Here is a 67,801-nt window from a genome sequence, read left to right as displayed (position 1 = left end):
AATTGGGTTAACTATCCTTCCAATTAGAGTTGACACTCTTTAAACTCATCCAGGGTGTAGAAAATATACTCTTAGTAAACTCAAAACCTATTGGTGCTCCTTGAGTGTTCTAGGTACTCACTAGGGATAACTTCTTTAGTTATCTTCCTAATGACCTTTCTAGGCTTCTTAGAAGCCTTGGTCATAATTGACTCCTCTAGGTCAACTCTAGGGATAACTTCCCTTGTGACCTTCTTAGTGACCTTAAACTTATTAGAATGCTTAGTCACATTGGTCTTTTCAAAAATACTTCTAGGAATAACTTTCCTTATATTTTTTACTTGACCCCTAGACCTAGGATTGGTTCCATAACTATATAGAACTCTATGATAAAAAGGGACATCCTTCTTGGCTTGAAATTTATATCCTAACCCCCTCCTACCATTGGATGATTCTTGTCTAACTATCCCTAGGACTTGTCCATTTGAATCTTTTAAGATATTTTCCATTCTTTCAAGGTTCTTTTCTAATTTATCAAGCTTTGACCTCAAGACTTGATTTTCCTTCCATAAATCTTTAGTATTGAATTTTTCATTAACCATTTGGGCATTTTTATTTTTGGGACTATATCTATATTCCCTAGAATTTTTGCCCAAGATTTTTTTCTACCTTCCTATCCTTAGGTAAGGTAGTCCTAGCATGATATGAAACATATTTCTCCTTAACTCTATAATGTCTCCTATTTTCATGATAAATAATATTAAAATGATATAAATTATTTCTAGCATATTTATTATCATGATTAAGAGAATTACAACTAACTAGTGGTACCTTAACTTTGTCCTTTGAAGCTCTCCTTTGATTTAAGCTTCCTCCTTTACTCTTGGCCGATTTCCTCCCCTTAGAACATTGATTTTGATAATTCCCTCTTTGATTAAACAAGAAACACACAATATGTTCCTTGCTCTTCTTTGTCATGGGGCCAACCTCCTTGGCCTTCTCCTTAGCCTTTAATGTCGGTTGACCTTTCTTCTTGGTCAACCTTGGAGTCATCTTTGCCTTTTTCGTTGCCCTCCATTAAGGATGAAGCTTCTTAGACTTCTTTCGATGTTGAGCACCTCTCAACCTCGGAGTCATCTTCCTCTTCGTTCAATGAATCACCCTCTTTGTATTCTTTTTAATTTGGTATAGTGGATGATTCTTCATAGAGCTTGGCCAATTTGCTCCATAATTCATTGACATCTTGGAATTCTATAATTTTGCAAATGATTATGCTTGGCAATAAACTAACCAATAATTTGATTACCTTGTCATTTGTCTCGTACCTTTGAATTTGCTCTTGGCTTCATTTACTCCTTTTGATGATCTTGCCTTTTGAATCCTTTGGAGTTTCAAAGCCTTCCATTAGAGCAAATCATTGCTCTATCTCCATCATAAAATAATTTTCAATCCTTGCTTTCCAAAAAATCAAAACTCGTTGATGTGAATGGTGGAGACACTCTTGTGTCATATCCGAGTCAATCTCGGAATTCCATCTTGAAATTGAGATCTTCCTGATGAAGTCTTTGACTTGTTGAAATTTGGGACTTCAACTTCTTCAACCTCTAGTTCCTTGTCCTTCCGGCGATGATTCTGGTGAAGAGAGGCTCACTCTGATACCACTTGTTAGGACACTTCGGAGCTAGGGGTGGGGGGGGGGGGGTGAATACCTTGTCGCGCTTGTTCGCTTGCTTCATGATGATGATTTGTAGCAGAATAGACTCGGAGCAAACTCTTCAATGCTAACACATAGATTTACTTGATATCCACCTCAAGAAGAGATGACTAATCTAAGGATCCACATACGACACACTCTCCACTAAGAAAACAACTCATTCTTGGAACAACTAAAGGTGGAGAAATCTCATACAACACTCAACAACAAGATACAACTTCAAACAAGAAGTAAATACAAGAATATGAATGAAAAACCTCTTCTTCCTTGATCTTTTGTTGATGAAGATGCCTCTGGACCTGTTGGAAAGTGTAACAACACTTCTCTTCCAAGCTCGAAGTTCGGCGGTGAGTAGGGGAGAAAAATCGTGTAAGCGCTGTGAAGAAGAACTGTTGCGTATGAACTCGTTGTCGCCTTTATATCTATGCTTCTAGGGCTCCCAATCGATTGTCACATCAAATCCCAGAGATCCTAGTCTTTCAAACCTCGTAATCTATGCAACGGTCATATCCCAATCAATTGACCAATTGATTGGGGAGGTTTAAATCGATCGATCGAGAGATTCAGAGCGCCTCTGTGCTCTCACTAGAAATCTAGCTTCAACCGATCAGCGTTGCCCAATTGATTGACTGATCGATTTGGAACCTCTCTGTGCTCGCGACACTCTCCCAATTAATCGACTAATCGATTGGGCTCTGGCTCAATCAATATTTGACTGATTGACCAATCCTAACTTGCCTAACTCAAGTCTAGGGTTTCTAAATCCAACATCCAGTCAAGTGTGACCTGTTGGAACTCCTTATACCTAGCATTCGGTCAACCTTGATCTGTTGGGGCTTCGTCACTAAGTGTCTGATCAATCCTTTGACCCACTTGGACTTTTCTCCTTGTGCTGAGGATCCGATCAATCTTTTAATCTACTTGGACTTTCAATCACAGATGTCCGGTCATCCTTGACCCACATGGATTTCCACTGTCTGGCTTCACTTACCACTCACCAAGTCTTTCTCACTGCCTAGGTTCACTCACTAAAACTTTCACCTAACTTCACATACTAGGATTTACTTTACTGCCTAGCTTTACTTACTAGAACTTTCACTTGGCTTTACTCACTAGGATTTACTTTACTGCCTAGCTTCACTCATTAGGACTTTCATCTGACTTCACTCACCAGGATTTTCTTCTAACCGTCTAGCTTCACTCATCAGGACTTTCCAACTACCTGACTTCACTCACCAGAGATTTCTAACTATCTAGCTTCACTCACCATGACTTTCCAACTGCCTGACTTCACTCATCAGGACTGTCCAACTTTCTAGTTTCACTCACCAGGATTTCCCCTCCAACTGCCTTACTTCACTCATCAGGACTTTCCACATCAAGTGTTCTGTTAACACTGACTCACTTGGATTTTCTTTTCCTGCCAACCTTCTTGTTGGGCTTGCCCTTGCCTGACCTTCGGTTAGGGCTTTCTAGTCAAGTATTCGGTCAACCTTGACCTACTTTACTCTTCTTCATATGAAACCGGTCAAATCTTGACCAAAGGGGAATTACTCTAATAATCTCTCCAAACCGACGATTGCATCTTCAATTTTCATATTGTTGGGACCGAAATGTAGCTAGAGGGGGGGTGAATAGCTCTTCGCGATCTTGTGCTCTTCGTTGCTTTGTTTCTTCGATGATGTGCAGCGGAAAATACAAGAAACAACAACTACAATACTAACACAAGGGATTTACTTGGTATCCACCTCAAGAAGAGGTGACTAATCCAAGGATCCACACACTCACACACCCTTCACTATGAAATCACTCCTTTACGGTAACTACCGAAGGCGGAGAAGCCTTACAACACTCTCAATACAAGAAGAAAGCAAGGGAAGACAAATACAATAAATATCTTACAAGATATGCAATAAAAACCCTAACCTTAGCTTCTTCTTCTTGCTGTAGATCCGCCTCTTGACTTGGAAATGCCTCCAAGAACATTCAAGATCTGGCGGTGAGAGCTCTGTGGAGAAGCTGTGGAATCGCTGTGGAGAAGAGATCGAAGAAGTGCCGAAGACACGCTCGCCAACGGCTTTATCTGCATCAACAGTCAAATCTCAATCGATTGGATTGCTCCCAATCGATTGGGGAGGCATTGGATCGATCGGCCGATCGATCCAGAGCGCCTCTGTGCTCTCTGGAATCGCCCTGAATCGATTACCCGATCGATTCAAGGCTTCTCGAGCGATTTCCAGCGCTCCAATCAATCGGCTGATCGATTGGAGGTTTCAATCGATCAACTGATCGATTCAGAAGCTTACTGTTCGCTCAGAAACTCTCCCCAATCGATTGGGGAAATTTTGATCGATTACCCAATCGATCCAGACGTTTTCTGTGTGAAATCACGTCAACCAATCGATTGGTCAATCGATTGAAACCCAGAAAACTGTGTAGAGCTTGAAATTAGCTTCGTTTCGCATCCGAGATCACCTTATTTCGATATCCGAGTCAAAAGTTATGACCTTCGGAAGTTTACTACATCTGAACTTCTTAGTTCCATACCAACTCCCTATTGGACTTACGACCGCTAAGAGTTCGGTCAACTTTTGACTCATCTAGACATTTTCTCCTCGCGCCAAGTGTCCAGTTAACCTTGACCCACTTGGACTTACCATCTCATGCCAAGTGTCCGGTCAATCATTTGACCTACTTGGACTTTCAAACACCAGGTGTCCGGTCAACCTTGACCCACCTAGATTTCCACATGCCTGGCTTCACTCACCAGGTCTTTCAATTTGCCTAGCTTCACTCACTAGGATTTTTCATCTGCTTGACTTCACTCACCAGGACTTTCACCTAGCTTCAACCATTAGAATTTTCACCTGACTTCACTCACCAGGATTTTTCCACTGCCCGGCTTCACTCACTGGGATTTTCACCTGCCTGGCTTCACTCATTAGGACTTTCACCTAGCTTTACTCACTAGGATTTTCCAACTGCCTAGCTTCACTCACTAGGTCTTTTACCTGGCTTCACTCACCAGGATTTTTCTTTCTGCTTAGCTTCACTCACTAGGACTTCTCAGTCAAGTATCCGGTCAATCTTAACCTACTTGACTCTTCTTTAAACTCAGACTGGTCAAACCCTAACCAGAGGAGAATTGCTCCAGCAATCTCCCCAATCGGATGATTACACCTGTAATCTCCACGTATTATCTGTATTGTCAAACATTGAAATTCAAATATAGAGACTCAAGCTTGAGCCAACTCAAACTTAGTCAACCAGGTCAACCTTGACCTAAGGATATTGCACCAACACATATATTATCAAACATCAAAACTTAAGTTTGAGTCAACTCAAATTTAATTAATCTGATCAACTTTGACTCAAGGGATATCGCATAAACATATACTTGTTTACCTGCTTAAATAGAATTGAAGAAATAAATTTGGTAAAAAATAATTTTAATAAAATACATTAAACATAAAAATATTTAAAATTGAAATGGCATTAATGGTACACATATATAGGGTAAGGCAAATACTAATGGTACACATACATTTTTAATATATTTAAATTTAATAATAAATAAAAGAATAATTATAATATTTTATTAAATTTATATTTTTTATTTATTAAAATATTTATTTTAATCTTCAACTACAGTTATAAAATAAATAAAAATGTTTATTAAAAATATTTAATGATATTAACTAATATTTATCTATCCTGAAAGCAAGAGTAAACACAAATTTATTTCATAAAATCGATCAAATCAAAGCCCAAATTCTAATATTTTAATTGTTTGTTTTTAATTTCTTTTATGGACCGCTATTTATTTTTCCTATATATATTTTTCTTGCCCTTGATCCGGATTCGCTTCCGCGTGCCGCGTCTCGCCTCATTCAGGATTTGGCAGAGGAAAAGGTCGAATTTTTCTTCTTCTTTCTCGTGTATTGTTCTTCCCCAATTTGTTTCTCGCCTCTTCGTCTCCTCTCGATCAACGCTCTGCGTTGATGCGCGGAGATCTTGGGCTTTTGCTGGCCTGCGGTGGATGAGCAACCGGGCGAAGCTGCCGGAGCAATGGACGAAGCGCCGCCTGCGGCGGGGTCCTCGCAGATCTTCGCAGACAACCTTAAGGGCTTCATACTCGCCGTCGCCTCCAGCGCTTTCATCGGCGCCAGCTTCATCATCAAGAAAAAGGGCCTCAAGCGCGCCGGCGCATACGGCTCCCGTGCTGGTATGCGATCTGCCATTCTCCCCCTCTTCCTCTCCTTCCTTTGCCCTAGCCTTTCCCAGAGGCAATCGAATAATGGAGTCTGCTTTTTTTTTTTGGTTGTTTAAGGCGGAGGCGGGTATGGATATTTGCTGGAACCTCTATGGTGGATCGGGATGGTCACCAGTAAGCACCCTTTTCCTTCAATTACTCTCACCTTTCTTATTTTAATTTGTCTACTGGATTTTTTTTTTCAGTGATAATAGGTGAAATTGCGAATTTTGTTGCATACATCTTTGCCCCAGCTGTCCTTGTTACACCACTGGGTGCGTTGAGCATCATTGTGAGGTAAGAGTTGCCAAATTTTGTAGATCGAGGGGGCACATATTTTAATTAATGGTAAGAAATATTTTTCATGCTGAGAAATGGTGGATGCAGTGCCGTTTTGGCCCATTTCATTTTGAAAGAGAGATTGCAGAGGATGGGTGTCTTGGGTTGCGTGCTCTGCATTGTGGGTTCGACAGTCATCGTGCTCCATGCCCCAGAGGAAAAGACGCCGAGTTCTGTTGAGCAAATTTGGGATTTGGCAACCCAGCCTGGTATTCTGTAATGATTATTATGTGATTGATATATTGTATATATAATTTAGATGCCTTTGCGATTCAATCTACCTGCTAGATTTTCATGTAAATGCGTATCTGATCCATGATATATTCCTTGTTTTCCCAGCCTTTCTATTGTATACAGCATCTGCAGTTGCAGTATCCCTGGTGCTCATGTTGCATTGTGCTCCACGAGTCGGGCAAACAAACATACTGGTTTACTTGGGTATTTGCTCTGCCATTGGATCTCTGACGGTAATGATTCTATGATGATTGTACTGCTATTTGTTTCTTTTCCTTGCTTTATTTAATTCATTAGCTGTGCAGGTGATGAGTATTAAGGCCATAGGAATAGCAATCAAGCTCACGTTAGATGGCATCAACCAAGCTGGTTACTTCCAGACATGGGTATTTGCTATGCTGGCAATCTCCTGCATTGTAATTCAATTGAATTACCTGAACAAGGTTGGTAACTGAAGACTCGCTACGGCTTGATCTCACTCTGTTTGTTCTTTTAATATGCATGTTCTATGCACTACAAGATGTATGGTATCTGTGTACAAAGTAAATTATGATCATACATGAACAAGTTAGGTTTCTATCTTTTCTTCATTTCACTATGTATCTATGTTGGAAGTAAATTATGATCATACACGATCAAGGTAGGTTTCTATCTTTTCTTATTTTTAGTGTGGTATCTATATAGGAAGTAAATTAAGATCATACATGATCAAGGTTGGTTTCTATCTTTTCTTCGTTTTAGCATTTTATAATTTTCTTCTTCCATTTTATCAAAATATTTTCATCTTTTTTGTACTCTAAGCTTGATATACAATGGCTTTTCTATTCCTAACATGAGGTCCAACTCAGGGCTACATGAATATTTTGCTAGATCAAGGTAGTTTTTTTTTATGATCAGAAATAGCAATCAGGGGTGACTTAAGGATTAGATTATTATATAAGAAAAATTATAGCCTTTCATTTTAAACTTATACAAATATGTTTTATGGAAGACCCCATTTGTTTGAATATCATTATTCCTCAGAGAAGCTGCAAACAACTCGAACTGAAAACTTATATATTCATGCTAAAAGACTGCAACTTGTGTATTTGGTATATTTCCTAGACAAAAGATAGACAATCTAAGTAAATAGAAATAAATTCTGTGATTTGTCTCCATAATTTGGAAGACCTAGAAGAAAATTCTCAAACTTGTATCAGGTGTTTTGTGCTTAAATTATCCAAGAGCTTCTTCTTGTTGTGCAATGCAATTGAGTTGCATGTGACTTGCTTAATCAATATTTTCTCGTGGAAGGTCTATTAATCATTCAAATACATGATTTGGTTTTATATCTAAAATATTTCTGTTTGTGGCACCAGGTTCCAAACTATTCTATTTGAGTGGTATACATTCAGCCCATTTAGCTATAATTCTCTAGTGCTGTTTAAGAAGACCTCTAGTATAATGAATTGTTGGTTAGATCTAGGTCTTGATCATCTGAAGCTAAAACTGACGCATTTGTATAATCTCTAGATAACATTAGAGGTGATGACATTCAGCAAGTTCAGTCATGTTTTGTTTGAATTAATTTCCCTCCTCTTTTGTTGCTTCCAGATAGTTTTTGATGTTTCAAGGTGGTTCTGACAGTTTTAAGTTTGTTAGAAATTTATCAGTTGATTATATTTGCTCTGTTTTAAGGAGGTTCTATCTGCAGGGTGATCTTAGCTGTTACTGATCAATCTCTTATTAATTTCAAAAAGAAAACTTTGGTTATATTGTTCAGCCATGAATGACAATCAGGTCAAGGTTTGCCCTTGAAACAGATCTTTCAGTAATACACAGTTTAAACTTTCCTCGATATTTTTTTGTTTGGTGCAATTGTATTCTAGCACATGATTTGAGTGAAAGAAGTCTTCCAGATATATATGTATATAAGAATAACAATACTGGAAGTCTTGAGAAAATATCAGTGGAAGAGAGCAATTAATATCCAGGTCCTATCATGATTAGGAAATACACTCCCTAACCCACATCGACAGGAGTCTCAAGCACCAGAAGTACCCTTTGGGTTCTACACAAAAGGAGCCTTGCGACCAATGCTCTAACTAAATTTAGTTTATGAGCCTCCAAAAATGCTTCTACATTATGTCCAACTTGAAAAATTAATTGCTCTCTTCCAAGTCAGATATGGATGTCAACCACTAGAGAGAGTTCTAAGGACAATTTGCCATCTTCTCTTGTTGGGAATGGACATTGGAACTTGTACCAAAAGGTTCAAATTCATGAAATTCAATTGATGTTCCAACTTAAAATATAGGAATTTATTGTCTTTGTTGGGCTTTGTTGTATGAGTTCTGAAAATAAATTAGTTTCCATTAATGTATTAGTAGTGTATATTGCATTTTCAATTTGCATATAAGGTATTTATCTCTCAAATCTTAGCTATTTTACAAATTTTCGTAATAATATAATTTTCTTCCTTAAGCTATTACTCTGTTTTTCCTATTCAATTCAGCTACTTTATGATGTTTCTCTACTTTTTTTTTTTGGCCGTGCAGGCATTAGATACTTTTAACACTGCTGTTGTTTCTCCAGTCTACTATGCCATGTTCACAATCCTCACTATATTAGCAAGTGCCATCATGTTCAAGGTACTAAATACAGGAGAGCTGGTAATCTTTCATGATCGTTTTGTTTTTCTATTGAGGTTTGCCTATTGCTGACTTCTTTGCAAATCCAGGATTGGTCTGGGCAGAGTGCAAGCAATATCGCATCTGAGATTTGTGGGCTCATTACAGTAATTTCTGGAACCACAGTGTTACATTCTACAAGAGATCCGGATCCTCCTTCCTCAGGTAAACTGACTTCGGATTGTATAGTATTATTATTATTTTTTCATTAGGTCAATCATGTTTCTAGCTCAAGCCTATTGAAATTACTGCTTAAATTTGATAATTTCTGCCGATATACTGTCAATACCATTTTATATGATGCCCGTCTGTGCAAAATCTCCCAGAGCATTTTGAGTTAGTTAAAATCATGATAAGGAAAATAGTCTTAGAATTTCATGATGTATTGTGTTTTAAGCGTGGGCTTTCTTCTTTACGTGTTGGGTTTCATTTGGCACTTAAGTTTTCAATGATATTAGTGAATTCCGAGTACTAGATTTGCGATGACAGAAGGAATAGTGAATTTTAAGGACTCGGATTGTGATGATGAAACATTACTTTTTTTAGTTACATCTTTCACTTGCTTTGAGTTATATCTCTATTATTTGTTTAATCCGCTCAATCTTTCCTTTAAAATTTCCCATGCCTTCATCATGGAACATCTCATGTCTAACCTCGCAGATCTATACACTCCGCTTTCTCCCAAAATATTTTGGCACGTCCAAGGAAATGGTGAACTGGGAAAACTCAAGAATGACGACCTGCTGTCCGGAGAATTTGTTGCCGTGGTGCGCCAAGACTATTTCATTTAGTCAAGCAAAGCAACAAGACTATGCCGAACCTCTGAGAAACTATAATCTCATGATGGATATTGGAGATTGCCTCGAAGTTTTTGAGTATTACCTTGAATTGTTGATGTTCTCAAGTCGTTCTCATTTCGGGAAATCATCCTCATGATGCTTCCTCGCTCCGTGTTGATGTTCTTTAGGATACAATTTGAAGCAGCCGTTTAGGTTTTGGCTGTCGATTTAGTTATTGATATCTATGGTTATCATAGCTTTGGGCTAACCATGGACATGAGAAGAAAGAGAGGTGAGTGATTACAAGGCTTCTTGTGTAATTTCCTGTACAGTTCAAATTCGTCAACTTCGTTTCTTAAGGGAGTTTCTTAACTAGTTTCCATTTGCAACTTTGTTATTTCTTAACGCAAAGATTCTTGCAATGTATTCGAGATTCAAAATATTGAGGATGATTAAGCATATTGATTAAGAGCATGGGGTTGGCATTAGAACTTGGCACAAAGATCAATCCATTTTGCGTGTTTTTTTATTCCATTTAATTTTAATTTAAAATTTTATATCTCAACACTTTTGTAAGCATTCGAATCATAATTGTTTCATATTTTTAGTGAGTTTAGCTTAATTTTAACTAAATTCACCTTCAACTCTTCAAGCATCATAGTAGTTTTCATTTATTATTAAATTATAACATATTTATCATAAAAAGTTTATTTCTAAAAACTATATTAAAAAAAAAAAGTGAGACGAGCAAAGCGTCTCTCTTGGACTTTCTCATCGTTATCTCCCTCAGTCATCTCCACTTTCCTCCAACTCAAGCTCAGCCATCCCTCTCCCTTCCTCCATGGCTCCCTCCCCAAGATCCCACCTCTCTCCTCTCCATCTACGCATCCGGCCCCCGCCCTCGGCCCTCCGCCCTCACCATTAGGGCCATGAAGACCTTGCAGGGCCGCATGGTCTGCGCCACCAACGACAAGACCGTGGCGGTGGAAGTCATCCGAAGAAGTACCAGGCCCACGACCCCGAGAACCAGTTCAAGTTCGGCGACTACGTCCAGCTCGAGAAGTCGCGCCCCATTAGCAAGACCAAGGCCTTCGTCGCCATCCCTGTCACCGCCCGCAACGCGCCCAATTCGGTCCAGTCGGTGCCTCTCGATCTCGATCTGCCTCCTCCGCAGTCTCAGGGCCAACGGGGATGCCCCGAAACCATTCGATTGATGTGCCAAGTTAAGGTTAGACTCGTCTGTTCCCTTTTGCTATTGTTCTCTTTACTCAAAAATTTATTGTTTTTCAACTGAATTATTGGGTTGCGTTCCCATTGCATGATTGCTAGAATACTCTCGCCATCTCTAATCAGATCGTTTCCTGTCAAGTTACGTGCTGTGAAATAGGTGAAGATTGTATCACTATCAAACTAACAAGAAACTGCAGATTCTTTTCATCATTTGTAGTATTCTTGCATCTGAAATACAAGTACTTTTTATCAGTTAATATCTAGTGAGTTTTTATGTCATAGTTAGTTATGCTGTGATATGAGTAGAGTTCATAATGTAAAAAATCTAAATTTTTGTTTGGCATAAATCACCAAGCTGTATCAATTCCAACTTGTCCCTCTATTGAAAAGGCAGTATCAATATTCAAATTAATCAAATCATTGTTTAATATATAGGCTAGTGTTTTTATTGGTTCTCTGTAGCCCTTATACCTTTCACTCTATTACATTCAACTCTTCTAACTATAGAATTTATTGGTCATCTTTGAACATGTTCATCCCATTTCTACATATATTTTCTTATCATATCATCTAGTCTATCAATTTTTACCTTTTTTGCATAATCATTTGTTGTAAATTTGAGGATCCTATGATCCAATCCAAGTTTAGTAACTTATTCTTGTGCACGGCAACGACGGCATGCTATAGGCATGGTCTGATGTTTTGATATATATATATATAAACTCTGAATCTCCTATGAAAGTCTAGATCATGATAGTACGCTAATATGCAGCTTCCGTAATATCGATGATACAAGTTTTGTATTTACTCACTTTTCTCTACTATTTCATATTATTTTTTAATCAAATGTTTTTAATCTTGTTAAATAGAATTTGATAGGTTAATACCTTTCATCTCTTTAGGAAGGTTTAGGGTTAATTGTTCTATAACTGCTTCCTTGATGAATATTGTGGTTCTTCAAACAAGCAAAAGTTGCTGATTTATAACAGAGCATTAACTGTAATATTGATCTCAAGCGAAGATATTACAAGTTTACACCTCAATCTGCCTTGGGTTTTTAAGATTTAGAGTTATTTTCCTCGACCTTTATTTGTATCATCCAGTTAAAAGTAAATATAAGAGCATATGCTATGAGAATTATTTATGAATATTGAGATTAATGTATCTATTTCACTCCCTTACCCTAAAACACTGTTTCCTCTCTCCTCTGTCTTTTTGGGCGATTTCTTGGCGATTTGGGCACCTGCGCCCTTTCTCTCGGTGGCGATAGCCGCCGGCGGCGCTATGCCATTGGCCAATGACCCCTCCCACTTCCCCCCTCTCTCATCTGCTATTCCTAAGCCCACTGTGGCGGGGCAGAGACTGATCCAGCCCCTCCGAAGATCTCCTATGCGGCGGGTTTGAGACCTCCTTTCTCCCCTTGCTTCCAAGAAAAGCTTCGAGGACATTGGAGAGGACTTCAAATCAGCAACAATCTATAATGATAAACCAGGTATCTTCTATTCAGAAGATGAAGTTTCCGTCTTAGCTAAACTGTATGAGTTTTCATTGATCGAGAAGTTTTCTGGATCTCGCCCTTCTTATGCGATGGTTGTTCAAGTTTTTCGAAAGCTTGGCCTTTCCAGCTTCTATAATGTTCGTTTTCTTAGATCTGGATATGTGTTTATGCATCTCACATCGAGTGAGGACATGACTTGTGTTTGGACTCGAGGTGTTTGGTTCATAGGAGGTGTACCATTGAGGGCTTTCAAATGGAGTCCGCATTTTTCTTATTCAGTTGAATCATTTGTGGTACCAGTATGGGTGCAACTTCCTGATCTTCCAATACAGATGTTCAACAAGGAAAGTCTATTTTCTGCTACTAGCATAATCAGGAAGCCCATAAAAATTGATGAAGCCACGGCTGATTGCTCAAGATTATCTGTTGCCTGGGTGTGTGTTGAAATTGACTTGCTAAAGCCAAAGGTAGAAGATTTTTGGATTGGTATTGGTGAGGAGAAGCGGTTGCAAAAGTGGTATTTGAGAAGTTTCCTAAATATTGTGTGGATTGTTTGCATTTGGGGCATTCGGCTGAAGATTGCTATGCTAATGGGAAGAAACCGAAGCCTATGTGGAAATATGCTAGAACGGATGCTAACGTTGACAATGAGGACCTAAGAGAGATCATATATGGAAGGAGGAATGAAAAAGGCAAAGAAAGTACTGATGTTCCTAAGGAGATACTTCCGGGTGTAGTTAACACTACAGAGGGGGTAAATCAGGTTTGGATGCAAAAAAAGGTGAATGTAAATGGAATGGAAGAGGGTTTCAAAGAGGATAATGTAAGGGAAAACAGGTTTCCAGCTTTATCTGCTTTGGAAGTGTGGATGAACAAGGAGATACGGAGGGCTGGCAACAAAGGCTGTGGATGGAATTTCTGTTAGCTCAGATGATAGTGAGCAAGACATTTATAAGCAGAAAGCTAGTGAAAGTATATGTTCAGGACATGTGGAGGAAATGGCAAGAGGAATTGGGGAATTGAATGGTAAACAGGCTGTCTTTCAAGCTTCAAATTCTGTTGATAGGCAACAAATTCTGTAGCCTTCTGTTTTGAAGGAAACACATGGAAAAAATGTTAATGTGGCACGAAGGGAAGAGGCTGGTTACTGTAGGATCGAAAAGAATTTAGATATCTCCACAATGGTATGATATTGTCCACTTTGGGCCTAAGCCCTCGTGATTTTGCTCTTGGGCTCTACCCAAAAGGCCTCATGCCAATAGAGATATCTTTTCTCTTATAAACCCACGATCTTTCCCATGTGTTTTCAATATAGGACTATGTTTGCAACCTTGCAACCTCAATCTCCCCTCAAACAAAGGACCATAGGCTTCCCACGTCCGATCCTCTACCCACCAGGTCTTCCTGCCCCTCGGTCCACTCGACCTACTAGGACTTCATTGCCTAGTCGCAACTAGGACTTCTTGCCTGGTGTCTGGTCCTTTTGATCCGAACATAGGAGCCCCCACTTTCTTTGTTCGAGGTCAATATTGTACTCACATGACTTAATCAGACCATAACTCTTGTGCACAGTCGGCGGTTAAACCTTTTGGCACCACTTTCTTTGTTCGAGGTCAATATTGTACTCACATGGCTCAATCAGACCATAGCTCTTGTGCACGGTTAAACCTTTTGGCAGTCTGGGCTCTGATACCAATTGTAGGATCGAAAAGAATTTAGATATCTCCACAATGGTATGATATTGTCCACTTTGGGCCTAAGCCCTCGTGGTTTTGCTCTTGGGCTCTATCCAAAAGGCCTCATGCCAATGGAGATATCTTTTCTCTTATAAACTCATGATCTTTCCCATGTGTTTTCAATATGGGACAATGTTTACAACCTTGCAACCCCAACAGTTACTTCTTAGATTCAGTGGTTGAGGCTTCTACATCTTCTTGGACTGGTGCTAAGCTACCTAGGGGTGAAATGAGGGTTGCAAATCAGAAGTTGGCAGATTCAAATGCAGCACCACAGATTGGCGTTGTAGAGGTTTCTGAAAATCAGAATGTATCAAGGATGGTTGATGTAACAAATATGAGTGTTGTTGATCCAGTAAAGTACAGAGTGGTAGGTTTGGATCGTTTGGTATCTTGCCAACTTAATCAAGTTCCAAACCTTTCAAAACAAGGGAGGGCCTTTTCTTCCTCAGCTAGCCAAAAGGAATTGCAGGGGGTTGATATGTCTAAATATGTTGTGGATGAGGATGATCCAGACTATGTTGATACTGGCCAATTGCAAAGGAGTTCTTCCTTAGCATTGGAGCCAAGTAAGGTTGTTAATGAAGCTATTCATCAAAATGTTTCTTCTAGCAATGTCCTTATGGGTGCAAGCCAACATATTACTAGAAGCAAAGCAAAGGTTCAAAAGGTTTTCTTTTCTTCCTTTTCTTAATGTTGGGAATTATATGGAATATTAGGGGAATAGGAAATGAAGCATCTTGCAGAAGAGTACATTATTTGAAAAGGTTTCATCATTTGAATTTTTTGGGAATTCTTGAGCCTTTTATTGCACTTGATGAAAATTTCATTACTAGAAGATTGGGACTTAATTATCTTGTGTCAAATTGCTCGGGAAAGATTGTTTTTTATATGATTATAATATTGGTTGTTCAGTGGTTGTGGATCATGATCAATTTCTTCATCTTAAAATTCGTTCTCAGATTTTTCCTATTAGTGTGTATGTTACTGTGGTGTGTGCAAAATGTAACAGTGTGGAAAGGAAGGTGTTATGGGAAAGACTATTGGGAGTCAAGCCATCTCTGGATGAATTTTGGTTGGTAGGGGGTGATTTCAATGTGATTTCTGGACCAAATGAGCATTCTGCACGAATTTTATCAAAACCGAGGGTTGTGAGGGAATTCAGTAATTTTTTAATGCTGGCAGGATTATTGGATGCTGGTTTTGTGGGGGATTCTTTTACATGAACTAATAATAAGGTTTGGAAAAGATTGGATAGGATTCCTTTGTCCCCTTCATGGAGTGCCAAGGATTTTGGTGTTCAGGTGGAGCATTTGAGCAGGGCAATATCTTATCACTGCCCTCTTTTGATATCGTTTCCTAGTTTTTCTCCTTGGGTGGCTTCTTTTAGATTCCAAATTATGTGGATAAAGCATTCAAATTTCCTCTTGACTGTTCGATGAAATTGGATGCTTGCTTTGGATCTAGCAAAAACTTCAGTTTAAACTTAAGCATCTGAAAGGATACTTGAAATGGTGGAATTCTGATGTCTTTGGAAATATTCATGATAAGGTTAAGTAGGCTGAAGAACAATTTTCTGAAGCTGAAAAGATGTTTAATTTAGACCCTACAGTTGAAAATAAACCAAGGATCAGGCACATTTGCTCAAAACTTTAAATATGGAGGAGATTTTCGGGAAACAAAAAGCTGTTATCAGGTGGATAGCTGAAGGAGATAGAAACACTAAGTTCTTTCATAATTTAGTGCAGAAAAGGAGGTTGGCTGCCCGAATTTCCAGAATATGGGAGAATGGAGTGTGTTTAGAGAAACTTGAGTTAATTCAAGCTTCGGGTGCTGAATTTTTTGAGAGGCTGTTGTCAGGGGAGGAGGACAATCTGTTTTCTGCAGATTTAGAGCATATTCCAAGTGTAATCATATCAGAGGAGAACTTAGGCTTGTTATCTCCACCTACTATGGAAGAAGTGAAACATGTTGTTTGGGAAGTGGGTGAGGATAGTGCTACAAGGTCGGATGGGTTTTCTGTAGCCTTTTATGTGGCTTGTTGGGAGATTATCATATTGGATGTATATAATGTTGTATTGGATTTCTTTCAAGGAGGATCTTTCCCAAAAGGAATGGCTGCTACCACTATAGTCCTTATTCCTATAAAAGATAACGTGCAACAGTGGCAGGACTTTAGTCCTATAAGCTTGTGCAATGCATCAAATAAGATTATATCAAAATTGCTAGCTAATAGGTTGAGCCTATTTTTGGATAAAATTATATCTCCTTTGCAAAGTGGATTTATTGTGAGTAGGTTGATTTCAGATAACATTCTTTTGGCTCAAGAACTTTATCATAAGCTGAATTACCATGTTAGAGGGGGGAACTTAATTTTAAAGCTCGATATGGCTAAAGCCTATGACTGTGTGCAATGGCAATGAGATTTCTTATTCAAAATAATGAGTGCTTATGGATTTTCTGATTCAGTTATTGATACTATGAGGTGATGTATTGTTGATTGTTGGTTTTCTGTTCGGATCAATGGTCATTTATTGGGTTTCTTTCACTCTAAAAGAGGTCTTAGGCAAGGGGATCCTATTTCTCCATTATTATTATGTATAATTGCGGCTGAATTTTTGTCAAGAGGCTTGGATAAATTGTTTAACAAGTTTCCCCAAATGTTTTTTTACCTCGGGTTGTGATTATAAAGTGTCCCACTAGCCTATGCAGATGATGTGATGATTCTTATGAATGGATCGATGAATTGCGTTAAAAGGGTTATGGATTTTTTGGATTCATATATGTCATGTTCAGGATAATTGATAAATGTCTCGAAAAGTTCTTTTTTCCCTTCCAAGGGCATTTCCATTGCTAGGAAAAATCAAATTTCTGGTGTGACAGGTTTTATGGAAGGTTCTGGACCTAGTATATATTTGGGAGTTCCAATTTTTTTCTTGGCAATTGAAAGTCAATTCATTTTCAGCCTTTATTAGAAAAGGTTAGGAAGAAATTGCTTGGATGGAATATATCAAGGCTATCCCATGGAGGGCGCTTGCTTTTGATTTAGAGTGTATTGTGTTCGCTACCTATCTATCTGCTATAGGTTCTTTTACCTCCCATTTCTATCCCGCACCAATTGGAAATGATATTTGCAAATTTTTTCTGGGATCTTCGGATTCTAAAGGGAAAGCTCATTGGATTTCTCAGGCTGGTATATGCAGACTGACATTGGAGGGAGGGTTGGGTGTGAGAAGATTATCGGAGGTGGCAACGGCAATATCCTTGGCAAAAGGTGGAACCGCCACCCTAGCGGCCCCCTGACCCCGGCCCCACAAGATTCCAGAGGGAGTAAATCACAGTTAATGCTGGGCAACGGCAATATCCTTGAAATTGTGGTATAGGTTTCGTGAACAAAACACCCCTTGGGTGAATTTTCTTACTAAATTATATTGTGGTGCAATTTCTCCTGTGATTGTCTCTCTAAAAGGGAATGCTTCACCTTGTTGGAGAAGAATGATAAAAATTCGTTCCATTGTAGAAAATCAAATTGGTTGGACTGTGGGTGGAGGTCGGGTAAGATTTTGGTATGATGAGTGGCTGGATAGAGGGCTTTTGTTTAAACCTTGTGTTTTGGCAGGTAATCCGGATGCTTTAGTTTCTGATTTTATAGAGGAGCAGGACTGGAATTTGAATAAGGTGAGGGTTGTTTTGCCATTTTCTGTGGCAGAAGAGGTGGCTGATGTTGCCATGAGAGGTGGAGATACTGATATGATTTGGAAGTTATCTTCGGATGGAAAGTTCTCGATGAAGTCTCGTGGAATTGTGTTAGGAGTGTTTGGCAGTCGATGGTGATGGGGGTTGCTGTTTGGAGTAAGTTGCTGATTTCTAAGATATCTATATTTGTTTGGAGATTCCTGCTGAGGGGATTACCTGTTGATTCAGTTTTGCAAAAGCATGGAGTGTGTTTAGCATCTAAATGTCAGTGTTGTGAGGTGGCAGAATTATGGGATCATCTTTTTTTTAGTGGCAACACTGCTAAGTATGTTTGGGCTTATTCTGCAAATCTGTTTTCTAAACAGTTTTCTGGATTTCCAGAGATGGAGGGTGGGAGTAGTATGGTCATATGGTGGACACGTAAGAGAGGTTATGCCTTTCTTAATTCTTTGGTTTATATGGGTTTCTCGGAATGATGCTAAACATAAGGGGATTAAAATGGATGTTCAAAAGATTATTCGAAGTATTATGCAGTATGTATGCTTTGGAGTGGTTGCTAGATTCATTAAAAGCAAGCATTGGAAAGGTTTTTCTATGGTTGCTTGTAATTTGGGGTTGCCTTTGAGGTTTGCTATTGTGAGGACATTTTCGGTGGTGCATTGGAGGAGTTTGGTATTGGGAAAGTTTTAAAGTCAATATGGATGGTTGCTCAAGAGGAAATCCGGGCATCTCTTCTTTTGGTGTTATTGTTCGTAGTCATGATGGGCAAATGATTATGGCCACGCATGGAGTAATTTGGGTGGGATCCAATGTAAAAGCTGAATTGGTTGCTATGCTTAAAAGGTTTGGAATTGTGTGTAGATGATAATTTTTTTTTCCTATTTGGGTTGAATCGGATTCTTTGGAAGCTTTGAAGATTCTTCAGTCTTCTTTTATTTGTTGGGAATTTCATAACTTGGTACTAAAAATCAGAGATTTAATTTTAAGGCATCAAGTATTTTGCTCTCACATATTTAGAGAAGCTAATTCTGCTATACATTATTTGGCAAATCGGGCATTTGATTTTTCTGAGGATAGATTGTTGCTTGGTCATGATATGGATAGGAAGCTATTTGGGATTTGTAAGGTTGATAGAATGGGTCTGCCTTATTTTAGATTTTCAAGTAGCTCTTTGGAGCTTGGATAAGGTTCTGTTTGCGGAATTTTTGGAAGCTAATGTGGAGAAGATTGGTTAAGTCCTCAATGATGGAGATGTTTAATTCTTAAAGAAGCTAACTATTCATACTATTTTCCTTTTTGGTGTTCTGGGGAAAATTTAATTGTTAAGGCTCTCTTTGATTTCATGGAGTCTGATCTGGGGCTGCTGTTAAAACCATGAGGTTGATGATTTCTTTGTGATTTATTGACTGTTGTGGAAGAGTATGGGAGAATAGGTTTGTTTAAGATCAAGAATTTCTTGGTTTTATTGATATGTAAACAAAAATCTGTGTGAATTTTCTGGTGGAACTTCGGTTTCTGTGGCACATTTTCGTACGGTGCATCTGAATTTGGTGCTGCTGGGTTTCTTATGGAGTATCTGTTTCCTGGTGATATTTATGCAGATTTGATTACAAAAGGTGCTGAGGTGATTATATTGGTGTTATTGGTATTTATTGTGTTGTGATTTAAATGTTTTGATATTAAAGTGGATTTTCTGGTACAAACTGTTTTTTGTTATGTTAAATTAGCTGAGTGGCAGACTGGCAGTGACTCGGATTTGCTGGGTTGAATTCATTGTTTTTGTGTGGTTTGGAGAAGTTATTATTTTCTTTAGCTTGGTGGTCGTTAGTTGTTTTTTATGATTTGTGTTGTGAATATCTGGTGCTTTGTGAATTTGGTGGTGTAGTAGTGCTTTAATTTGTGGCCTGAATAATGGTGCAAGCATTCATGAGGTGGATGAAAATTTTTGGTGCTTTGAGGGTTGGAGGTAATTTTGGTAAGGGTGCTTCTTGTGCTGGGAAATTTTTCTATTGAAGTCATGCTCATGAGGCTGTTGATAATTCTTGTGGCTGGGTTTGGCACTGTATGATTTGGTGTATATGAAAACAGGTCAGTTTTGTGGATGCTTGTGAATAATGGTTCTCTTGTGTATGTTCTCGGTTTCATTACTGGTTCGTTTTCGTTGGATGCCTTGTTTTTTGTGTTAATTGTGAAGATATGTTGAGTAATGCATGGGCAGATTCATATATTCTCTTTTTGAAGTTTATGATAGTTCTAGTGGCTGTTATGGGTATTTGTTATGGATTATTGGTGATTGGATGTGATATTTCTAGTGATTGTTGGCTTTGGTGCTATGGTTGATCCGTGGAAAGAGATGGAATTCTTTTGAGTGTTGAGGTTGTGTGCAAAGTATTGGAATGGTTTGTTTTTCTCTTGTATGTTTCTTTTGGAGCTCCTTTTATGCTGTTATTTTGTGAAATTTGGTGATGGAGAGAATGGTGAAATTAAGTTTAGCAGATGTTGTTGTGTGCAAGGTTTGGAATGGAGTAGTCTGTTTTGAGATCATGAGGTGCTTTGTTTGTAGAGCTTGGATTTCTATTCTTGAGAGTTCATTGTTTATTTTGGGATATAAGTCTTCAAGAAAGTGGCTGAATTTTCTTTGGTATGTTGGAGTTATTTGTTAAAGAGGTTGTAAGTTTTTTGTTTTGTGTTCTTGGAATGTAAGTATGGAGAAGAGTTGTTTTAGTTTGAATATTCATGTAGAGTCCTAGTATGAGGTTAAGTTTGGCCCTCTCATATTATGGTTCCCTTTTCATATATGAAATTTCCTTTTTTGAAAAAAAAATAATAGATAAGATAATAGTCTTTCATTCTCAATGGATATTTAGTAATGACACTGAAGAGAATATTGTTAGACCCAGTGGTTATTTTGATGTAATCAATCAAGTTGGGTTAGGTCCTGCTTGTTATTTGATCCCTGTATCTAAGTGTGCAGGAGCTTAGGAGATTAGGAAGTTGAGCGGAAGACGCAGCTAGCGAGAAGGACGGGACGAGAAGGGAGTCGACGGACTCGGTGCGTCTGGAGAACAAGAGAGCTGCAGAAGAGTACTCCGGCGGATAAGAAGAATGTGCGCGGCGTTCGAGCGACGAAAAGTCGGGATTGAAGCCTGCTCGAGGAGAAGGTCGGGAATTGAGTTCGGGTGAGTCCTATTCCAGTTGGCCGCAATCACCCAAGCTATCGGAGCATCAGAATCTAAAATGAAGTCAAAAAGAGCTGGAAAACTAGTTAGAGGCGCCTTCAACGATGTGCTGAAGGCGCCTGTGCTGCTTGTAGGATTGGAGGCGCCTCCATCACCTTGAAGGTGCCTCAGACCTGTCCGAGCCGCCTTCAAGGGCTTTAGAGGCGCCTCAGACCTAGTATACTAGCCGTTTTCGAAGCAAATAGAGTTCTATCCGGTAAAACTCCTTGGAGATGCCCTCAACCCTCTTGGAGGCGCCTTGAAAACCCAAGATAGAATTTCCAGGAGCTATATAAAGGCCCATGGAGCTTGGAAATTAATCAATCAATTCTGTAACAAATTCCTAGCAACTTGTGAGTTCTATTAGTGTAAAAAAGGCTTCTTCGCCTACAGTGAAGGAAATTTGTAATGCTCTTTTTCTTGCCTTAGATTAACAACCCCTTAGATTGTAACCAACTAAAATACCGAGTCTTTTTTTCTCTGCTTTATTTTTTATTTTATTATTGTTGTTGTATTTTTGAGTTGAAAGCACGAGGAGGGTATACTTTTATTTTTTCAAGCAATTCACCCCCTCTTGTCGACCCCGCTATACCAACATGTGATATCAGAGCCAGACACCTTAGAAGGACTGACCATCGACTGAAGCACAAAAGATTAAGACGATGACCGGTGCAAGCATTCATCTCCCAAAGTTCGACGGAGACTTCGCTACATGGAAGTGAAAAATGGAGGTATTCTTCATAACAGAGTTTGATATTCTTCTTATTATGAAAAAAAATAAAGAAGATTGCAACTGGATGATGAAGGAGCAAGTCGATTTCGTGGCTAACGGAAAGATGGAATTCTACCTGCTTAGTGTCTTGCCGTCCTAGGAGGTAAGTCGAATAGGAAGCTACGACTTCACTAAAGACCTCTGGGAAAAATTTCTAGAACTCCACGAAGGCACCTCTGAAGCCAAGTTAGCAAGACGCGACATTCTCCGGACCTAGTTAACAATTCTCCGGATGAACAACGACGAGAAGGTAGCACAGCTCCAAGCAAGAATAAAGGAGTTGATAACTCAACTGACCAATCTCGGAGAATCGGTAACGAATCGAGATTTCATCCGGTATGCGCTCAACGCCTTCCCAAGAACTTCAGAGTGGGCGTCCTTAGTAGATGCTTACTACATCTTTAAGGACATTGAAGAGTGGGCGTCCTTAGTAGACTTGATAAAAGTCTTTCATTCTCAATGAATATTTAGTCATGACACTGAAGAGAATATTGTTAGACCCAGTGGTTATTTTGATGTGATCAATCAAATTGGGTTAGGTCATGCTTGTTATTTGATCCCTGTGTCTAAGTGTGCAGGAGCTTAGGAGCTCAGGAAGCCGAGCGGAAGACGCAGCTAGCGAGAAGGACGGGACGGGAAGGAAGTCGACGGGCGAAGAACGAGAGCTGTAGAAGAGTATTCCGGTGGACGAAAAGAACGTGCGTGGCGTTCGAGCGACGAGAAATCGAGTCGGAAGCTTGCTCGAGGAGAAGTCGGGAATTGGACTTGGGTAAGTCCTATTCCGGTTGGCTGCAATCACCCAAGTTATTGGAGCATCGGAAGCTAAAATGAAGTCAAATGGAGTTGGAAAGTTAGCTGGAGGCGCCTTTAACGAAGTGCTGAAGGCGCCTGTGCTGCTTGTAGGGTTGGAGGCGCCTCCATCACCTTGAAGGCGCCTCAGACTAGTCCGAGGTGCCTTCAAGGGCTTTGGAGGCGCCTCAGACCTAGTATATTAGCCGTTTTCGAAGCAGATAGAGTTTTATCCGGTCAAACTCCTTAGAGGCGCTCTCAATCCTCTTGGAGGCGCCTTGAAGACCCGAGATAGAATTTTTCAGGAGGTATATGAAGGCCCCTAGAGTTTGGAAATTAATCAATCAACTCTGTAACAAATTCCTAGCAACTTGTGAGCTCTCTTAGTGTAAAAAAGGCTTCTCCGCCTACAGTGAAGGAGATTCGTAGTACTCTTTTTCTTGCTTTAGATTAACAACCCTTGGGTTGTAACCAAGTAAAATATCGAGTTTTTTTTTCTCTGCTTTACTTTTTATTTTATTATTATTGTTGTATTTTTGAGTTGAAAGCACAAGGAGGGTATACTTTTATTTTTTTTCAAGCAATTCACCCTTCTCTTGTCGGCTCCGCTACACCAACAAGTGATATCAGAGCCAAATCGCCTCAGAAGGACTAACCGTCGACTGAAGCACAAAAGATTAAGATGATGGTCGGTGCAAGCATTCATCCCCCGAAGTTCGACGGAGACTTCGTTACATGAAAGTGAAAAATGGAGGTATTCTTCAAAATTGAGTTTGATATTTTTCTTATTATGAAATATGGTTTTGCAACACCTAAAGATAAAGAAAGATACAACTGGATGAAGAAGGAGCGAGTCGATTTCATGGCCAACGGAAAGGTGGAATTCCACCTGCTTAGCGTCTTGCCGCTCCAGGAGGTAAGTAGAATCGGAAGCTACGACTCCACTAAAGACTTCTGTGAAAAATTCCTAGAGCTCCACGAAGGCACCTCGGAAGTCAAGTTAGCAAGGCGCGACATCCTCCGGACCTAGTTGACAAATCTTCGGATGAACAACGACGAGAAGGTAGCACAACTCCAAGCAAGAATAAAGGAGTTGATAACTCAACTGACCAATCTCGGAGAATCGGTAACGAACCGAGATTTCATCCGGTATGCGCTCAACGCCTTCCCAAGAACTTCAGAGTGGGCGTCCTTAGTAGATGCTTACTACATCTTTAAGGACTTTGAGGTAAGTACTTTAGAAAGTTTATTCTCTACTTTCGAACTTGACGAGTCTCGAATTGCAGAGCCGAAACAAATAGAGAAATCAGACATCAACATTGCCTACAAGTCGAAAAGGACGATCCTGACTTGGACGCATCGATCGACGAAACTGAAGTGACTCTTTTGGTAAGAAAGTTAAATAAATTTATCAAAACTAATAAATTTAGATCGCAGTCGAAAAAGCATCAACGCAATAGAAGGATGGTCTGATGCTACAACTGCAACGAGGAAGGGCACATCAAGAATGACTGCCCAAAACTAAAGAAAAGGGACCAGGAGAAGTCTCAAAAACTGACGTCCTCGAAGTGCAAGAGTCTGAAGGCTACATGGGATGAATCTTCATCCTCTGAGTCAAAAGTTGAAGCCTTTTCAAGAGTAGCACTAATGGCCAACCATCTCTTTGAAGATGACTCGGACTTAGAGATGAGCATAGATCAAGGAGGAGAATCAGAAGAGGAAAGCAACGATGAAGGGGGAGCATCACCAAGTGAGGTAAATAAGGTACGTGTTCTCACCCCTACTCAGTCTTTTCAATTTATCAAAGTGCTTACGAAAGATCTAGCAAAATTAGGAAAAGATAATGCTGAATTGAAATTGAAATTAGAAAAATCATGCCCATTAGAGTTATTTAACAACTTAAAATCAGAAAATGGCAGTTTGAAAATACAAATTGAAAATTTGAAAACTGTTGCATGTTCAAAAATAAATGTTTTTCAAAAATCGAAACTTAAAATTTATGGAAAGCTAAATTAATATATAAGAAAACATCAGGGACAACTTAGAAAGATTCCTGAGATTTATGTACCGCCCAGATATTTAGCTAACCCTATAGCAAGGAACCTCTACTGGGTTCCAAAATCTTTACTACATTAAAATTCTTTAAGTTAAGGCTTTCAGAAGAAAAGTTAAACAGTTAATTTCTTTTGAGACTTTGTCTAAGGAAGTTGTTGTTGTTCTAATAACCAAGAAGGTTTAGTGCCTCACCACGACCTAGAAGTCAAAATATTGAAATGAAATGTTTAATTAACTTTCTAGTAAAACATTAATTTTAAGATTAAATAATTCTTTAAAAAAAATTTAAAATTTGTCAAAAATATTTTCATACTTAGAAAAATATTTTTTAGTAATTTTTTTTACTTATAAAAATCCTCAAAAAAAAAATTTCCAAAAGATAAAAATTGTTCTCTGAAATTAGAAATTTTTGTGACTCAGCAAATTCTTAAAGATTATTTTGACCTAGAAATTTTATTTGAAAATGAGTTAAATTTTAAATATTTACTTAGAAACTTTTTAAAACACTTTTTAAAAGCGCCAAGTTAGAATTTTTTTTTTTTGAAGATGTTTGCAAAATTTTTTTTAAAAAATTATTTTTAACTTAGAACTCTTTTTGGAAAATGATTTTAACCTTTAATTTGAAAATTTTCAAACTTAAAACTTTTACTTGATATTTATTATCCTACTCTTTTTGTTGTGATCAAAGGGGGAGATATAGGTACAAGTTTAGGGGGAGTTAGGGGAATTATGAATTTTAAATTTTTTTCCTGTGTTGCAAATTCTATTATTACAACCTTTTTCCTTAAATTGGTAGTTTAGTAATTTTTTAAAATTACTATTTGTTTGTTTGTTTCCCTAACTTAAACTTGTATTGATGCACATTAAAAAGGAGGAGATTGTTGGATCTCGTGGTTGTTTTGATGTGATCAATCAAGTTAGGTTAGGTCCTGCTTGTTATTTGATCTCTGTGTCTAAGTGTGCAGGAACTTAGGAGCGTAGGAAGTCGAGCGGAAGACGCAGTTAGCGAGAAGGACGAGAAGGGAGTCGACGGGTTCGGTGCGTCCGAAGGACGAGAGAGTTGCGGAAGAGTACTCCGATGGACGAGAAGAACGTGTGCGGCGTTCGAAGGACGAGAAGCTGGGTTGGAAGCCTGCTCAAGGAGAAGGCCGAGAATTGGATTTGGGTAAGTCCTATTTCTGTTGGCCGTAATCACCTAAGCTATCGGAGCATCGGAAGCTAAAATAAAGTCAAAAGGAGCTGGAAAGCTAGCTGGAGGCGCCTTCAACGAAGTGCTGAAGGCGCCTGTGCTGCCTGCAGGGTTGGAAGTGCCTTCATCACCTTGAAGGCGCCTTAGACCAGTCCGAGGCACCTTTAAGGGCTTTGGAGGCGCCTCATATCCAGTATACTTGCCATTTTCGAAGTAGATAGAGTTTTATCCGGTCAAACTCCTTGGAGGCGCCCTCAACCCTCTTGGAGGTGCCTTAAAGACCCAAGATAGAATTTTCAAGAGCTATATAAAGACCCTTGGAGTTAGAAAATTAATCAATCAACTCTGTAACAAATTTTTAGTAACTTGTGAGCTCTCTTAGTGTAAAAAAGGTTTCTCCGCCTACAGTGATGGAGATTTGTAGTACTTTTTTTATTGTCTTGAATTAACAACCCCCTAGATTGTAGTCAAGTAAAATATTGAGTATTCTTTTCTCTGCTTTTACTTTTTATTTTATTATTATTGTTGTATTTTTGAGTTGAAAGTACGAGGAGGGTATACTTTTATTTTTTCAGGCAATTCACCCTCCTCTTATCGGCCCCGTTGCACCAACAAATATAATGGATTGAACTCACTAAGAAGGGTTTAGTACAACTCCGTGAAGCCCTTCATTATTTGTTTTTATAGGTTAATGCAAAATTTGATCGTATGCTTGTGAGTTCACAAATTTATGGTAGTGGTTCTTGTTGTTTCCAGTTCTTGGGTTTTACATTTTGTCGAAGAATTGACTTTTCTTTGAAGATCATTTGGTTCTTTCACGTATGTGCTTATGGAATACTACGCTTACATGTTCTTGACTATTTGGGCTATCTGATAGTTGCATAAACTGATACTTTTCGGCTTAAAGTTAATATGTGGCATCAGTAAACCTCAGTTTTTATAGATGATCTTCAATAAATTTATTTTAGAAATTCAATTTCATGTTCAATCACCTAAAAGATTTTACCCCTCATAATTTCTGAGCTAATCCTCTCTTAAAAACTGAGCAGTAGCCAAAAGGACAGTTGATTATTTCCTTCAGTTAAGATATGTATAAAAAATCCTTCCTCAGTCTGTCTGCATGTGCTTGCTTCTCAATATTCTTTCCTAATTCTGTAAGCTACTTGACTATTAAAGAAATTTTATTACATTGTTTTTATAGACTGATGTGGCGGAAATATGTAGCCTCCACATGTCTTGTGAAGTCAAGAGTCGTGTTGAGATGACGGTCAAAGTCAAGACAAGTCAATTAGATCCAAGAGAAACACAATTCGACCTCAACGAGATCCAAAGAACTTGGTTCGAGCAAGCTGCACACTCCTCAGCTTGGCCCTATACCATTGACTCCTCAACTCAATCTCCTGACCTCTCAGCTCAGTCTTACACCGTCGACTCCTTAACCCAGCCCTACACCCCAACTCATTAGTTTGGTTGCACGAGCCGACCTCGACCTCCAACTCGGCCAGAGATCTCTCACTAGCGGCTAGCTTGACTCAGGGTCCCTCGCGAGCAAACAACCTCTTTACTCCCATTTCCACCCCACTACCGACATGTCTTGTTAGAAATGTGGGAAACATGGAGCCATGTGGTTCCCTCGTACCCCTCGCTAGCAAGAACATCGAAGATCGTGGGGCAATGTGGCCACTTCCCTATAAACATGGGTGCACATTGAAGAGAACGTGGCCTTGAACGACTCTTTAAAAGATTGTCTGCTTCCGTGGGCACAGGTATGCGCACAAGAGTCCTTGGACTCCTGAACTTTCCTCTATTTTACTCCAACTCTCACATGCCTTGCAAACGACTGGTCCCTTAAACACCGTGGATGATCAAGCCACCGATCAACGAACTAGGAGGCTTGCATGACTTATGAGGAGACGTCAATGAGGAAGACGAACGGACATAAGGCTCACAAAGGAGGTTAGAATGACGTTGTTAGCTGCCCTAGCATAGCATTCCGACGTTAAATTCAGTGGGGTTAGAATGACGCTCTACAGTCCTTCCAGTTCATCGACGGGTGGATATTTAAATTAGGACAGACTCGATTAAAAACAATTTGCTAGATTGCTGGTTTTATTGTGCAACACTAGTAATGGCTGTTCTATAGCTTTTTGACAGTTCAACATAGATGATGCTTATTCTTTCTCTCACAGACCTACTAATAGTTTTTCAGCCATGTAATGAGTTTATCATGTCTTTCACTGATTCCAAAATGTTTGAAAAACCCTGAAATATTATTCATCTCTAACCAATAAACTTAACCTTTTGTTCATACATACTGTTCCATTTGATATATTATTATTATTATTATTATTATTATTTTATTTATTTTCTTTCATGCATGTTGGCATGGCCTGCTGGAAAAGGATCTTCCACTAACTTTTCTGTCTCACACACGCAAAAATAAGGTGGACCACTGGTAAGGTTGATTCCTATTAGACCAGTTGTTGTGATGATTAGGACATCCACCTCAGCCACTTTCTGCCCTTCTTAATTGTTCATGCAAACGATGTTCAAACGCTATGGACTGTTATGATTATGAATCATCTTGTTTGGCATTTTTTAGGTTTCACTTGAAAGAGTAAAATCTTAGGGTTCTTAGCTGATTATGACCTTCAATTTGTACCCATTCAAAAGATCAAAAGTTGGTTATCTACAAAGGAATGTCAGTTGGGACCAGGTGTCTACCAAGCGATTTTAATAATTATACTAATCTGGAGTCATTTGTGAGAGTAAGAGCTTGTGCCTTTTTGGCCAAAAGTGTTCTACACATCATAGGGTTATTAGGAAGCATAATTTGCCTCTTCATGGTTTTGATATCTCTCATTATATTAATGATTCATGGCTAATGTGAGATCAATTATATCATTAAATGTGTCTTTTGATCAAAACCTCACATTAAAGTATCATGTTAGATAATGATCTTAATTAAACTCCACCTTACCAAATACCAACTCTTGCCTACTCTTTGGCACTTTCCTTTACAATTGTGTTGATTCTGTTGAGGAAATTGGAAATTAGAGAAGTTGACTAAGATTAAGAAAGGTTAGGGCGGTAAACAAGTCGAGTTGAGTTTTGGGGTGTTCAATCTTATTTGACAAGGTAATCAAGTCGAGTCGAGCGGACCTTAAAATAAATCAAGCTTTTGAAATGAGTGTTTAAGCTTGACTTGGTTTATTTTTTATGAGCTTGAACTTGTTTGAAACTTAGCTTGAGCTTGATTCGTTTAGATGCTATCAAACTCTCAATTTAAGTTTGGTTCATTTAGATGTTATCAAACTCTCAATTGAAGCTTGTTTGATTATTTGAAACTTTTAGTTATTTGATTAGTTATTGAGTTTGATAATTTAAATTTATTTATTTATTTTATTTTATTATTTATTTAACATATTAAAAAGAATTTTATTAATGAATATGATTCGTGAATATTATTCATGAATATTATTCATGAACGTTAACGTACTAAACACATATGTGTTCAAATTTATTTATTTAACTTAAAGAATTATTTAAATTTATTTATTTATTTATTTAATCTAATATATATAAATGAACATAAATAAATTCTTATTAAATTAAATATTAAATTTATTTATCAACGTTTAGTTGATATACCGTCCTAAGAAAAGTCAACCGACATTCCATTGTGTGTTATTGATTAAGCATTCATTAATTCTTGGACAAGGTGATCATGCCGCGTCATATCAACTCGACCCATCTGCCTCGCGATTCGTGCAAGATGATCCGATCCAACGACTACGGAATGAGGCGCACGATAAGTTCTGTACTCTTGAAGGCACACCGGAAGGCTACGCTCTGCTAGTTTATTACGTCCTCTGTTTTCCTCTGTTATCTAAAGGAGATGTGGCCACCGCCCTCCGCTTTCGAGCTCGCCGGAGCGCCGGGATATTCCCGGTCGTCGCCTCGGAGGAGAAGGGAAATCATGGACTATGTCTTCTCTTCGGGTCGGATCCAGGCCTCTGCCGTTCCCTTCTCCTGGGAGCGACGTCCGGGCATCTCCAAGACCGCTGCTGCGGCCGGCGGGTTCGGCCACCTCCTCCCCCTGCCTCCCGCCCCTGCCGCCTCCCACAGGAAGCGATCCGCCGCATCCCACAGGAATCGATCCGCCACCTCCGCCGGAGACGAGGACCCCTTCGCCGTCGCGCTGGCGGAGTGCGCCAAGCGCCCGCCGGGCCCCTCCATCGAGGAGCTCTTCACGCCGAGACGAGCCGCCACGGCGACCCGACAGCAGCCGGTTTCGTCGTCGGCGCGGTCTATCTCCGACCTCCTGGGCCTCCACGCCGTCTCGTGCAAGGCCAGGTGCGCCGTCGCCGACTCCGTCGTCTTCCTGCCACGCTCTCCCGGTCCGCAAGGCAGCGCCTCGTTTCCGTACGGTATTTCGTCGGCGTGGTCGATCTCCGACCGCCTGGATCTCATCGCCGGCTCGTGCAAGGCCACGTGCCCCGTCGCCGACTCCGCCGTCTACGTGCCTCGCCGTCCCGGCCGCGAGGAAGCGCCTCGCTGCCGTACCATCTGTCGAACCGCGGGTTCGGCTAAGCCGGACCGGCCCAACAAGTGGCAAAAGAAGCAGCCAGCCCAACAATAGTGGCGGCGCCCCACACAATTGGCCCAATAGTAGATAAATCGGGAAAGGACATCGAAGTGGCCCCATGTGGCCCTAAGTCCAGAACCATGCAATGTACGTTAATAAAATAATTGCATGCAATATTTAATTATTATTATTTTTTATTTATACATGAATCTTTTTAATAAATTAAAAAAAATGATTAATTAGATTGGATAACGTTTTCGACAGTTCAAGAGTTCAGCATCCTTTAATTTAATTGCATGTCTATTTGGAGAAAAAAATTTTATAAATTTGTTATAATTGGGATTCAAACTACGGGCACATAAATAACAACTTGAATATCTTAGCGCTAAATCATAGTCCGGGAGCTTTTTAATAAATTAACAAGAATGTATTGATGGGGGATTGAACCCTTGTGAAGGGGATCGAATGCAGTATCCTAACTAGACTGCATGCATCAAATTGATTTATGCCTTATTTAATTATTTAATAATTAACTATATTTTTTTAACCAGAGTATTATGTAAATAATTGTTTTTTAACGATTACTAATTTTATATAAAGGAATGTAAGGGCAACGGTTAAATGTTCTTTAGAGGTGATTAAGACTTTAAATTATAAGTGAACCTTTAAGCTCAAACATCCATACATGACACTAAGAATAAGAATTTTTTGAAGATCAAATGGAGAAAATAAACTCCAACAAGAAATATTGATCCTTTTGACCTAATTAGAAGGCATTCTTTCAAAACACACAAGCAATCAAGTTAGAAATAAAGGGACCATTCTAAAGGCACTTGTTCAGTGGAAAATCCATTTTATTTTGTTTCAAAGTTTAATTATGAGAATTGATATATCAATTTAACTTGGTATTTTTATTTTTGGTTTTGAATGCCTAACCCATTAGAAATATATTGGAATTATAAAGTTTATACAATAAAAATTAATAGAAGTTATAATTAGTTATGGTTCATAGGTATAACTTTTTGAAATTATATATTGGTGGTAAAAAAAAGTAAAATTGTCATCTTACGACCCCTCCAAGGTGATCGCCTATTATTTAGAAAGGAGGTAAATCATGGAAAATTCACCTAACAATAATAGTGCATGTAAAGAGGAATTAAGATAACCAGCGAGACATTCTGCATAGATCGCACTTGTTGGGAATTGACTCACCTATTGACAGTAATATCTTTGCATGAACAACTTAGCATGGGGCCTTTTTGAAATTATATATAAATCATAATTTAAGTGCACTATAAATTGAAGGAAGCTTACTAACTAGGAGGAACAACAAAGGTAATGAGATCATTTTTCTAGAAATAGTATTCTTTTTGAATCACTTCCAACACCAACAATATTTGACTTGAGAGAACCACTCTTTTCCCTCAATCTTGTATAAGTTTCGGCTAATATATTATTTTGGATTAGCATGGTGCTTTGGAGCGCCTCCCTACAACACAGATAATTAACGAGGCATTATTTGACATGGGAGATTACAAGATGGTCAAATCGGATAGATATAACTCTAAGTTCTTCAAGTGCTCTTGGGACACTATAGGGTGGGATTTCACTACAACGGTCATAGAACCAATGAGAGATTATTAAGGAGATGGAACCATCCTGATTGTCTTTGTTCTAAAGTTGGTCCATGCTAATAAGGTAATAGATTATAGGTCATTCTCCATCTACACTGTATTTTATAAGCCATATCGCAAAGATATTAGCTTCATGACTATTTGAGGTTGTAGGAGGTTTACTCCATCAATCTCTGCGGCTTTTGTGCAAGGGCGAATCATTAATGATAATATTCATCTGATACAAAAACTATTCCAAAGGTATCATAGGAAGCACATCTCTCCTAGATGTATTATGAAGCTCGACCTTTAGAACGCTTTCGACTTGATGCATTGGGAGTTTCTCCGAGAGACACTTATTGGACTATGTTTTCCTATGTGTCTTATATCCTAAGTAATAGAACGTATGACCATCACATCATTCTTGTTGACTATTAATGGGGATCATTTGGATTCTTCAACAGGGTCGAAGGACTATGACAGGGAGATCCATTCTCTCCTTATTTATTTGATATCTATGTAGAGATTCTTAGGCGATAGGTACAACAAGGTACAGTCAGATTGAATTTTAAAGTCCATCCTTAGTATGGGTACCTTAGCTTGACACATTTGACATATGTGGATGATCTATTATTATTCAGCTGGGGCAATGAATTATACGTAGGATTATTATCTTCTTGAGTTTGGGGCGACATCTTTAGATTAGAAGTCGAATATATTTCTAACCGGAGTGGATGCCACGATGCACATACAATTACTCTCTCTCTTACAAGCTTCCAGGAGGGCCTCATGTCTTTCGGTATCTGAGGATACCACTTGCTGCTAAGTATTTAAGAATTTTGGAGTATAGCCTACTTCTTGACTCACCAGTCTAACAAATTAATTATTGGCCAAAGAAGACACTTTAGGCTTATCTCATCACCTCAGTGCTACAGGGAGTAGAGTGCTTTTGTCTCTCTATATTATCTCTTCCTCTAAAAATTATTGATTATATTTAGTCTTTTATGTGAATGTCCAAACATCCTTCGGTGTCTTGGACGAATCTATGTAGGCCCACAGAGAAAGGAGGATTGAGATTCCATGATTTACAAAACTTGGAATCTTAATTTATCGGCTAAGGTGCCTTGGTGGATATAGGGAAAGGACGGGTGAATATATGAATTTAGGAAGCAGTGCACTCAGATTTCTCAATGATCAAGCAGTGTTACATAACTTGGACCTCATTATTGTGGTTACTAGATTAGCAACAAGTACTATGTAGAGGTTGGCAAATTCATTTGAATATGATGGAGACGTTGCCAGAGAATATGACTTCTTTAGTCATCTCAACCATAAAAAGCCTTGGATATGGACGGTATAGAATTAAGCCTTACATACAACCTGATCATACAGTTACACTCATGATACTAGCCCATAAGCAACTTCCCACTACAGATAAGAATGAATATTTAGAGGATCAATGTTATCTATTTTGTAGGCTAGAGATGGAGAAAGGGAACACCTATTCTTTGGGTGTCCTCCTATGACAATATTATGAAAGAGAATCAAAGAATGACTACATATGAAAGATGTTTACTTATCAATGGATATTATGTGTTTTCATACGTTTCTTCGTAGGAGACCAACTTTTGACTAAAGTCATACATCTTTCAGTGTCAAAGGTAGAAACAATTATATCTTTAACAAGGGCCAATTAGACATTAAGAGAATTTATAGAGGCATATAAATCCATATTTATTAGATATGGAGTGTTATTTAATCTGATACTAGACCGGATTATATATATATATATAAACAATTTATTTATTAAAAATAATGAGCAACATAAGTAGTTCAGATCCTCTGTCCCCATTTCTCTCTGTCTCTGTGTCCCACTGTCGATCAGATGGACCATATTACATCTTAAGAATGCATTGCACATCACGAGGATATTGCACATATCTTAAAGATACCATGATACATTGAGATGTAATCTGGTCCGTCCGATCGATAGTGGGACACAGGAACAGAGAAAAATGGGGACAGAGGATCCGAACTGGTGAAAAAGAATCTCTTCTTGTTTTTAATAAAAAAACTTAATTTAGTGACAGTTATTTAGTTTAACAATAAATATCTTAAATAATTATATATTTGCAATTTATATATTCATATAATAGCATTGTTGAAAACATTCAGCTTTTACATAAATTTTAATAGTTTATTAGATATATGAATATTTATTTATATATATTTGGAAACTCTATTTAGATAATTGAAGCTTGGCAAATTTTTAAAAGATAAGTTGAATAAATATTTAATTTTATGTTTACAAAAAAGTAAAATTTAAAAATTTTCTTTTATTCTTTGCCTTCCATTAATCATGCAAAATTATATTAAAATAAAATTATATAAAATATCAAAGCTCATTATATATGGTAAATCAATTAATTTTCCATAATGAATATATTCAGTAAAAAGAGGAAGATTTTTTTCTTCTAATGTTTCCGTTAATCATTATTAAATAATTTACTAAATTAAAGAAAATTTCATGTTATTTGAGTTAAATTATATCGAGAAATTATTTTTCGGATTTACTAAGAAATTACCTCTTTTCCTTTAAATTATTGTTTCCAATTTCACATAATATTTAAAAACAAAAATCAAGCACGTTATACTAATATTTCTTATAAAATAATATGTATGATAATCTCTTGTCTATTTGATTTTTTTTCACTCCTAAAATTATCAAAAAATAATAATGAAAATTGAATATGTATAAAAAAGAGCAAGTAGTGGATCTTGTCGATAGGATTTAATTTTTCCAAAAAGCTAAAATATTTTTAAAATTTATTTAGATTCCCTTTTCCTTAGCCTATATATATGCAACTCATGGATTGAGATCAACAAAGCCAAACTCGATGTTTCTTTCTCTTCCTCTCAATCAGATGAACGCCATAGGAATGCTGCCTTGTTGTGAGAAGACTCACACCAAGAACGGCGCGCGGAGCGCATGGACGGAGGAAGATTGCAAGAAGACTCACACTAAGAACGGCACATGGTCGAAGGAGGAAGATTGCGAGAGGACTCACATCAAGAGAGGTGCATGGACGAAGGAGGAAGACGAACGGCTCATCGCCACAGTCAATTCTTACGGTCGAGGTTCTTGGAAATCTCTCCCTAAACGTGCCGGTAAGTACTATTTCACAATGCTGATAGATGTTGAATGATATATTATATTGAGAAGTAAACTTGCTTGGTTTAGGACTTCTTAGATGTGGCAAAAGTTGCCGGCTTCGATGGATGAACTACCTTCGACCGGGCCTTAAACACGGTAACTTTACCAAGGAAGAGGATGAACAAATCATCAAGATGCATAAATCATTAGGAAATAAGTAAGTTTTTTTTTTCACAAAAACTTAACGAATATTTGATTGTTAGGGTTCTGATGCTACTTAGTCAATCTTTCTAATTTCAATAATTTTAGATGGTCTTTAATTGCAGCTCAATTGCCTGGAAGGACAGACAACGAGATCAAGAATCACTGGAACACGCACATAAGGCGAAAGCTCCTTGGTTCTGGGATCGACCCGCAAACTCACCGTCAATTGAGCAAGGTTTCGCGGAGTCCTAACCTACAATTCGTGCCAGCAGTTGCGATAAAGGTTGATGAATGCATCCAGGAGTTATCGTTGTCAATGGGTGCCAACTTAGGTGAGGATGCCCAGAACCACTGGAATACACACATAAGGCGAAAGCTCCTTAGTTCTGGGATCGACTCGCAGACACACCACCAATTAAACAACTTGTCTTACAGGGTTTCGAGGAGTCCTAACCAACATCTCATGCCAGTTACAATAAAGGCTGATGAATGCGTTCGGGACTTAACCTCGTCAATGGACTTGGCGGCTGAGGATGGGCATAGCAACAGCATAACAACCGCGAGCATAGACAAGGAGTCAGCTTGCCTTGATATCAACCTCGAGCTTACCCTGGCCCCCCCAAACTCATCGAAGATAACAACTTCAACAACAACAACAATAACAACACAAGCTGGGACTACATCACCACCACCGGATAGAACTTATCTCGAAGAGATTTGTTCACGCCACTCATCAACACTGATGCCGACGACGATACTAGCGTCGAAGGCTGGGGCTACATTACAGCCAAAGCCAACTTATCTAGAAGAGATCTGTTGGTGTTGCCGGTTGGGATATCGAAATAATGAGGCGTGCAATTGCCATGTAGTTCGCCTCATGAAGATACAACAGTTGCTTATATACTATGGCTTTTTGGAACCAACCCGACATCAAAGTTAGTGATCGAATTTCATTTTCCATATTTTTTTAACAAATTGTTTTAATGTAATATACATTGAGTTGATCAATTTTGTTCAAGTAGTTGTAATTTTAGCAAACTACATCTTAAATTATAAATAAATCACCATTGAGGTCAAACAAGGTCCTCTTCTGAGGGTATTTTAGCATTTGAAATATTAAAAAACAGTACTCTTTTTTGTAACAACCGTATAATTTTAGCACATGCTCTTGTTGGTCTTGCTCCTTCACTTGTAAGTTTCACACCTGCCAATTTTACACCGATCATCAAGATAGAAGCGCAGATGAGTCTTGACGAACGGATCAGCAAGTTTTTAAACTCCTCAATTGTAATATGTCTCACCTAACCATTGCACCATAATCTCATCTCGGGGTTAGAGGTTTTTTATCTTAACCCGGGTCATGATGCAATGATAAGACGCTCGAGTAGTTTCTCAAGCATTCATAATTTGAATTCCAACTATGACTGCACTGAGACGTTGACTAGCAATATCAACTACGAATTAAATTTGAAACCTTGATTATCATTCGCTAATGTTTAAACCTTTTAGATATTAAAAATAATAGAGATAACATACCTCAAAAACATTTTGTAAGAAATATGATCTTTAGCAAGGAAGATTGGGTTCAGCTTCAAAGCTTTGCATAGGAAGAGCTCTGTATGGTGAGTTTCCTACTTGAAACCCTAAGAAGGCTACCACCACCGGTTAGAACAATCGAAGTCTGTCCATAGGAACTTATCATGAGGATACCTGCCCAAATATGAACCCACAACCACTTTTATTTTGCATTTAAGAAGGCTATCAAGGATAAATTGGATGCATTAAACTAATTTGCATGGTTTAATGCTGACATAGTGATTTCTTACCTATGCATCAGGAGCTGCTTAGTTTCAAAGGAAGATTGACAAAGGTTATCAGCTTTCATGAGTTAAACGGCATCCGAAACTATCACCGGTATTTGGGGCTTGGAAACAAGCCACTGCAATTGGTCATCTGTTGTACAGCATAAATAACAAGATCACACTAAGTCATATCTCCCAATTATGTGATTGGTTATATGCCATGGTTACAAAACTGGACGAGACTGCACGGTTCAACTGGTTTAACCAGAGAACCAGCAGTCAATTCAGTCCAGCCAACGAAAATTGGAAATAATGAAACCCAGCCAAAACTGAAAAATTTGGTATAAAACAGTAAGAACCGAAATCATTTTTGCCTAGTCTTCTATACCATTGAAGAGTGTAGCCTCATCACCATGAATACAATTCTACAGATATCAAGCAATAAGAGAGAACACATGCTCAAGGCTCCCACCAATGTAAAAGTAAAACAAGGATTCAATAGTCAGATAGTCAGTCTTACCCTTTCAAGTAACACCAACCAAGATTTTTAAAGAGCGACTGTATCTCACCAGTATCAAGTCTTGCATATTTTCTATCTAAAAGCTTCCTAACTTCCATTGTATAAATTTACAATATTCACAGAATGCTGTTTTAGATTTGTCCAACAAAAAAGGGACTCCTAGAGGGCTTTTATTGCATAAGTCAAATCTAAAAATGGCTTCTGTTGACCTCGGCAACTATGCATTAGAAGAATTTGACAAAAAAAGGTATGGGAAAGTGCAGCAGCAGACAGCATAGAACTTAATTGAAGGTGATAACAAATATAGTTTTCTTAATTGACTGAACAAATTGGAAGCCATCACCATAATAGCCTTTTTAATGATAAATATTAACTTTTAACCACTACAAACAAAGGTAAATTATTCTAATTCCTCAACAGACTTAATACTCAAAGATAGTATTTATGGAAGAAGTACCTCTTATATAGCTTCTGTCTTTCATGTCTTTCCCCCAACTTTCTGAGGAAATCTGACAATGCCACTGAATCGTTGAATGTGCTTCTTTCTGATAACCAATCAACGTCAATCTGAATACTAGCATCCCTAACAAACAGCAAACATTGTTATTACTTAGTTTTGTTATACATAAGTGTAGGTGTGTTGCAGTTGCACACATTTCCAATTGATTAGAAGAAAAAGAATATAATTTCATATCCAAATAAATTTTAACTCTAGCTCAGGTGCACAAATTTTCAATTCATTAGAAGAAATAAAATGTAACTTCATATCTATTTTTTTTTTTAACTCTACTTAGAATAACTTGGGAAAACAACCTTCTCAGGCTGAGAACCTTGTAATTTGTTCTCAGGTAATCAGCATGCTTAATGAGAGCATCTTGTGCATAGTGCTTGCCAACTGTTCTTACTGCAGCTGCGCTAAGTAAATCTTCTAAAGAGCCATGTTTTTTCAGAAGTTTGATTGCTGTATTTCGGCCAAATCCAGGAACTAAATGCTGAATCCCAGGTACACCATCAACATCATCCCCCATGAAACACCCTAAGCGAGTAATAGCTAACATTAAACACTCCATATAGATATTTTTTGGATACTGCTAAAATAAAACGCCCTTTTAGATTCATGATTCTAACAAACAAATGGTATAATGCCACACAAAAAAAAAAAAAAGCAATTAAATAGTAGGATGAACCAGTAAATGCATGATTATAGCAAAAATAAATTTAAAAAAAAAAAACATAACACAAAAGGTTCCACAGAAATAATGTAATTTTATACTCACGAAGGCTCAAATCTGAACTTGGATCACACTTATATTGATCAATGTAATGTTTGATTGTGTAGAATGACCATCGACCAATATCAGGTAAGGGCATGACAATTTGAACCTCCTCAGATATCAGCTGCTTGAAATCTTTATCAGGAGAGCCAATAACAACTCGCAGTCCTTTTTGTAAAACTTGATCCGTTAATGTAGCTATTACATCATCGGCCTCATATCCATGAACTTTAATTACCTGCAATGTTTATAAATTTAAGAAACTTCTTCTAAGTAGAGAATTAAAATAAGAGACGGGAAAAATTGAAACTAAGAAACTAAGAAAATTAGCGACTCGTTTAATTTAAAGATATTATTAAACATACTGGCACATTGCACTTCAGGAGAACATCCACTATTTGTGGCTCCGTTGTGCTAAGGAAATCCTGACGGGCATTCCCAAAAATCCTCGACCTCCTCAGGTATTTGCTCCTGTGTGCTTTATACGAAGGCAACAAGCGCTTTCTATACTCGTTCCCTTCTTCACCGTCCAGAACCTAAAGAAAAATGCAACCTTTGTTATCCGAAGCTAGGGTTTCGAGAATACCAAGTACTGCGGCAAAAAAGTTTGAGCTTACAGCAATAACAGGATCACGTAGGCTCACTCGGGAGAAGAAGAGGTCGACCCATCGAGCGAAGGAACGAAGACTGGGCTGGGATCCATCAAAGCACAGGGGATTAACGTCCAAGAAAAAGACCCTGCCTTTGCCCTTGGAACGCTCGGTGGAATTCCCCAACGGGTCCGCAACGCCTGGCAGTAATGGTTCACCGGAGTTGGTGCAGCGGGCGGAGGGGAGCGAGAATCTCCACCGGCGAAGGCGGGGAGGGAGGCAGAGCTGCTGGGGATGAACGACCGAAGAGTTCGCCACCAGAGGCGCCATCCGATATCTGCGCGATGAGACCGGAAGATCGCTGCTTGAAGCAGGAAGCAATCGAGAAGACTTCACTAATCTTAATGCGATCTCTGACGGCCCCGATTTCTTGGATTAAAACGCGTCTTGCCTGTGATATTCGCCCATATCAATATTCTTTCTCACCTATGTTTCTAACCCTTTATACTCGAACATTACATTTACTTTCCTTACAATTTTCAAAATCGACGTAAATGTATCCCTTATGTGCTAATCACTATTCCAAATGTTAGTAATCGTCCATGATTTACCTTCTACATGTTGACCCTAGAACGGGTTGACGGGGACGCTGGGGGCGAGCATATTCACCTTTTGCCACCATATTTTATGAATGTCCGGATAGGTGTTGTCATCATGAGATCTGGGGTTCGAATTTCGACAAAAGCGAGATAAATATCTCCCTTATGTGTTAGTCATTATTCCAAAGGCTAGTAACCGTCCGTGATTTACCTCCTTCGTGTTGGCCTTGGGACGGGTTGGCGGGAGCACTGGGGGCAAGTGTATTCGGATTTTTTTGCCATCATATTTTATGAATGTCCGTCCCCTCGGATGGGTCTAGTGGCTAGCGCATGAGGAGTTGCCACAATGAGGTCTGGGGTTCGAATCTCGGCAAAGCCGAGGTAAATACCTCCCTTATGTGCTAGTCATTATTCCAAAGGTTAGTAACCGCCCGTGATTTATCTCCTCCGTGTTGGCCCTGGGACGGGTTGACAAGGGCGAATGTATTCACCTTTTGTCATAATATTTTATGAATGTCCCCTCACAACTGAACTAGGGGTGCTCTGGTTATGACATTGTTATTCATTGACTGAGGTGTCAAATTCGAGCCCTCACTTGTGCAGACTCTTATCAATTAAAAAATCCTCAATTTGGGACAATGTTGACTGAGGTGCTGAGTTCGAGCCCTCTTATCAACCTTTTATCCGTCGGATACATGGTACTGAGGCTCCTCAAAAAATCTCTTCGGGGATTTCTGGGATATGGGGTCATGAAGCAATGGGCCCAGTCACGTTAAAAAGTTTACCCTACCTTAATTTTGTCCTCTCGGATGGATATAGTGGATAGCGCATGAGATGTTGCCATCATGAAATCTGGAATTTGAATCTCGACAAAATCGATATAAATATCTCTTTTATGTGCTAGTCACTATTCCAAGAGCTCAGATCCTCTGGTCCGCAAAGGATGGACCAGTCCTGGTCCAACCTTTGCATTGGTGGAAGACAATAGCACCTACATGTTAACAGGTGAGGGTCATTATCTTCCACCAATCTCCTTGTCTTAGTCCAGGAGCGGACCAGGACAAGGGAACCAGAGGATCTCATCCCCTATTCCAAAGGTTAATAACCGTCCGTGATTTACCTTTTCCGTTTTAACCTGAGATGGATTGACGAAGATATTAAGGGTGAACGTATTCACTTTTTATCAGCAAATTTTATGAATGCCCCTGGATATTTTCAAGGTCGACAGGTTCCTGCAATCCATCCTGTTACTTTTTAATACTTTGAGTCCATTGGACTCCAAAATCGGGACAAACACTGTCAAGTACAATTAAAATTTTTCTTCGCCTATATAATTATAATCATTGTTAACTATTTGAGAGACTAACATCTAGTTCACAGCCTTTCGATACCTGTAATGTATCCTTCATCCTTCATCTGTTTTAACAAGCCTTTAAGTCTCAAGTATATTTCCTTTGTGTTTGGATGAGTAGAGCCACCAGCTACAAACTCATGGATTCTAGCATTCACCTCAATCCAACTCTTCCCTGGCTCCTTCTTCACCCCATTCACCCTCATCAATTCTCTCACTTCCTCAACCCCGTGCCAATTTCCGATCGAGGCATACAAGTTAGACAGCAGTATGTAAGCTGCGGAATCCCCAGGTTCAAGTGCCAAAATCCTTTCCATGGCTCTTCGCCCTCGTTCCACATCTCCATGAACCCTGCAGGCACTCAGCAACATTCTCCACACAAGTGCATCTGGCTGGAAAGGCATCGACTTTATCAAATTTTCCGCTTCGTTTAATCTCCCTGCTCGCCCAAGGATGTCTACCATGCAAGCATAGTGATCGAAGGATGGTTGAATGCTGTATTTGACCTCCATCATCTCGAAAAATTTCCCTGCGTCATTGCTCAAACCTGCATAACTGCAAGCTGTCAAGAGTGCGACAAAGGTTTTGGCATTCGGTTTCACTGCATCTTTCTGCATTTGGGCAAAGATTTTGAGAGCTTCTTGAGAATAACCACTCTGCGCGCAACCTCCGATCATGGCTGTCCATGATACGACGTTCTTTAAGGGAACATCGAAAAAAACTTGCCTTGCTTCCCTTAAGCATCCAGCTCTGCAGTACATGGTTATCAGCGAATTAGCCACAGCAGCATCGGCATTAAGTTCAGATTTCAAGATCAATCCTTGCACCTGCCTTCCCTGTTGCACTGCCATGGTATTGGCACATGCTGCAAAAATGCTCGCAAAAGTAAACTTATCGGGCTCGAAATCCTCTTCCCTCATCCAGTAAAGTAATTTAAAAACTTCATCCAAGTAACCATTTTGTGATAACCCTGATATCAATGCATTCCAGATGATCAAGTCCTTATGTTTGACTCTGCTGAATACCTGCCAAGCATCAGATACAACCATGGATTTGGAATACATGTCGATAAGTGCACTGCCGATGAAGGCATCTGATATGATGCTTCTCTTGATCATGTCACCATGAACTTCTCTTCCAGATTGATGCCGAGCCAGTGAAGCACAAGCAGCCAAAGCGCCTACAAAGCTGAACTCATCCGGCTGAAACCCCAAACTTTTCATTTCAACAAAGAGCATCCAAGCCTGCTCAGGTTCCTCATTCTGAAGATAACACTGGACTATGGAATTCCAAGAGATAAGATCATGTTCGGATATATCTTTAAAAGCTAAAAATGAATCAGAAACCCATTCATTTTTGGCATACATCATAATAAGACTGTTTCCGATCATGGCATTGGTCTGAAGACCCATCTTGATTGCAACGCCATGAAATTGTCTACCAACAAGCACCGATAGTTGAGAAGCTGCAGCCTTGAGGAGTATTGAGATAGTGTACTCATCTGGCAGCAGACCCTGCTCACCCATCTCCAAAAACAACCGCAAACCTTCTTGGGCCTTGCCGTTCGCGAAGCAAGCTGAAATAACAGAGTTCCATGCCACAACATTGCGTTCGTGCATCAAATCAAAGATTTGGGATGCAATTTTCACATTCCCAAACCTGCCATAAGCATCAACCAGTGCAGTTCCTACAAACAAATTGTAACACAGGGCCCTCTTAGTGATCTGGCCATGGAGCTCTCTGATAAAGGTTGTATCTTGCAATGAGAGGAGGGTTCCAAACGTGAATTCATCTGGTGCGAAGCCTTCATCTAGCATGTCTACAAATAGAACCAGAGCATCATCAGTATGCCCTCTTCTTGCCTTCAAGGCAATGAGAGAATTCCAAGAGGCTGTATCTCGCTCAACCATTCTACAATACACTGTTTCAGCATCGTCTAGTTCTCCAAATTTTGAATACATATTGATCAAACAATTAGCAACTTCCGCTCTAGATAAAAACCCTTCCTTTAGGATGCGACCATGAATCTGTTTTCCAAGCTCACGACTACCTGTTGCAACCAAAGCTCGAACTGCAGTCAAGTAAGTGAGGTGGTTGGGGCTCGGTCCAGCGTCAACCATGACCGAGAAAAGGAGGAGCGCATCGAGGATGCGGCCATTGGACAGGTAGCCCGAGAGGAGGGCATTCCAGGACACGACGTTCCTGTGGGGCATTTCGTCGAACACCTGCCGTGCCATATCAATGGCACCACACTTAGAGAAGAGGTTGACGAACTGGTTCTGGAGGAAGAGAGAAGGGGCATGGCCGATGCTGGCGATGTGGGAACGGAGGCAGAGGCCGTCACGTAGGGACCTGCGGGCGATGCAGAGGGCGAGGATGGCGTTGTAGTGGGCATCCTGGTCGCGGGGGCTGCTGTGGCCGGAAGCAGCGTAGCTTCCGAGAGAAAGGATCAAGCTTTCAAGCGAGGATGTGGCGCGGTGGACGGGGGACTCTGGCCTCCATGGCGAGGGGAGGACGCAGGCGGCCATGGCGAAGAAGACCACCGGAAAAGAAACGGAGGGGAAGAGACATGTTGAAGTAAGAATGAACAAAAACGTCAGTATAAATAACTTTGCTCTCTACACATGCTCATCGAAGCCCCCGATGCATGCTGGATAAGGCTTGTTGCGTGCCTGTAGTTTTTCCATATTTCAAGGATTATTTGATAAATCTACATCAGGTCTGTAAAATATTGACGATTTAAATTAGTTTCTTTTAACATCACATTGTTTTTATATACCTAAAATAATTCATATGACTAAAGAAATAATTAAAATGACCTAAATAAGCTCATTAAAACATGTTAAATTTATAATATATTTAAAGGAGCCAAAACCTTGAGCAAACTGTTCCTCACCAGTGGGGCGTTTTGGATGCAGCAATATTCTTAAAAATCACATCCAGATATTGCAGCTTTACCTTTATTTCCCATCCTCTGCAACGACAGTGCAGCGCAATGAAAATGCTACGACAAGTCTATCCACGCTCAAAAGCCCAGAAGAGCAAAGAGTCTTTCACCTCATTCACTCTGTGGTATCTTTCCCTTTCATCTCCCCTAACTTAATGCACATCTACTTCCACCGCGGATGGACCTCCACAGTGACCTGCAATCTCATGAAAGTTCTCTGTCAACGAGATTTAATGATCACGTTTCTCGATCATGAAGTATCTCTGAGAAGCAATAATATTTAAGCTGTGAAAATAAAACCTTGTGATTTATTCACTATTACACGAAGATCAAAACAATATCTTCAGACTTGTGTATGATTCATCTTAACCAATGAACTCCATCTCACTGTTGATGTCTGAAGTGCATAAATAGATCCAACTCAGATATTTCCACTGACATGATGTTTGTTTTTACTGATATCTTTGTATTCAATACTTTCATCTGTTCCTCACCTGTCAGAGTAAAGGCAAGGCAGTAAGCAAAAGCAGAATCATCATCTCCATCTGCCGACTCTTGCGAAGCTCAAGTACCAGCTCTTACAGGGCCAACGAGAAGATGGGCAGTGGAGGTGGTGGAAGTATGAACTGGGATGGCTCTTCCCAGATTTCCAAGTCTGTTAAAGGTTCAGGGAGGTGGGGGAAGAAGAGCAGCAGAGAGGAGAAGGGAGTGTGGGGGGAGAGGAGTGTTGGGATGGAGAAGAAGAGGGTGATGGTGGTGGTAGACCAAAGTGGCGAGGCTAAGGAAGCCATGATGTGGGCATTGACTCATGTGGCTAACAAAGGGGACCTCCTCACTCTCCTCCATGTCCTGCCTCCCCACAACCCTCACAGGGATGGAGACTCTGATCTGCACAACCTTGCATGGTCGCTTGGCGCACAGTGCAAATCCTGCAAGCCTGAGGCAATTTCTAACCCATAGCTTTGTGTGCTTAACTAGAAACTCATCACAAATTTAAATCATCAAATTCTCGATGACTTGGTAATTGCTTCGTTTTTTACCTTAGTTTTGATCAACAGGTGGAAGTGGAGGTGCTTGTAGTGGAAGGACCAAAGTTGCAAACTGTTCTAAGCCAAGTCAGGAAGCTGGAAACATCTGTTCTAGTATTGAGCCAGTGCAAACCCTCCCTTTTCTGTTGGTACACAACTCTTGCCCCACAATTACAACAACAAATCTTTTCCCTGCAAACAAAGAGCCCTTTTAGAGCAAAGTCTTCAAGTAACTATTTCTTTTATTGTCAGTTGGAACAAACCAAAAATAATATTATTTTCCATCACTGTAGGTCTGATTACTTAGGTGGAAGATATTAGGGGAAATAAGGAAAATGATCACAAAAATAGATAAACAGCTCCATCATTTATGTATAATTTTGTGATCCATTCCCTTATATTTTCCATCCAAGTAATTGGACCTAAGCAGACAAGCATATCATGCTGAAAGTTTGTGGAACAGAAATCTGGTAATGAAAACAAGTTCAGCAAATTCTTAACAATGATTACTACTATTTTTTGGACTCCTAATTTCTTCTTCTTTCTGTTATGACTGCTACAGTTTGTGTAAGACAAACAGTGAAGACTTCGTAGAGCAGTGCATTGATGAAGCTCAGTGCCTCACGATGGCTGTGAGGAAGCAAAGCATGGGAGTGGGTGGATACCTGGTCAGCACAAGATGGAAGAAGAACTTCTGGCTCCTGGCCTGATGAAAACAAGTCATGGCACATCCTTCTCAAAGTTGCCTAACAATCTTAGCATTGCTGTAAGATTAACTACTATAATAGTTGTAGTCCCAGAACCAAGCCAACAGTTAAAATCTAGTGTGTATGTCTATCGATTTGGAGTATCCATTGATGGAAGATAACAAGTTAATAATCAATCTTGCTGCCTGCAGTGGGGTTAGTAAAAGTTGTTTTAAGCTTGTCGTATCATCAAATATCATAGCATAATTTGTACTAATAGCAGAATCTAAAAATTCATATAGCTAACTTGATTCATATATTATAAATGTGCTACATAAAGTAAATATGGCAAAACAAACAATAAAGACGCATTTGTATATGAACAGAGCCGTGCTTAGAGAAAATGGATATAACACATTTGGGGGCAGAATGACTTGCTCCGTGTAAGGAGATCATGTTTAGCTCTACCATATAAACCTTCAAACTATTGAGAATTTCTATGAAGCAATGGTGCAACTTTAAAGTCTAAACTTCATCTTCCTTACAACTTATAAAGGGGAAGAAACTCTATTCAATGGCAAAGGGTACACAGAGTTTGTATTCCTGCCTTTGAGGTAACACTGGATGCTGAGAGCTTATGTTGAAGATAACAAGAAAGTACAGCCTAACAAAGTCACATAAATCATTAAAGAAAGATAAGCACTCTGAGGAAAATAACAAATTAGATAATGATCTGTGTTAAGGTTGCCTGTCACATTGAATGTAATAGCTAGTTGTAGAATGGATGTCAAAGAACACTGATAACTTTCAAGTAATTAATGAGGGCAATTGACTAGGAACAAACAGGTGTGAGCATAACCAATCAACTATTTCTAACTCCTTGCATAAAAATTTCCGGTACTGCTAAAATTAGTGTTTCAAAAGTTGCTATGTAGTATAAAGTTATTATGCTACATATGAGAATCCAATCAACTTACTATGGTATCTAACAGTAAACCAGAACTTTGAGGACCAAGTTCAAACTTTACATTGAAACTGGTATCTTTTTTTTATTAATGATTATTTGTCCATCTCATGGATGAGTTGATAAAGTTATTGTTAATGCTAAAACATTTTAATTTCCAATCAATGCCGTGAAAGGCTCAAGAAAGATAACCCCAAAAACTAACTACATTACTTTACACGGGGAATTTGGGAACTTAATGACATATCTAATGAGATAGCAAAATCTCACCTTTGCCTTTATTAAAGATGAGAATATAAGTAATATGCATTAGGTTGCTGACAAAAATCAGCAGCTCAGTTAGAATAAATTCATATAGTTTAGTCTAAACACAGCCAGTGAAAAGCAAAAGATTCATGATTCTTCTTGTAATACAGATAGAGAAGAGACTCTGCTAGCATAATCTTGTAGAGGTAGCAAGGCAGCAAAATAGAGCAGCACAGAGTCCAAGTTAAAACAATATACCCAATAACGGACACCAGTGAGATCCATATGCATTACCTGAACGTTATTCATGAAAGTGAGCACAGAATAATATCTGTGAAAAAAAATTGCTCAAGTGATGATTTTTCCATTTGAAATCCTTATTGATGATGTACAATCTATAGTATGGAAGCAGCAAGAAGGCATATTGTTGCGAGAATCAAGAATTTAATTGCCCACGTAATGATATTGACAAAAAATAAAACATTAAAAATATCTACCTCATTAAGATTTTACCTCAATAAACAGCATAATCTTAGGCAATTTGACAATACTATACCCTGTGACAATTGTGGGAAAAGACAACCCTCACCCCGGGCCCCTCCAAGACCACCCCAAGCACATTGGAAGGGAGTAAATCATGGAGCCATTTGAGGAGGCCTAGCACAGGGTAAAGCCCGCGATTGGAACCCACCACCTATTGTGGCAACTCCTCCCGTGGGCACTATACCCTGTGACAATGAAACCTATGAAAATGAACTGGAAGCACAATAATATTAGAGGAAACATATTCTTAAAAGTTACGATTTTTTTAAGAGTAGACTAATAAAATTATTGATTAACACGCTTTTCTCATGTTCTGAAATGGAGTTCATCTCGAAAACACCTGAAATTAGAATGCACACAAGAGAAAACATTCCTCACACAAACTCATGAAAGATAACTCAAGAAGACCACAGCAATATGTCACTCTCGACCTGATTCAGACAATGCCATCAATCTTCCAATGTGGCTCACTCACGAAGATTCATCGGAAGGCTTGCCTTCTTCGAGATTCGACTTCGGCGTGGGTTCCGCGTCAATCTCGGCTTTGAGGTCATTGATGCTCTTCTCCAGCTCATCGATCTTGCTCCCCATTTCATCAATCTTCGAGACTATTCCCTCAGACATCGCCTGGAACCTGGTCTGCATCTGCACGAGAAGGTTCTGAACGAACGCCGTCATGTCGGCGGTATTCTGCACCGAACCTTCGGATTCATGATCGCTGGCCTTCGGGGCGGCGGGATTCGTGGAGGCCATGGCCGAAACCCTAGATTTCTTGAACTGAAGGAACCGCTCGCTTTCGCCCGACCTGGTCGACTCTGCAACGATTTCAGTGGAACGGAGAGGAAAACCGAGGCCCGGACCAATAGCAGCCCTCTGATTAATTGCCAAAAATAGTCATCTCTCCGTTGAAATCCCACACACGCACGTGACTCGCTGCTTCTAATGAACAACTTATGTTATCCTGTTCCTCCAAATGAAAACAAACCAATATCGTTCTCTTTCTCGACACCTGTCCATTTCTTCTTAGTTAAGTTGAGTCGGAGGATCATCTTAAGCTCCGACCCCGATGAGAACGCCGTTGGCTTCGTCTCCGTTCTAGTTAACGGCGCTTCTCTTTGAAAACAAATTAGTTTGTTCGGCTTCAGTCAGCACGTTTTTCTTCCGCTTCTCTATAAATAAATGCCGAGAGACGCCTGGGAATCCCTCTCCCGTCGCCATCGATCGTCGCCGGTCTGGATTCCGCCCGAGGGAGGTCGGCGGCGAGACCCTCGTCTCGATCGCAGGTAATCACTCACTCCTTGTGCTTGGATCCGCGATCGCTCGCATTTTTGTATGATTTTTCTTTCTCGCTTTCAGTGATCGAAGCAGATTGCTCTTCGTCGGTGAAATCATAGTGTTTTTTCGGTGGTTCTGCGTTTGCTTGTTCTCGATTTGTTGGATTTGAGTGGTTAATTGTGGGAAATTCGGCGGATTCGAAGAGATCGGGGGTTTCTACGCTTGTTTTGGTACTTACACGACTCTTTATTCTTCGATTTGATGATCGCAGGTAATTTAGCTGGCAATTAGTGTTAAGTTCAGGTCCTGGGAAAATCGAGAATTGTAATTCGAGAAAGGAGTGTAGGTTTTGGTATCTGAGCTGAGCTGAGCTGAGCTGAGCTGAGCCTATTGTCGATAATTTTCTTGAATCAAGGAGATCGGCTTTTCAATTTTCGTCAGTCTTATTTTTTATTAGTTTTTTCGAATATGTGAAAAGATCTCCTTACTTTGGTCGAAGTGACTTAATGCCGGTAGCTAATTAGCAGGTGAATTTAAGGGTAACGAACTTGGCATTTGGAAAAAACACACTGGCGGAGAATAGGAGAGCATCCTCATGCTGTATGAAGGCAGCAGTCGTTGTGTTTGTTGGTCTGTGCTTGGTTGGAATATGGATGTTGACTTCCTCCAACATAGGCCCTGAAGATCTATCTTATATAATTCCCAGATCGGAGGTCAAAGACAAAGCTTCCACTCCATCTTTAGATAGGTCAGACACTGATGATGTCAGGAGTGGGGATACTGGAGATCCTGAGAACACTGTTGAACCGAAATCGGATTCCAAGGAAGAGGATGAGCCTTCAAAGAGGAATGGAGACAGAAAGGTTGCATTTGATGACACTTCCGAAACTGATACATCAACTGTTGAAAATAGTGGAGAAACATTTGAGGATATGGTGCTGGAAAATGAAGACAGACCACAGAAAGATGAAAAATCTGACGTTGTTGGATCTCAGGAGACGGTTGAGAATTTTCCTCCTGAGAATCAGTCAGAAAGTTTGAACGAGATCGGTAGCCAGAATGGGTCTCCACATGTAGTAGAGTGGAAGGATGAGGAGGTGGTAGAAGCATCCTCACCAGAGGACCAGATCACTGATCGCGACTGGAAACTTTGTAGTGTCACTGCAAGAGCAGATTACATTCCGTGTCTTGACAATGAGGCAGCTCTTAAGAAACTCCGGAGTACCAAGCACTATGAACACAGGGAGAGACACTGCCCTGAACAGGCCCGAACATGCCTTGTTCCTCTTCCTGAGGGATATAAACAGTCAATCAAGTGGCCGGAGAGCAGGGACAAGGTATCATTTTTAACTTTCTTATTTTTGCATCTCTCTCTCTCTCTCACACACACTCTCTGATTGAGTATAAGGTTTATTCGTTGAGTTTATCACTGTATTACAGATATGGTATAATAATGTTCCGCACACCAAGCTTGTAGCATATAAAGGACACCAAAATTGGGCGAACATTTCAGGACAGCATATCAGTTTTCCAGGAGGTGGAACTCAGTTCAAGCGTGGTGCATTTCACTACATTGATTTTATTCAAGAGGTTCAATACTGACAACTGATCTAAGTATTTATCAGTCCTTTATATGAAGTCTCTTTTCCATGTTTGCTCCGTTTCTGGATGATCACTTTTGATACCTCAATAAATTTCTTTTCTTGCTTTTCTGGTTGATGGCAAGCTGCCCCTTTTCTTTAGTCCTATCTTATATATGTTAAAAAGCTCAATGGTTTTTGTTATAATTTATTTTTCCTTTAAAAAAGAGTCTTTTTGAGTTTTGTTTCAGGAGGCAGTTATTGCTAACTCTGTTATCACATTGCACGTTTGACTTATAAATTTGCAGTCATGGCCAGATTTGGCTTGGGGGAGAAAAAGTCGTGTTATTTTGGATGTTGGTTGTGGAGTGGCTAGCTTTGGAGGTTATCTCTTTGACAGAGGTGTGCTTACTATGTCATTTGCTCCCAAAGATGAGCATGAAGCCCAAGTGCAATTTGCTCTTGAGAGAGGCATTCCAGCTATATCAGCTGTGATGGGCACAAAACGGCTTCCATTTCCAAGCAAGGTCTTTGATGTCATACACTGTGCACGCTGTAGAGTACCATGGCATATTGAAGGTGATGATTGTCCTCAAACTAAAATGATCTGTATTACATGGAACATTGGCATGGATCTTTATCATTGAAGCTTGCAGGTGGTGTGCTTTTGTTGGAGTTGAACCGGTTGCTCCGTCCTGGTGGTTTTTTTGTATGGTCTGCAACTCCAGTTTACCAAAAGTCACTCGAAGATATGGCGATCTGGCAAGGTAAAACTTGCAAAGTTGCCTGATTGTTAGGTTTTGAATATTTTTGTTGTTATTGTGAAATAGATTAAGGACTAGGTCTAAAGATACTTAAGGGTAACAATTACTTCATGGAAAAATTAATGCAGTAAATTTCTAAGTTTTTTTTCTCATCAAAGATGTCATATTTTGTAAAATGAATTTCCTTGTCAACTTAGCATTTTTTTTATTGATGAAAATCTAGTTTGAGTTGGAGAATGAAAGTATGTTTTAACTAGTGTAAGCTCTTCCTCACTGCACGTAACAATCATATTATTATAGATGCTAATTGCCATGGGTCTGTTACATGTTTATGTTTCCGAAGCCTCCAATTAGTGCAACTTGATTCTTTGGCCTCGCCTCAAATTACCATTTGTTTTGTACAATTGCTATCATGAATTTAATTACCAAAGTTAGTTTATTAGGGATATATAATTACCAGATAAAATGTTAAGCAAGCCTTGGCTTGAAGGTAACTCACATTTCTGTTCGAATAAATAGGGTTCACATCACACAACCATTTGTTTTGTTCAATTACTTTCATGAGTTTAATTACCAAGGTTACTTTATGAGGGATATATAATTAGCAGATAAAATATTAAAGGTGAACCTGCATTTCTGCACGGGTAACTAGGGTTCAAAACGCATAAGTTTCTCTACTTCAAGAAACATATTTCTGCATTAACCAGAACTTTATGCAATTATCCCTCTCTTATTTCAGAGCAAAAATCTTTTATACACTGCTAACTATTTTTTCATTCTGGCCAACTAACTATTGCAGCCATGTCTGCGCTGACAAAATCAATGTGCTGGAAGATGGTGGCTAAAAGAAAAGACAAAGTAAACAATATTGGCGTAGCTATCTACAGAAAACCTTCTGACAATAGTTGCTATGATAAAAGAGCAGAACAAAATCCTCCTATATGTCAAAAATCTGATGATCCAGATGTAGCCTGGTATGCATATTATCGCCATAAGTTATTTATTCATATAATTTGGTTCAAATTTTCTGGATTGTGTGTCTCATTCTGCTCGCCTTCTATATTATTCTCTTTACAGGTATGTCCCCCTGCAAGCATGCATGCACAGGTTGCCAGTCGATTCTAGTAATCATGGGCTGGTTTGGCCTTATGATTGGCCGGCAAGACTTGAGAAAGCACCTTACTGGATGAACACTTCTCCAATTGGAGTTTATGGTAGACCTGCACCACAAGACTTTACGGCAGACTATGAACATTGGAAACATGTGGTTAGCAACTCATATGTTAACGGAATTGGTATCGACTGGTCTAGTGTGAGGAATGTCATGGACATGAGATCTGTTTATGGAGGGTAGGCTGGTCGATACATCTGGTTTCTCTTTATTGCCCTCCTTTTGTTAGTTTCATTTTGGTTTGTCACCTTCAAAGATTTATGTGAAAAACTCGGTTTGTTTGCAGTTTTGCTGCAGCTTTGCAAGAGATGAAGAAGGTCTGGGTGATGAACATTGTCTTGATTGATTCACCTGACACTCTTCCCATTATCTATGACCGCGGGCTCTTCGGACTCTATCATGACTGGTGTGAATCATTTAGCACCTACCCGAGAACATACGATCTTCTCCATGCAGACCATCTATTCTCCAAACTGAAGAAGAGGTTAGTCTATTATAATCTTTCACAAACTAGTACATTTTTTAACTCTTGTGAAAAAAATATGCTAGTGAGTTAAAAGAGAATTTATTTCTAGTAGATTTATTTACTGCAACCTTTGAACTTCTAAAATAAAACCGGTCCACTAAAGTTATTGCTCAATAATGAACATTAAACTAACTATATTCATAGGTAAGATATGATTCATGAAGTTAATCCCAAATAATTGAGACTTCAAGTTTTGGTAATGATGATATTCCTAGGAATTGAATAGGAATAAACATTCCTCAAATTTGTTCATAGAATCAAACATGAAATAAGTAAAGAATAAACAAAAAAACTTTTCACAATGATAAATATTCTTGGGTAAAATATTTTGTTCCACTTGCCTAGTTCCTACATTCTGCCTAGATCGGTATGCCTCATCTATTATGCCCATGACCTGATTTGTCCTATTAGCGCTTTGATCGTTTTTCCTAATATAACTACTCATTCAACCTAAACCACATCTGATCCCACAATTTGAATGGCAACCTGCCTAATTTGACTAAATTGATTGGTCCACTTGCTCGATCTAGTCTGACTTAACAAGTTTGCCCACTCATTCTAGACTATCTCATTTAACCAATCTAGCCTACCTTCTTGTCTTGGCTCGTCCAATCTGAGTTGTTCACTCCACTTGTTCAACTAGATTGACACAATTGCCCTAAACAAGTTTAACAACCAACGTATTTAACTCGACCAACTTGTTCGACCGCCCAACTCCCTAATTCGATAGGTGTGTCAGGTCTATGCAATGGGTATCCAATGGATGTTTATGCAGCCAAACATAAAAATGCTTGTTCATGAATAAGGAATAAGATAGGCCCTATGCAATAAGGGTTTGAATCTTACCAGAGCACATTACACTTGAGGAGTTCAAATTACTTGTGAGACTGGGTTGTCCATCATGAGCCATTTGCGTTTGTCGATTTATCCTAGAAACTTCGATAAGAACAGGATTAGTCGGATTGTAAGAACTGGATATGTGAATTATCAAAAATAAGAAGAAGAAGAAAACTCTTTTGATTAATCAAATACTCCAAAAATTTAAAGTCCAATGCTCACAACTCATAAAATTTGATGATGGCGATGAATATAAAATACATGCTTGAAACTTGCATTCTTCACTTGCTAACTTTTTGATGTCATTCTATAGGTGCAGAATATTGCCCATAATTGTCGAGGTAGACCGGATGCTAAGACCCGGAGGAAATCTGATCGTAAGAGACCATGTCGATACAATTTCCTCAATAGAGAATCTTGCTAAATCTCTTCACTGGAAAATCCGAATGACATTCTCAAAGGGCAAAGAAGGATTGTTGTATGCTCAGAAGTCAATGTGGCGACCATCAGAGTCTGAAACAAACACACCATAACACTGTAGATACCCTGCACCTCCATCTGCATAGTTTTATAAATAAATTTTGATATTTTCATTCAGTGTTTGTATGATTTGATTGCCCTCGAGTAATAGCAACTTCTAAAACATAATCGAATACTAAATCTCTTGACCAACAAGCTTCTACAGTCAATTACTTGCTGATGCATTTGAGCTTGGATTCTCGTGTTGCTTTTTCTGTTATCATTTTTCAGTTGGAAGCTTCCTAGTTCCTGCCACTGCTCCCACCCCAACCTACCTACGAGTTAATGGGAGTGGGGATACTACAAGCACATTAACAATCCGATGAGGTCAGTGGTGAGACACGAAGGCTGTTGTGGTCATCACCTTCAATGAGAGATGAGTAGTGGTACCTTTATGGAATCCACCGAGTCCACCTTAGATGGCCTCTGTTCACTATTTCCATTTTGCCACTATAAAGAGCTGCTCAGATCCAGTGCAACTGAAGTGCAACACCTGCAGTTCGAAGATGGATGAGATCGGTGCTGCCAACTACTGCCACCAGGCAGCACTAGAAGTTGGCCTCTCGCAGGGAGCTTCCGAGTGCTTCGACGACGATGGTCGTCCCAAGAGGACTGGTAAGAAATCACAGAAGGCTTCAGTTCCACTGTTTCAGTAGTTTTTTGTTCTCAAGTTATCATCTTCGCAGGCACTGTGTGGACTGCAAGCGCTCACATCGTCACTGCAGTCATCGGCTCTGGAGTGCTCTCTTTGGCCTGGGCCGTCGGTCAGCTCGGATGGGTCATTGGCCCAGCCGCCATGCTTCTCTTCTCCTTCGTAACTTACTACACATCTGCTCTCCTCTCCGACTGCTACCGCTCTGGTGATCCCGCTGCCGGCAAGCGCAACTACACCTACATGGACGCCGTCCGTGCCAACCTTGGTATTCACTGAAAAAAGGAGAAGCAAACTCTGTAAAATTACAGTCTTTACTAACCTCCATTTCCAAACAGATGGCTTCCAGGTGAAGCTGTGCGGCTGTCTTCAGTACCTCAACATCGTCGGAGTCGCGATTGGGTACACCATCGCTGCTTCCATTAGCATGGTGTGAGTAAATTGATCGAACAGTTGTGTCATCGAGCTATCTGTCTTCGAAGGCGAGTGTTTGAGGTTGGTTTTGTGTCGAAACAGGGCGGTGAACAGATCGAATTGCTTCCACAAGAATGCAGACGACGACGACGCCTTCTGTGAAGTAAACAGCAACCCTTACATGATCATGTTCGGTGTGGTGCAGATCATCTTCTCGCAGATTCGTGACTTCGACCAGGTTTGGTGGCTGTCCATCGTCGCCGCCGTCATGTCATTCACCTACTCTTCCATCGGCCTCGGGCTCGGCATCGTCCAAGTGATAAGTAAGCTGAAGTTGGATCGTCCAACTCGATTCAGTTCCATGGGAAATAAGTTCGGGGCTCTAAATTCTTCTTCTTCTTCTTTTATCAGAAAATGGCGGATTCAAAGGTAGTCTCACCGGAATCAGCATCGCCGCCGTTGGCCAAATGGACAAAATCTGGCGCAGTTTCCAAGCCTTTGGCGACATCGCGTTTGCCTACTCCTACTCCATCATTCTCATTGAAATCCAGGTACCTGATCGAAATGAGAGAGCTTTCGATTAAGAAAACAGAGTTTGTGTGTGTGTGGGTGTAGACACTCACTTTGGCATTTTGACGAACGATTTCAGGGCACGATCAAAGCGCCTCCGCCGTCGGAGGCGAAGGTGATGAAGAGGGCGACGGTGATCAGCGTGGCAGTGACCACCGTCTTCTACATTCTCTGCGGGTGCATGGGCTACGCGGCCTTCGGCGACCTGGCGCCGGGGAACCTCCTCACCGGCTTCCGGTTCTACAACCCCTTCTGGCTCCTCGACATCGCCAACGTCGCCATCGTCGTCCACCTCGTCGGCGCCTACCAGGTCTACTGCCAGCCCCTCTTCGCCTTCGTCGAGAAGTGGGCGGCGGCGACGTGGCCGGACTCTCGATTCGTCTGCAACGAGATCGAGGTGCCCTTGTGGCCGAGCGGGAAGGGGTACAAGTACAAGATCAACCTTTTCAGGGTGGCGTGGCGGACGGGGTTCGCGGCGGCGACCACGGTGGTGTCGATGCTGCTGCCGTTCTTCAACGACGTGGTGGGGCTGCTGGGCGCTCTGGGGTTTTGGCCGCTCACGGTGTACTTCCCGGTGGAGATGTACATCGTGCAGAGGAAGGTGGAGCGGTGGAGCACCAGATGGGTGTGCCTCCAGATTCTGAGCCTCGCGTGCCTCGTCATCAGCGTCGCCTCGGCCGCAGGCTCGATCGCCGGAGTCGTGAGCGACATCAAGGTTTACCGGCCGTTCCAAGGCTAGGGAAAGTTCAATGTCATCCCTGTAATTTACCTCCTCTTACAAAATTTCTCTTAAAATCTCAAAATTATCAACATGGCCCATTATTTTCAAAATATCTCACAATTTCTTTAAAGGAGAATCTCTATGTCAAATTGAAATTGTGTGAAAAAGTTTAGATGGAACATAATAATTGAAAATCAAAAGGGCATTTTGAAAACGGAAAAGTAATGTATAGGGGGCGAAATGAAATATTTATGTATTAAGTAGTTAATTAATTAGGAGAGTAATTATGTATGTGTTTTTTTTTAGTTTTATGTTGTTTGTAATCTTTCAAGAAAGAGAAAAGGAGCCTGAACATTTAAAAATAAATTAAATAAATTTGTTTGAAGGTTGATTCAAATAAACTTAGATAAAAATCAAAAGAATGCTTTTTTTATTGAAACCCTCAATGGGACTTTTTTTTCCATTTATTATAGAGTATATTTTACTTTTTCCAGGCGGCTTTTATTTTTAGTATTATTGTAGTAATTATGGTTAATTGTTACTCTAACATGAATCCTTTAACTCACAAATAAATTATATTGTTTACAGTTCTCAGTTCTCGACTCTGGTAAAATAAGTGCTTCATTTTTGTCAACATTAGTAGGGCAGGTTAACAACATGTTATAATAGCTATAGATTAATATCATGTTATAGTAGCTACGAATGTTCTTAATTGAGTTTTTTTTATATAGTTTTAAACAAATTTGAAATTCAAATTCAATTGTTAAACATGATGCACTTTCACCTACCCACCTTTTATCTTTCCTTTTTTCTTATTTTCAACTCACTTTTCATGGTGGAATCTTTACAAACTTAGAAGAAGAAAAATTAGAATTTGATTAGCCAAATACTGCGATCTCCATCTTCCTTTTTGTGAAAAAAGTGGACTAGAAATAAAAGATAAAGTAAAAATAAAAAGGAAAACAAAAAAGGCGTAATTTTTTGTGCTCTTCCTTTTCTCCAGCGAGATGCTGCTGGCAGAATCCAAACAAGATTCTTTACGAATCCAGAAAAAAAGCAGCGGCCGCAAATAGACGGCCGCCGCACTTTCTCGCAGTGGCCGAAGGATTCTAAAGCAAAGACGCCGGCGACCGTTGCCTGTTTTCGAGACGTTGCGTTTGAGCCTTTGGAGACCAAGAAAATGAGTGAGTTTGTGAGTGCAGAGATTGGACATAGATCTTGCTTACGTCACTGAATCTACGATCATGGGATCTTATCTTAGATATTGTCAAAAAAAAAAAGAGGAAATAAAAAAATGATTGCAAAAAACTCTGCTGGCTGGTGATGATTTAAGGCGGTTTCTTACCATGTTCTCCAGACATTTTTAAAAGTTTAGAGCAACTTTTTGAGAAATTCCAAGACTCAATTTTAAGAATTTTAATATTTCTTTATTTTTGCACAAGGAAATCCAATTCTGTAGTTTTGAATTTTAGAAATATTTAATAAAAAAGGGCAATTGTCCTTAAAAACCCTCTTGCTTTAACATTTTACAATAATTAAAATTTAATTGAGTGTACTAAAGCAATATAAATTTCATAATTATTTAAGACTTCTAATAAGAATTATAACATTTTTCACTCTTGGAAACACCCCCCAAACAAGAAGCCACTACAACAATTCTTCTCTTTTTTTTTCTTCTCTTTCAAGACTTGCAAGTAAGCAGACAGTAAACACAAACTGAAGCAATGACTGTACAATTTGCCCTCACTTTATCTACATGAAATATACATACAATGGTGGATCATCATGTCGACTTGAATTTGTCCAACTGATGATTCCTCTGCACCAATTCATCACAAAGCACATTGTGATCGATGAACTCCGAACGATAAACACAATTTACAGAAGAAAAAAAAGAAGCCGGTTTCGGAAGGAATTTACTCACCAAGAGGGCACATGTTTCGTCTAAAAGAGGCTGAATCACCAACACATAGCTCTTGATATCTTGTCTCAGAGCTTCATAATCCTGTTCTTGGCCCATGAGCAATCTGATCAAGGCTTCCCTTTCTGGTACCAGTTTTAGAGCTATCTGTCGATTATCAGACTTCATCTATCAGCATTGTGAGACGACATATCGAACCGGCTTATAGAAGTGTAGTAGCTACCTTGTAAGCAGCTGATGAGATCCAACCGTGCCATGGCTTCAGAACCTCGCCGTATGCTTCTTCCACCACTTGCTCAAGTTTTAATTCAGGGTTCTTGTCCAACTTTTGGAACAAAGTTAAACCAAAAACTATAGACCTATTCAATTAAACACCAAGATAAGAAAGGCAGATATTCATTAGATATTTTGAGATTTTTCGCGAAAGTTGGATGCATTATTACGGTCGTACCTAATGAGCCAAAGGATCGCTCTCGAACAACTTCCAGCTTTTCTCGAAGTTCCTTCTGCTACTTCTTTCTTCACTATCTCTACTAAACTTGAATTCAGGTCTGGATCCAACATGAGTACCTCTTCCACTCTCTACACAAGAGTTTCGATTATTTCAGTATCTATCTATCTATCTATCTATCTATCTATCTATCTATCTATATCAGAATAATGATGTATCGTAGAGTAAACTCGAGAACATTTAACCAATTGCAGGGATAGCTATTCTATTAAATTTCATCATGAAGAAACCTGAGAACATTCCCTAAGACTAGTTGCATTGTCAACGGGGAGCAACATCATTACGCGTAAAGACAATTTCTTGTATCGACTAGCTCAAAGGAGACTTACAGCAGTGACAATTAGTTTTCCTTGAAATATCAAAACTCTCACTTCTTTTGAATTTAGAATCTATCATTGAACTTTGACAGTGATCATTGAATTACTAAAGCGAGCCGGATCATACTAAAATAAATGCCTTCCTTTCGAAATATAAGCTTTGAAATCTAAATTAGAAACTCACCATTTCAATACCTCAACATTTCTCTGAATATCCTAAAGCTTTTACAAGGAAATTAAAAAGATCATCGAAATGATACCATCTCATAAAGGAGAAGCTGAAGAATCAAACACAACTATGGATTCAGAAACAAAATATCCAGCTCCAAAATGCTATCGATTCTAAAATGACTGAAAAGTTATTATCCTAAAGTTTCTACAAGTCAGGGAAACTAAGTAGATTGTTGATGAAGAACCAAACACAAACAGTGGATTCAGAAACAAAATTTTCAGACACCAAATGCCAATAAATAATGTTAAAATGCCTGAAAAGTTATTATCCTAAAGTTTCTACAAGTTAGGGAAACTAAGTGGATTGTTGATGAAGAAACAAACACACAAACAGTGGATTCAGAAACAAAATTTAATTTCAGCTCCCAAATGCCAACAAATAATGCTAAAATGCCTGAAAAGTTATTATCCTAAAGTTTCTACAAGTTAGGGAAACTAAGTGGATTGTTGATGAAGAACCAAACACAAACAGTGGATTCAGAAACAAAATTTTCAGATCCCAAAATGCCAATAAATAATACTAAAAGTTTCGATACCTCAATGTTTGTGTGTATATCTTGCCTGAGCACCAGCATAGTAGGACCAATCTCATCTGCAGAAACAAACAGGCAGATAATTTTCCCCTAATTTCCTTTTCAAACAAGCAAACAAAAAACAATGAAGAAGAATAATTAAAAGAATTCATGAAAAAAATTCCTTCTTCAGAAAGCAAAACGCAATGAAGCAGACCGAGGACATGGAGCAGCAGATTGGAGGCGGAAAGAAGGGCCATGGTGGAGGTCTTGTTCTCCTCGAGCTTGAACAAGGAGAGCTCCTCTAGTGCCATCCTGACCTCCGACCACCCTTCCCTGTCGCCTGCGCCTCCCTTCGTCTCCGGCGGCCTGGTGCTCTTCGTGGCTTGCTCCGGCCCCGGTGGGTCGGCCGGCCGGCTGGTCCTGGTCATGCGAGATCCCCCGTGGACGAGGAAGGTGAAGAGTGCCTGTGGAGGAGGCAGGTCAACGAGTGTACTGGTTCTTCTTCCTTGGCCTGGCATGATTATATCGTCATTCGGCCTCTGCCTCCTGAGAATTGTTTAATTTCGATCAACATTATTGTATGCGCAATTGGCGAGCTCACTCTCCTCTCTCTCTCGTCACTGTTTTCTTTTCTCTCCAAGTAAGCAAGTGGTGGGCGTTTCTTGTTAATTCTGACCATATTTAGTATAACGGCGGTAAAAAATGAATACGTTCATTAGGATGATCGTAGATCAGGTTAATTTGATTATTATGATAAAAAAATTATTCAGTCCTACTAAATTAGATAATGTAATATCAAGATCCTATATCTAGTCTTATATTCAGTAGATTTTTTTTTCAGTTCGATTCAAATTAATTTTTAACTGATATAAAATATTTTATTAAATATCTGATTTTCTCGGTATAAAAATTCAAAAACTGTTGTTTAGAATAAATATATTTTATGATTTACTTTATTCCAAAAGGATCGTTAAAATGATTTTACCTTTGCTAGATCCTCTGTCCCCATTTTTCTCTATCCTCGTGTCCCACTATCGATCGGACGGGTCAGATTATATCTCAGGAATATCTTGCACATCACGAGGATACTACACACATCTTAAAGATATCATGATGTATTGAAATGTAATCTGATCCATTCAATCGACAGTAGGACATGGAGATAAAGAGAAATAGGAACAGAGAATTCGAACCGGCTCTAATAGCATAAGATTGAGTTTGTCAACTCCAAGCCTCTATTCCCCTAGGGTAGAGTGCAAGTGGTACAAATAGAGCATTTGGATCCATTGACAGTGAAAAGGAGATTTACTGAAATCAATGGAAAAGAGGTTTACTGAAAAAAAGGGAAAAAAAAAAAAAGAGAGTAAAGAAAAGAAGAGCCAATCTGGATGACAAAGTCGGTATCTATGTTCCTGGCTTATAGTTTGAATTAGAGATGTAAATGAATTCATGAACTATACGAAACTTGATTTGATAAAAGCTCGTTTAATGAATCTCATTAAGATAAATAAATCAAGCTCAAACTTCATAATTAGTTCATGAATATATTCATTCGTAAGCTCATGAATCAATTTTAAAATTAAAAATAATATTTTTATATTAAATTTATAAATTTTACACTCTACTTATCAAAAATATAGATAAATATATTAAATTTATTTATTAGAATAAAATTATACAGTTTAATGAGAGTATTATAATTTTTTCTAAATATATAATTTATTTGTTAATAAATATTTAAATTTATAATTTATATTTATTAAACTTGATAAAAACTTAAATAAACTCATGAGTTATGAATATATTCGTTAAATAAAACTTGAACTAGGCTCAATTATAAATGAATCAAATTTAAACATTAAAAAATTCAACCCGACTCAACTCGATTACACCCCTAATCCGAATAAATCATCCGTACTGACTACATCATTAACTCAATCCAACAATAAATCTTTAGCCACTTTATACTACTGTTCTTATCTTTTCTTTCTTTACTCTAGAAAGTGTTCCCGTTATATTGAATGTGAATTATATATTCTTCCTTCTATTAGAGTATCAGAATCTATTATTATTATTATTATTATTATTTTTGATAATTTAAATTTTAGATTTCACCTTGATTAATTAGTTATATACATCTTCTTTCCTTGATTCATGCATCGAATGAATCCGAAGCATAATTTAACTTTGATTCATTTAATTGATCTATTTTCTATTTTTGTTTTTAGTTATAAAGTCTTGATGTATGTTGACCACCAATCATACAATTAATTCCATATTTATCTCAATAATTGAATGACTGAGCACACAATCGAAGGAGACAGAAAAAAATTATTAATGTAATTATTATTATTATAATCATAAACACCTTCATGCTTAGCCATAAACTCTTGGATTCTTCTGGTCTCCCACAGGTTTCCTAATTGTCATTTTGCCCCCCTAAAGTTTGAGTATTACCCAAAACGAGAATAGAATAGAATTCTCTTTGGCAAAGTATGAGCTAAACCGTAATATTCTAACTCAAGGGAGTAAAATGAAATGTCGTCGTCATAAAAATAAAAGGTTTATGCGGTAGATATTAGTGTTGACTTTCTTTGTATATTACTGTTGCATCATCTGAAACCTGATGTAATATAAAAATCGTGTTTACTTTGACGGAGAGATTGATGGAGTTTTTTAAAGCATGAAGTCAACGAGTGATTTCAAGTGGCGTTTCCTTGGGAAACAAAGACTTGAGTGTTGCCTTGCATCTTCATCGTCACGCGAGAGAAACAAAATATTTATATATATATTTTTTAGTTTTTATCTATTATTAAAATGTTCTTTTGTCCATCGTTATCTTTAAGGGGTAAGTTTTATTTATAAAATATTTGCGTTAATTTATATTTTAATTTGTGTTAAAAAATAATTGTAAATTTGTATTTAAAAAATGAAACGACCACAGTGGGAGTCGAACCCACGACCTTCTGATCCGAAGTCAGACGCGCTAATCCACTGCGCTATGCGGTCTTCTGTCTATAATTCGAACGATTATAAATTAATAATAATATTTTATTTCGGTTCCAAACCCTAAAAACCCTCGTTTAGTCTCGGCTCGATTTCATCGTCTCCGATGCTTTCAATCCAGCACTGTTCTCGTCTAGCAGAACTTGTTTGCCGGACGACATGTGCTTTCGTGATGTTTCTTAGCTTTTTTAGGCAATGATTTGAATAGCGGTGTTTCTCAGCGAGTTCATTTGGTTCCAAGTTCCCCTTTTTTTTTTCATGCATTTCTATGTTGAATATAAGGAGCATGCTAATCTGTTTGAATAGATCGAGTAGTAGTGTACGAGATTCTTAAAGACATGAACTTTCTGCCGAATCTTACAGCGTATCATCATGAGGTTGATTGCGGGTGCAAAATGTTTCTATTGTTTTTCGATGACAATCTCTCTTAGGAAGTTCACTTGATATTTCAATGAATCTCTATCAATATCTGGAGAATGCTAACTTGCTTGCATTGATCAATTAATAGTATTCGAGTCTTAAAAATGTGAACTTTCTGCATAATTCTGATAGCAGCACTATCAGGAGTTTGAGTACAAACAGTCTCTGTTCATTTGATATCAAATTACTTTTCTTTTTCTATGTATTTCTATCAATATGTGGAGAATGCTAATCTGTCTGCATAGATCAATTAGTATCCTTTGAGTCTTCAAAATGTTGGCTTTCTGCAAAATTTTGATTGCAGCATTATCATCATGGCATCACCTCTTCAGTGATCTTGCTGCCCAAGCATCCAGCAGAAACGGTTTCGAAACCATTTTTTCTCATCTCAAAGTTCTTTCTCATTGATGTTTCATTCTATATCCATTTGTTTAGGATGCTGAGGTTTGATGCAAGTTAAAATATTATTATAGATAATAATCATAAAGTAGTGTTGGAAAAAGATGGATGCAATGAGAGTGATTGATACTTTAACAACCTTGCAAGTTACCTTTCTCTGAAACACTTCGCCCCGGTGCAGTGAACAAGGCATTCAGGTTATATCCAGGTATATGTAGTTTGAGCATTAGCTATGACGAATTTGTAAATATTTTTCTTTCAAATGAGACACGCAACCAAAGGATGCTGGGCTCCTGGACTGCCCGCTGCGAGCGCTTCCCAATTTACTCTGGTGGCCGGTGGGAAACTTCCGTGGGACAGGATCGGTCACCTCAGGCTCGACGTTACCCAGTTTGGTTAATCATTTTTTTTCTCTGAAACAATTCATTTATCATTCGTTTGTGTTTCTTATTCCGTATTGATTGTGTTCGAAAGCGGGAAGGTGGAAAACTGAAGATGTGGTAGCTTTGCTGACTGACTATAGATCTCGTTCCGCTCTACAAAACAAATAACGTCAATGTCGAGCCAGGGAAGGGGTCCCCGACGTTGACCTTTTGACACTCAAGTCAGTCACAGGAACTGTAGAAGAAGTGGAGCAATAGTAGAACTAGCATCAAACAGTAATAATACCTACTTCCGTAAGTGATGGACTCCCCTTTATATAGAAACCTGGTGTGGGCGGCGTGCACACTTCTCGAGATGTGGGTGCGTTCTCCAATATATCCTATGAAAGGACCTGTTAGGAAAGTACTTCTGACATCATACCTTACAGGGTATGCATATCCTTGACAAGACAGTAGAAGCTTCATTTGTACGATCGACCTGTCGACCATGCTTCGTGTCAACGACACTATCTCCCAAAAGGATGTCGAGAGATACTACAGTGGTCCCGTTGCTTGGCCGAGCGGGATAGTCGCTCAGCCGGGACTCTGCTCCATCCATAGCTAGGTCCCACTGTTTGGCCGAGTGGGGTAGCAGCTCAGTCGGGACCCCTCCGCTTTGTCAGCCTCAGTTGTTTTTCCATGCTGTGACTTTGTAGTATCATGCCCTCTCCCATTTAGATAAGCTATCCGGTCTCCTTCAATGTCCTGCTGCTTCGTATTAAGTGTCGGTTGTCTTATGTATCATCCCGAGTTGGACGGGTGGTCTGCTCGGACATGTCTCCCGCAGGTCGGTCCACTGACCCGACCGACCATTGCAATTGTCCTCCATTCTGTCCTTTGACATCTGGGCGTTGATCACCTTGGCTTTGACCTCCACCTTGGCAGTTGCCCCCGTGTCAGGTGGACCTCCTTATATCGTCGCATCACAAGTCTCCCCTTCAAGTCTAGTCAAAGGAGACTACAAATCCAATTGACTGGACCAGTAAAGTCTTCGGTGGTTTCCACATCTTCGCTGTTCGGCTTTGCATCGCAAGGCTGGTCTGCAACTGTTGCTCGGACCACGCCTTTCAAAGCAGATTATGCCTCGGTCGTTTGGCTATGTGATAATCCGTTATCTGTGCCCGGTCAGGATGATAGATGACAATACTTGGCGAATTTTCTCCTTTCCTTGCGCTCCTCGGCCGAGCACCATGACGTCATCCAAATATCTTGAAGACTATGCAAATATCTGATCATTATAGCCTAGCACGCGACCATACCTTTTAATTAAGTTTCATTAATGACTCCCAGTGATTGAACGTCATGTGTCTCCCTTTTTGCCGCCACACGTTTGACGTGACAGGTGGATATCCGCTGGCGACACGACAGACACCTTTTCAAATTCAACGGTTAGATCTTCTCCTAGTTTTTCACAACCCTGGATCGGACGACTCAAATTGATTGGTCGCGAGGCTTATAAACCGCTCGTGCATTGTTGCCTTCTTCTTCTTCATGCTTTCGTCTTCACGCTTTCTCCGCGATGCTCCGCTTCTATTTCTTCTCCAGCGATCTTTCCTGTAAGCTCTTTCGCTTTTTCCTATCTAAATTTGTTCGTGGTTTTCCCCGACCCTTTTTCGATGGCCAGCTCTTCGCAACCCCCCTTGGGCTCTCGTATACTTCTACTGAGTCCAGGTTCGATGGGGATGACGTTGAGTGCCTAACCTTTGTCTACCAATTTCCTCTCGGCTACCAAATTAGCATTCCTTTTTTCCTTTAATCGGCCACATGAACCACTGTTGGGGTTTTTATGTTTCTTTAGGAATCAGTTCACTGTCGGTCTGTAGTTCTCTGCCCACCCATTCTTCTCCGCAATATGTAAATATTTCCATATTTTCCTTAATCAATTAGTGTCGAACTCCTTTCGACTGTTGTGCGGGATAATAGTTTTGTTCCGCTTACATGACATTCTTTTGACTCCTCGACTTCTCCTTTACTGTTATTATCCGAAACTATCTGAGCTGGGGACCTTTCTGTTCCATGCCCGAGTGGGTTGGTCTTCTTTAATAAAATGTCGTCATCCAATAAGATTAGAGGGATCACTACTTCTTCATTCACTTTCCCGAGCGGCCAGATTTCTCGACTAGCTGGCATCTAGACATGACGAACTCACCACCGCTCAAGATTTCATCCAAGGTAGTTTTGATGTGACCAACCAAGTTAAGTTAGGTCCTATTGTGTTTAATCTTGTGTCTAAGTGTACAGGAACTTAGGAGCATAGGCATCGAGTAAAAGACGCAACTAGTGAGAAAGACGACACGAGAGAGAGTCGACGGGCTCAGTGCGTCTGAGGGACGAGGTGCTGCGGAAGAGTACGCGAGCAGACGAGAAGGAGGCGTGGCGTTTTCGAGGGACGAGAAGCCTGAGCGGAAGCTTGCTTGAGAAGGCCGGAAGTTGGGTTTGGGTGAGCCCTATTCTGGATGGTCGAAATCACCCAAGCGAACAGAGCCGGAGCGAAAGAACCAGACTGAAGCAAGCAGGAGACCCGAACCAAAAGTTAGCAAAAGGCTGACTTCTGATGCTCGGGGCGCTCGGACCAGGTCGGGGCGCCCGGAACCCGAATTTTATCCATATCTATGTGGTGTTTGACCGTTGCATTAGGGATAGATTTCTATCCCATTCCAAGCGCTTGGAACGCTTCCAGGCGCCCCGAGCAAGGCTATATAAGCAGCCCTGCTCCCGCTCCCAGAAGCTAACATCAACAAAAATCACAGAGTAATAACACTTGTGTTAGAG

The 67,801-nt window shown here is 39.4% G+C and overlaps 9 protein-coding genes, 1 long non-coding RNA gene, 1 other non-coding gene and 1 pseudogene across 22 annotated transcripts; 6 read left to right on the top strand and 6 right to left on the bottom strand.

Annotated features, from left to right (window-relative positions):
- The first annotated feature begins 5,551 nt into the window (after window positions 1-5,551).
- LOC121972113 (probable magnesium transporter NIPA6) lies at window positions 5,552-10,338 on the top strand. 2 transcript variants are annotated; one of them, XM_042523754.1, is made up of 9 exons: window positions 5,552-5,918; window positions 6,024-6,080; window positions 6,152-6,242; window positions 6,333-6,493; window positions 6,624-6,751; window positions 6,824-6,961; window positions 9,056-9,148; window positions 9,238-9,352; window positions 9,848-10,338. In XM_042523754.1, exons 1-9 carry the CDS (start codon window positions 5,762-5,764, stop codon window positions 9,976-9,978), a joined length of 1,071 nt encoding a protein of 356 aa, XP_042379688.1. In that variant the 5' UTR covers window positions 5,552-5,761; the 3' UTR covers window positions 9,979-10,338. The 2 variants fall into 2 exon arrangements, with proteins under 2 accessions (XP_042379688.1, XP_042379689.1); XM_042523755.1 differs by lacking the exons at window positions 9,056-9,148; window positions 9,238-9,352; window positions 9,848-10,338 and adding an exon at window positions 8,212-8,241.
- Window positions 10,237-12,610, top strand: LOC121973014 (annotated as a pseudogene).
- A 17,363-nt stretch (window positions 12,611-29,973) lies between these two features.
- LOC121973863 lies at window positions 29,974-30,924 on the top strand. The gene has a single exon (XM_042525212.1). The coding sequence runs from the start codon at window positions 30,048-30,050 to the stop codon at window positions 30,789-30,791; it is 744 nt and encodes a 247-aa protein (XP_042381146.1). The 5' UTR covers window positions 29,974-30,047; the 3' UTR covers window positions 30,792-30,924.
- A 5,793-nt stretch (window positions 30,925-36,717) lies between these two features.
- On the bottom strand, window positions 36,718-40,284 carry LOC121972112 (5'-3' exonuclease-like). Of its 4 annotated transcripts, none has more exons than XM_042523750.1 (8): window positions 39,922-40,283; window positions 39,670-39,840; window positions 39,308-39,542; window positions 38,844-39,066; window positions 38,488-38,613; window positions 37,535-37,661; window positions 37,245-37,418; window positions 36,724-37,162 (listed from the first exon to the last, which is right to left on the bottom strand). In XM_042523750.1, exons 1-6 carry the CDS (start codon window positions 40,222-40,224, stop codon window positions 37,658-37,660), a joined length of 1,062 nt encoding a protein of 353 aa, XP_042379684.1. In that variant the 5' UTR covers window positions 40,225-40,283; the 3' UTR covers window positions 36,724-37,162; window positions 37,245-37,418; window positions 37,535-37,657. The 4 variants fall into 4 exon arrangements, with proteins under 4 accessions (XP_042379686.1, XP_042379683.1, XP_042379684.1 ...); XM_042523751.1 differs by having other exon boundaries at window positions 36,728-36,912; XM_042523752.1 differs by having other exon boundaries at window positions 36,718-37,418; window positions 39,949-40,284.
- Window positions 40,285-41,703: 1,419 nt separating this feature from the next.
- LOC121972105 (pentatricopeptide repeat-containing protein At2g33680-like) lies at window positions 41,704-45,138 on the bottom strand. 3 transcript variants are annotated; one of them, XM_042523738.1, is made up of 3 exons: window positions 45,092-45,138; window positions 44,902-44,987; window positions 41,704-44,818 (listed from the first exon to the last, which is right to left on the bottom strand). In XM_042523738.1, the coding sequence occupies exon 3, from the start codon at window positions 44,370-44,372 to the stop codon at window positions 41,868-41,870; it is 2,505 nt and encodes an 834-aa protein (XP_042379672.1). In that variant the 5' UTR covers window positions 44,373-44,818; window positions 44,902-44,987; window positions 45,092-45,138; the 3' UTR covers window positions 41,704-41,867. The 3 variants fall into 3 exon arrangements, with proteins under 3 accessions (XP_042379672.1, XP_042379670.1, XP_042379671.1); XM_042523736.1 differs by lacking the exon at window positions 45,092-45,138 and having other exon boundaries at window positions 41,704-44,565; window positions 44,741-44,818; window positions 44,902-45,044; XM_042523737.1 differs by lacking the exon at window positions 45,092-45,138 and having other exon boundaries at window positions 41,704-44,516; window positions 44,741-44,818; window positions 44,902-45,044.
- Window positions 45,139-45,388: 250 nt separating this feature from the next.
- Window positions 45,389-46,702, top strand: LOC121972109. 4 transcript variants are annotated; one of them, XM_042523745.1, is made up of 3 exons: window positions 45,389-45,733; window positions 45,850-45,968; window positions 46,382-46,702. In XM_042523745.1, exons 1-3 carry the CDS (start codon window positions 45,389-45,391, stop codon window positions 46,527-46,529), a joined length of 612 nt encoding a protein of 203 aa, XP_042379679.1. In that variant the 3' UTR covers window positions 46,530-46,702. The 4 variants fall into 4 exon arrangements, with proteins under 4 accessions (XP_042379679.1, XP_042379680.1, XP_042379681.1 ...); XM_042523746.1 differs by having other exon boundaries at window positions 45,850-46,048; XM_042523747.1 differs by lacking the exon at window positions 46,382-46,702 and adding an exon at window positions 46,072-46,202.
- Window positions 46,703-48,543: 1,841 nt separating this feature from the next.
- LOC121972110 (heat shock factor-binding protein-like) lies at window positions 48,544-49,156 on the bottom strand. Its single transcript, XM_042523748.1, has one exon. It carries the CDS (start codon window positions 49,009-49,011, stop codon window positions 48,730-48,732), a length of 282 nt encoding a protein of 93 aa, XP_042379682.1. The 5' UTR covers window positions 49,012-49,156; the 3' UTR covers window positions 48,544-48,729.
- A 233-nt stretch (window positions 49,157-49,389) lies between these two features.
- Window positions 49,390-55,304, top strand: LOC121972106 (probable methyltransferase PMT26). 3 transcript variants are annotated; one of them, XM_042523740.1, is made up of 10 exons: window positions 49,390-49,541; window positions 50,061-50,870; window positions 50,974-51,123; window positions 51,422-51,692; window positions 51,770-51,880; window positions 52,677-52,851; window positions 52,955-53,227; window positions 53,335-53,532; window positions 54,725-54,948; window positions 55,162-55,304. In XM_042523740.1, exons 2-9 carry the CDS (start codon window positions 50,136-50,138, stop codon window positions 54,942-54,944), a joined length of 2,133 nt encoding a protein of 710 aa, XP_042379674.1. In that variant the 5' UTR covers window positions 49,390-49,541; window positions 50,061-50,135; the 3' UTR covers window positions 54,945-54,948; window positions 55,162-55,304. The 3 variants fall into 3 exon arrangements, with proteins under 3 accessions (XP_042379674.1, XP_042379673.1, XP_042379675.1); XM_042523741.1 differs by lacking the exon at window positions 55,162-55,304 and adding an exon at window positions 49,615-49,763 and having other exon boundaries at window positions 49,414-49,541; window positions 54,725-55,086; XM_042523739.1 differs by lacking the exon at window positions 55,162-55,304 and having other exon boundaries at window positions 54,725-55,086.
- On the bottom strand, window positions 55,169-56,097 carry LOC121972111. The gene is made up of 2 exons (XR_006109311.1): window positions 55,959-56,097; window positions 55,169-55,857 (listed from the first exon to the last, which is right to left on the bottom strand). It is a non-coding gene; the product is annotated as an uncharacterized LOC121972111 (long non-coding RNA).
- On the top strand, window positions 55,350-57,399 carry LOC121972108 (amino acid permease 3-like). Its single transcript, XM_042523742.1, has 6 exons — window positions 55,350-55,545; window positions 55,617-55,850; window positions 55,921-56,014; window positions 56,099-56,319; window positions 56,408-56,547; window positions 56,646-57,399. The coding sequence occupies exons 1-6, from the start codon at window positions 55,350-55,352 to the stop codon at window positions 57,303-57,305; spliced, it is 1,545 nt and encodes a 514-aa protein (XP_042379676.1). The 3' UTR covers window positions 57,306-57,399.
- A 1,458-nt stretch (window positions 57,400-58,857) lies between these two features.
- Window positions 58,858-61,365, bottom strand: LOC121972104 (glycolipid transfer protein 3-like). Its single transcript, XM_042523735.1, has 6 exons — window positions 60,997-61,365; window positions 60,804-60,859; window positions 59,660-59,790; window positions 59,432-59,567; window positions 59,212-59,355; window positions 58,858-59,106 (listed from the first exon to the last, which is right to left on the bottom strand). The coding sequence occupies exons 1-6, from the start codon at window positions 61,298-61,300 to the stop codon at window positions 59,071-59,073; spliced, it is 807 nt and encodes a 268-aa protein (XP_042379669.1). The 5' UTR covers window positions 61,301-61,365; the 3' UTR covers window positions 58,858-59,070.
- A 2,352-nt stretch (window positions 61,366-63,717) lies between these two features.
- Window positions 63,718-63,791, bottom strand: TRNAR-UCG. The gene has a single exon. It is a non-coding gene; the product is annotated as a tRNA-Arg (tRNA).
- Window positions 63,792-67,801: the final 4,010 nt, after the last annotated feature.

The sequence above is a fragment of the Zingiber officinale genome, chromosome 4A (assembly GCF_018446385.1).
Source record: "Zingiber officinale cultivar Zhangliang chromosome 4A, Zo_v1.1, whole genome shotgun sequence".
In the NCBI taxonomy this organism is placed as follows: Eukaryota; Viridiplantae; Streptophyta; class Magnoliopsida; order Zingiberales; family Zingiberaceae; genus Zingiber; species Zingiber officinale.
The sequence above is the reverse complement of the archived record's forward strand: the minus strand, read 5'-3'. Positions and strand labels throughout refer to the sequence as shown.

Excerpts from the sequence above, each read along its gene's own strand:
- LOC121972113 (XM_042523754.1), top strand. The coding sequence starts at position 5,762 with ATGGACGAAGCGCCGCCTGCGGCGGGGTCCTCGCAGATCTTCGCAGAC. Across the intron at positions 5,919-6,023 it reads CGCATACGGCTCCCGTGCTG|GCGGAGGCGGGTATGGATAT; the intron begins GTATGCGATCTG and ends TGGTTGTTTAAG. Across the intron at positions 6,752-6,823 it reads CTGCCATTGGATCTCTGACG|GTGATGAGTATTAAGGCCAT; the intron begins GTAATGATTCTA and ends TTAGCTGTGCAG.
- LOC121973863 (XM_042525212.1), top strand. The coding sequence starts at position 30,048 with ATGTGGCCACCGCCCTCCGCTTTCGAGCTCGCCGGAGCGCCGGGATAT.
- LOC121972112 (XM_042523749.1), bottom strand. The coding sequence starts at position 40,224 with ATGGCGCCTCTGGTGGCGAACTCTTCGGTCGTTCATCCCCAGCAGCTC. Across the intron at positions 39,841-39,921 it reads TACGTGATCCTGTTATTGCT|GTTCTGGACGGTGAAGAAGG; the intron begins GTAAGCTCAAAC and ends ATTTTTCTTTAG. Across the intron at positions 38,614-38,843 it reads AAGGTTCTCAGCCTGAGAAG|GGATGCTAGTATTCAGATTG; the intron begins GTTGTTTTCCCA and ends GCTGTTTGTTAG.
- LOC121972105 (XM_042523738.1), bottom strand. The coding sequence starts at position 44,372 with ATGGCCGCCTGCGTCCTCCCCTCGCCATGGAGGCCAGAGTCCCCCGTC.
- LOC121972109 (XM_042523743.1), top strand. The coding sequence starts at position 45,389 with ATGGGCAGTGGAGGTGGTGGAAGTATGAACTGGGATGGCTCTTCCCAG. Across the intron at positions 45,734-45,849 it reads GCAAATCCTGCAAGCCTGAG|GTGGAAGTGGAGGTGCTTGT; the intron begins GCAATTTCTAAC and ends TTTGATCAACAG.
- LOC121972110 (XM_042523748.1), bottom strand. The coding sequence starts at position 49,011 with ATGGCCTCCACGAATCCCGCCGCCCCGAAGGCCAGCGATCATGAATCC.
- LOC121972106 (XM_042523740.1), top strand. The coding sequence starts at position 50,136 with ATGAAGGCAGCAGTCGTTGTGTTTGTTGGTCTGTGCTTGGTTGGAATA. Across the intron at positions 50,871-50,973 it reads GGCCGGAGAGCAGGGACAAG|ATATGGTATAATAATGTTCC; the intron begins GTATCATTTTTA and ends ACTGTATTACAG. Across the intron at positions 51,881-52,676 it reads AGATATGGCGATCTGGCAAG|CCATGTCTGCGCTGACAAAA; the intron begins GTAAAACTTGCA and ends TAACTATTGCAG.
- LOC121972108 (XM_042523742.1), top strand. The coding sequence starts at position 55,350 with ATGGCCTCTGTTCACTATTTCCATTTTGCCACTATAAAGAGCTGCTCA. Across the intron at positions 55,851-55,920 it reads CGCCGTCCGTGCCAACCTTG|ATGGCTTCCAGGTGAAGCTG; the intron begins GTATTCACTGAA and ends ATTTCCAAACAG. Across the intron at positions 56,320-56,407 it reads CGGCATCGTCCAAGTGATAA|AAAATGGCGGATTCAAAGGT; the intron begins GTAAGCTGAAGT and ends TTCTTTTATCAG.
- LOC121972104 (XM_042523735.1), bottom strand. The coding sequence starts at position 61,300 with ATGCCAGGCCAAGGAAGAAGAACCAGTACACTCGTTGACCTGCCTCCT. Across the intron at positions 59,568-59,659 it reads GCGATCCTTTGGCTCATTAG|GTCTATAGTTTTTGGTTTAA; the intron begins GTACGACCGTAA and ends TTAATTGAATAG. Across the intron at positions 59,107-59,211 it reads ACGAAACATGTGCCCTCTTG|AGGAATCATCAGTTGGACAA; the intron begins GTGAGTAAATTC and ends GAATTGGTGCAG.